Here is a 72,089-nt window from a genome sequence, read left to right as displayed (position 1 = left end):
TTGGAGCTATTGTTTATTTTTATTATTTTGACTTTTATTAAAATTTTATTTTAGTCCACTTTATATCTTTGGGGTTTATTTACAAACATAAGTTTATTTGAAAGTTGATAGTTGCTTAGTTTTTATTCCTTTATTTACTTTTCTAAGTTAGACAGGAAGAACTGTGGGTCAATTTTCTGTAAGTATAAGAACTGGTATTGGACCAGCATGCACTGGGTTGGGCCTGTGGGTTTTGACCAGAGCAGGAGAGGAAACAATGAAAAGTAGTGATGGTGAGATGAAGCTTCATGAAGCACTGAGGAACTCCCAGCTTGTTTCCTGGATCACAGACACCCCCTGCTGTTACATGATACTGTGGAAGTTTATCCCTTTCCTGCATAGCGGTCACTACAGTGGACAGCTACCTAAAAGCCATTTTCTTGTGCTTCTTGTGGATTTTTATGTTTTAAATGACCACTGAAGTGGACGCTAATGCATCATAAAATACACTCTCAACTACTGGCCATCAGCTACAAATGGAAGAAATTATTTTTATTAAATCCAATATGGCCGACAGACGAAAAAAACAAACAAAAAAACATGCCAACCGACCCGGTCCCTCCTTCTACTGTAGATGACTCTGGCAGGTAAAAAACAAAAATATTGTGACATCAGATAACCCTTAAGGAACAATACTACTGATGTATTTTTCAAATAACAACTTTGTACTAGAAGAAAATTACAATTGATCACCTAAGAAAATAATATATTTTCTTTACAAAATGTTTTCCTACCTCTTTTATGCCTTAAAAAAATGGGTAAAAAATCCTGACACAAAGGATCAAAATTCATGCTAGAAAGGGTTATAAGAGAGCAGGAGACCCATCTCATGATGAGATCATGCAGACACATGATCTTAGACACAATCTTAAAGCACATTATAACATTTTCTACTACACTACTAACGCTGCTATTTTTAGTTTATGTTGCTTGTGTAGCATATCTGTGTAAACAACAGTATACTATATTTCTAAATAATTGAAAATAGATTTTGACCAACAGGGTCAATGGGCTAGTTCTCAGAAGTCAAGATACGACTCATGAAGGAGTAGACAGACTAGAAGTTTGCAGATGTGGGTGCCTTGTATTCACAGTGAATAATTATATGCATATGTACATCACAATAGGAAAAAAAACATTCAAATGGCCATATTAAATAAAAAAAATACACAACGAAAACAATTAAATTAACAAATCAAAGAAACATAATCAATCAGTTTCATAGTTCCAGCAACAAGCCACACCACTCAGTTTATAAACCCCCGGAACTGGGGTGGTTCAACGGGGTCAGGCGGGTTGGTTAAAGCGCTTGGTGCAGTTCTATTTCATCCCTACTGACCGCCAGAGGCGGTGCTTAAAGCACTGAATGATCACTCTTGCGCATGCACAGGTCGAGAATCTTATACCAACATGGTCACGTGTGACCCCCGGTGACGTCGGTAAGTCTATATAGTCACGTGACAATGACAGCTCAGTCCCTTTTCATCTTCTCGCATGCAGGTTGAATTGGTGGTAAGAATTTGATTGTTGCTTGTCGCTGGTAGCCTCGAGACTACGGTCGGAGCTGCGAGGATCTCGCCCTCCAGAGGCTGCGCAAGCTCTCATTCTTGCACCTTTTGTTCTTCGCTTGGTAAGTTGCTTTTTGTTAATATTGTGCAGCCGTGTCCGGCTTGCCTGTATTTTGTTAATTGCAGCCGTTTTTCGGCTTGCTTCCTGTTTACATTGTGTGGCCGTGTCGGCTTGCCTGTATTTCGTTAATTGCAGCCGTTTTTCGGCTTGCTTTTTTGTTAACATTGTGCAGCCGTGTCCGGCTTGCCTATATTTTGTTCATTCGCAGCCGTTTTCGGGCTGGCGTTTTTTCTTAGCGTTGTGCAGCCGTGTTCGGCTTGCCTGTATTTGTTTGATCGCAGCAGTTTTCGGGCTTGCTTTTTTGTTAATATTGTGCTGCCGTGTCCGGCTTGCCTGTATTTTGTTAATTGCAGCCGTTTTTCGGCTTGCTTACTGTTTACATTGTGCGGCCGTGTCGGCTTGCCTGTATTTTGTTTGATTGCAGCCGGTTCGGGCTTGCTTTTTTGTTAACATTGTGCAGCCGTGTCCGGCTTGCCTGTATTTTGTTCATTCGCAGCCGTTTTCGGGCTGGCGTTTTTTCTTAGCGTTGTGCAGCCGTGTTCGGCTTGCCTCATACGATTTTGGAACCGTACTACGTGATCGTAGTGCTCCTTGCAGCTTCCTTTTTCTGCTAGGAACCCCTGGTGGCATTTTCTGCTCGACCGGGTTACCTAGTCTGTCGGACTAGGTCAAGCGTGGCGATTTCAGCTCGACCTGACCTTGTCTTGTGAGCGTAAGATGCTGGACGTGCCGGCCTGCAGACTCTGTTTGGCCCCTCTTCAGCTGGAGGATGGACATGATCTGTGTCCCTCTTGTTTGGGCCTAGATCACCTGAAAGAGGGCGTGACCGATGCGGCCTGCCCTAATTGTTCTGTTCTGCCCTTGTCCCTGCGTTCCGCTCGCTTGGCTGACCTTCAAGGTGCCAGCCAGCCTGTGAAGCGTATGGCTCCTGAGGCTATGCAGCCTCCACGTAAGAGGACCAAGAAGAGCTCTAGGGATTCAGAGGGCCTATCAGGACAGGTGGCCCATCTTACTTCCGAGTTGGAGCAGATGAAAGCACTGCTCGAGTCCCTTAGAGACAGTGGTGGCTCTGACCCAGACCCAGGACGGAGCGTGGGTTCAGGGCTCTCCGGTTTCGATGATGATGCTGTATCCCTGGCAGCGTCTGGTACTGATTTTCAGGATCCATTTGAATCTGGCTCGCGTGTGTCACCAGCCAGTTCTCGTCTCTCTTCCTGCTCAGCCGGAAGAGGATGATTCGATTATGGGCGCTTTGAGAACTGCGCTTGCTCGGTTGCAGCTGGATGCTCCGCAGAGCCAGCTTGATGCTTCCAGTGCCTTCTTTCGGCGTCCTACTACTAGGTCGTCCTTTATGGTTCCCCCGTCTGCCGACTATGTGAAAGAGGTTCATGCTTGTTGGGCAGATACTAAGGCCTTTTCACGACCGACCTCTGATGGCAGGGCTCTGGCGGCCATGCAGGACGCGCCCAAGTTTGGTTTGGGTCACATGCCTTCTGTTGAACCTGCCATAGCATCCCTCATTGTGGCTCCAGATGAGGTTCTGAGAGCTAATGCTAGGTGTCCTCGTCCTCAATGTCGTGTGACTGATGATCTGCTCTGTAGAGCTTATGACTCGGGGGCTCGATTGGGGCGACTCGGTAATTCATTGTCGCATTTACTCCTGGGTCTCTCGGCCTCTCTGGAGGGCTTGGCGATTGATGCACCTACTCAAGGGCTGATGGACGCATCTCTTCATGCGTTTGCTCTTTTGTCCAGGGAAATTGGCCGTGTCCTGTCTACCCTTGTCCAGGCACGACGCCAGGTCTGGCTGGCACAGTCCCCGCTTACTGAAGCTTGTAGAAAGACCCTGATGAGTCTTCCAGTGGTCCCTGGGGAATTGTTTGGCTCAGCTGCGCTTGCAGCCTTGGAGCGGTCGGCCCAGGCTTCTCATACCAGGCAGCAGCTAGCCGGCCTTCATCGCAGGCGACTGCAGCGCCCTGCTCGGAGTGGCTCTGTGTCTTTTTCCCGTACTTATCCAGCCCCGTCTACACCCTCCGTGGGGCAGCCACGGCCTTCCGCGGGGCCTCCCCCTGGCCAGCGGGATGTTTCCCGGGGTCGGGCTTGCATCGCTTCTCAACCCCGGCAGTCCACTCGGCAACCCTCCCGCCCTCTTAGCGGCAGGTGGGCTCGGAAATGATACCGAGCTGGCGGTGGGACATTTTACCCCAGACCAGCTCAGTTGCTGGACCGCTCTTGTTCCCGATCCATGGGTGGTGTCTACACTGACTCGGGGTTACACGCTACAGTTCCGCCGCCGTCCTCCTGTTCCTGGTCGAGTCAGGATGACGGTGATCCACGACCAGGCAAGGGCTCAGGCTCTGAGCCTCGAGATAGATGCCTTGCTGGCCAAGGGCGCTATATCGCCTGTCGACCCCCTGCAGGATCCAGGGGGCTTTTACTCCATGTATTTTTTAGTCCCAAAAAAGACCGGCGGACTCCGTCCCATTTTGGGCCTCAGGGGCCTCAATGTGTTTTTGAAGGCTATCCCGTTCCACATGTTGAGCGTAAGGGAAGTGCTTCAGACAATCTCCCCGGGCGACTGGTTCACCTTGGTCGACTTGAAGGACGCCTACTTTCATGTTCCGATTGCACCACACCATTGGCAGTTTCTCCGCTTCGCATTTCGGGGCAGGCATTTTCAGTTCAGAGTTCTTCCATTCGGCCTCTCTCTGTCCCCGCGTGTATTCTCGATGCGTGGCTGCAGCCCTGTCTCCTCTGCAGGCCAAGGGGTTGAAGGTCCTGCCTTACTTGGACGATTGGCTAATCTGTGCGCCCACAGAAGCTCAGGCGGCGGCGGACACACACACCTTGTTGGGTCTTCGTGTGAACTGGCAGAAGAGCAACTTGGTTCCGTCTCAGCAGGTCACCTTTCTTGGGATCACGATGGACTCCCTCACTATGACTGCTCGCCCATCGCCCCAGCGTGTCGAGGGCATTCTTCAAATGCTGCCCTCCTTTCTACCTGGCCGCGCACCCCCCCTTCTTGCTTATCTTCGTCTGTTGGGCAAGCTGACTGCTGCTGCTACAGTTGTACCCCTGGGATTGCTGTCTCTGCGACCGCTACAAATGTGGCTCAACAGCCTAAGGCTACGCCCATCTTGTACGCTGCACCGCCGCAGGAAACTGCTGGTGTCCGATCAGTGCCTTGCGTCACTGGCTCAGTGGCGAGAGGCAGAGTTTATGACCAAAGGGGTTCCACTGGGGTCGCTTCCGGCTCGTCGAGAGGTTGTCTCTACCGATGCATCCACCACAGGATGGGGGGCGTCGTGGCAGCGACAGATCGCCCGGGGGACATGGTCCCCGTGGGAAAGACTGCAGCACATCAACGCCTTGGAGTTGGAGGCTGTGCAGCGGGCGTTGCAGCACTTCCTCCCGAGCCTGCGCGGGAGACATGTCCTAGTGCGGTCGGACAATACTTCGGTGGTTTTTCATATCAACCATCAGGGGGGGACACGGTCGCTAACATTGCTGAGGCTGACCCAGAAGCTCTTGGCCTGGGCAGCCCCTCTTTTTGCCAGTCTAAGGGCAGCCCACATTCCAGGGGTGCAGAATGTTCCGGCCGATATGCTGTCTCGGGGACGCCCACCATCGGGGGAGTGGAGGCTCCACCCAGAGGTAGTGGGGGTCATTTGGGAGACGTACGGTATGGCAGCTGTGGACCTGTTTGCGTCCCAAGAGACGACACATTGCCCACTTTGGTTCTCCCTGGCAGACAGTGCCAGTCCTCTGGGTCAGGATGCACTGGCACACGACTGGCCAAGAGTGCTACTCTATGCCTTTCCGCCGCTTCCCCTGATAGGCCCAACACTCCTGAGAGTCCTTCAGGAGGGGCATCAGGTCCTTCTAGTGGCCCCCTTATGGCCGGGGAGAACCTGGTTTCCACTGCTGCACAGGCTCTGTTGCAGCTCTCCAATGCCTCTTCCCCTCCGGAAGGACCTTCTGTCACAGCTGGGGGGTCGGATCCTGCATCCCAATCCCAGTCGCCTCCGGCTCTGGGTTTGGCCGCTACGAGGCCTGGCATCTCCTTCTCAGAGTATGACGGGGATGTCGGGCATACAATGACTAACGCCCGGGCCCCCTCGACGCGGCTGGTGTACACTCATAAGTGGAAAGTTTTTAGCAGTTGGTGTCATGCTAGACATGAGGATCCTGTACACTGTTCTATTTCAGTTATTTTAACCTTCCTTCAAGCACTGCTTTCTCAAGGTCGGTCTCCGTCCACTCTGAAAGTTTATGTGGCTGCCATCTCTTGTTGGCATGTGGTGGTGAATGGTGAGACAATAGGCCGTAATAAAGACATTTCATTGTTTCTGAGGGGTGCCCGGCACTTGCACCCTCCTCTACGCCCTGTCATGCCTGTGTGGGACCTCTCTCTCGTCCTCACTGCGCTGCAATCTCCCCCGTTTGAGCCCTTGGCAGAGGTAAGCCTCGAGTATTTGTCAAAAAAGACTGCCTTTCTCCTTGCCATGGCTTCAGCGAAGCGCGTGGGTGAACTACATGCGCTGTCTGTTCACGAGTCCTGCTGCCGTTGGAACCCGGCTGGCTCTGGCGTTACTCTTTGGCCTGACGTGACATTCCTTCCTAAGGTGGCCTCATCTGCGAGCCACTCTGTGCCCCTCCAGCTTGCTCGCCTTGACACAGATGGGCCTGATGAACTTCTCTGCCCTGTCCGGGCACTGGAAGCTTATGTCAGGCTGACAGCTTCTCTGCGGCAGTCTGATAGTCTGTTTGTTTGCTATGCAGGGCCCCGCAAGGGGCAGGCCCTTTCCAAGCAACGGCTAGCACGTTGGATTGTGGATGTGGTGGAACAAGCGTACGTTCTACAGGGCCGCCAACCTCCTGCTGGTGTACGTTGCCATTCCACCAGGAGCATTAGTGCGTCATGGGCCGCCATGACTGGGGTCACTCTGGAGGCTATCTGTGCAGCAGCCTCCTGGTCATCGCCGAATACTTTTGCTAGATTTTACAGGGTGAACCTGGCCGCCTTTCACCCACTGGAAGGGGTCCTGTCCCAGCGTTCGTCATCCCAGTGAGGTAGGCTGAGTGAAGTACCATCAGAAAGTCTCATTCAAGATGTGAATGCAGCATTGAGAACAATCCCTACCAACACCATAACAGAAACCAATGAGCTGATATACAACTCAGCATCAGTGATCCTTGAAATGCTTGGCTATAAGGGCAACCATGAGACCCAATATCCACCATGGAAAAGACGGTTAGAGGCTAAGATCAAGATAACAAGGAGGGAAGTGAGCCAGCTGTCAGAGCTCCTAAGGGGTGCAATGAAAAGATCAGTACCCAAGAAGTACAGCCAGATGCCCATACCTGAAGCACTCGAAACTGCCAAACAAAGACTCCAAGCCTTGGCCAGCCACCTAAAGAGATACACAAGAGAGAATGAAGCCAGGAGGATTAACCGGCTCTTCTCCACCCAACCAGCTAAAGTGTACTCTCAATGGCAGGGTACTAACAACAGAGCAGACCCACCAAGGCTGGAGACTGAACAATACTGGAAAGGCATATGGGAAAGGGAGGCGTCCCACAACAGCAATGCACAGTGGCTAACCTCTCTACGAGAGGACCACAGCAACCTCCCTGAACAAGCCCCGGTAACCATCACTGTGGCAAATGTCCAAGAAAGAGTCTCAGGTATGAAAAACTGGACAGCACCAGGGCCTGACATGATCCATGCCTACTGGCTAAAGAAACTCACTGCCCTCCATGAGTGACTGGCAGCTCAACTGAACCAGCTGCTACTAAATGGGACTCACCCTGAATGGTTAACTGAAGGGCGTACAATCCTGATCCAGAAGGACCCCTCAAAGGGTTCAGTCCCATCCAACTATCGGCCGATAACCTGTCTCTCTACAACATGGAAGCTCATGTCAGGCATCATAGCGGCTAAGATAAGCGGACACATGGATAAATACATGAGCACGGCACAGAAGGGCATCGGCATAAATAGTAGAGGAGCCAAACACCAACTCCTTGTAGACCACACAGTCGCCCGAGACTGCAAAACCCGACACACCAACCTGTGCACCGCTTGGATTGATTACAAGAAAGCCTATGACTCAATGCCACACACCTGGATCATTGAATGCTTAGAGATGTACAACATCAATAGGACTCTAAGAGCCTTCATTGCAAACTCGATGGGGCTGTGGAAAACCACCCTTGAAGCCAACTGCAAACCGCTTGCACAAGTGTCCATCAAATGTGGCATATACCAAGGAGATGCTCTGTCCCCACTGCTGTTCTGCATAGGCCTGAACCCCCTCAGCCAAATCATCAACAAGACTGGCTACGGATACCGACTTAAGAATGGGGCCACAATCAGTCACCTCCTCTACATGGATGACATCAAGCTGTACGCCAAGAGCGAGCGAGACATCGACTCACTGATCCACACCACCAGGATCTACAGCACTGACATTGGGATGTCATTCGGACTAGAGAAGTGTGGACGGATGGTTACAAAGAGAGGGAAGGTCGTCCACACAGAAGGGGTCTCACTCCCAGAAGGAACAATAGCAGACATAGAGCACAGCTACAAGTACCTGGGAATACAGCAAGCAAACGGCAACCTCGATGAGGTCACAAGGACAGGAGCCACAGCCAAATACCTCCAACGAATAAGGCAAGTCCTGAGAAGCCAGCTCAATGGCAAGAACAAGATCCGTGCAATAAACAGCTATGCCTTGCCAGTAATCAGATACCCTGCCGGAATAATTAGCTGGCCAATGGAAGAGATGAAGGCCACGGATGTTAAGACTCGGAAGCTACTAACCATGCATGGAGGGTTCCACCCCAAATCCAGCACCCTGAGACTGTACACGAGCCGTAAGGAAGGAGGCAGAGGACTAGTGAGTGTGAGAGCCACTGTCCAGGATGAAACATCCAAGATCCATAAATACATCAAGGACAAAGCCTCAACGGACGATGTGCTCAACGAATGTCTCAGGCAATGGGGAACAGAGGACAAGGTGCTGGAGGAACCATCATGGGAGGACAAGCCCCTACATGGGATGTACCACCGACAAATAACTGAAGTGGCTGATATCAGGAAATCCTACCAATGGCTGTAGAAAGCTGGACTCAAGGACAGCACGGAGGCCCTCATCCTGGCCGCCCAGGAACAGGCCCTAAACACCAGAGCAATAGAGGCTCAGATCTACCACACCAGACAAGACCCAAGGTGTAGGTTGTGCAAGGAGGCCTCTGAGACAGTCCAGCACATAACAGCAGGGTGCAAGATGCTGGCAGGGAAAGCGTACATGGAACGACATAACCAAGTGGCGGGCATAGTGTACAGGAACATCTGTGCAGAATATGGACTGGAAGCCCCGAGGTCAAAGTGGGGAACACCCCCAAAGGTGGTGGAGAATGACCGAGCTAAGATCCTGTGGGACTTCCAGATCCAGACAGACAAGATGGTAATGGCGAACCAACCGGACATTGTGGTGGTGGATAAAGAACAGAGGAAAGCCGTTGTGGTGGATGTAGCAATACCAAGTGACCACAACATCAGGAAAAAGGAGCACGAGAAACTGGAGAAATACCAGGGCCTAAGAGAGGAACTGGAGAAGGCCTGGAAGGTGAAGACCACAGTGGTGCCTGTGGTCATCGGGGCCCTCGGGGCAGTCACCCCCAAACTGGAGCAGTGGCTACAACAGATCCCAGGAACAACATCAGACATCTCAGTCCAGAAATGTGCAGTTCTAGGCACAGCCAAGATACTGCGCAGAACCCTCAAGCTCCCAGGCCTCTGGTAGAGGACCCGAGCTCAGAGGATGAAAGAGACCACCCACGGAGGGTGAGAGGGGAATTTTTATATATATATATAAAAATCTCTTATAATAATTATAATATATGTGACATATATCTATTTATAATTACTATTATTTATTATTATTGTTATTATTAGTGGTATTAGTTTCCCGCAAAAACGTGAAGTTTCCCGCAAAAACGTGAAGTGTGACTTTTCCGAAACATATTGTTTGAGCTTTCACGGTGTCCGTAGTTCCCCAGATAACTCTCCGAACAAGCGCGTGTTTGCTACGCGCGTGCTTTCCCAGTGCTCATCACGAGCAAGCGCGTATTTTGCCGCGTGGGCGGGGCGGCAAGAAGACATCGGGGGAAACCGTATCTGATGGGGAAACGCGGATTGACGCGACATGTGTGACGGTGTTACATGTGACTAATACACTCAACAACGATTGGCTGCTTAGTAATTCTCGCGAGAATTGCTGTGTGTGTGTGTGTGTGTGTATATATATATATATATATATATTATATATATATATATATATATATATATATATATATATATACACACACACACACACACACACACACACACACTTATATTAACTATTGCGAGATTTTGGAAGGCAAAGGAGATAAGTAGTAGAAAACCAGAAAATGGAACTCGACATCTACACTCCGGTTACACTTGCTTTACTAAACTTGCGCTGCATTGTTCATATTTCTCCTGCTTTAAAAAGTAAGTCAGTAGTTAAAGGAGAGCCATAAAAAAAGGACATTTTCTGTCTACATAAATAAGCCATTCTCAATGCATAATTGTGATGTCTGCTTTCATTTACCTAATGAAAAAACATTTATACGGGAAAAGAACATTCAGTTTCAGATATTTAGACCTTAACTTTCATCCAAACGCTGGTGTTTCCTACCTATCCGGTGTAAGATTATCCGGGGAGTCCGGGAGAAATCCAGCAGTCTGCGCTGATCATCCATCTCTTCCTCCGACTTGACGGTGATTTCTTTAAACTCTCTGAATATTTCCTCAGCAGCAGTAAACTGCTTGTACATAAAATCGTTTAAGCTGGACTGAAGATATTTTTAGAGAAACACTGGAACATTCAACAAAACAGACCATGTGCCGTCCTCTTTGTCTTCTTCTTCTTCTTCTTCTTCCTTTGATTTTTATTGGCGGCTGGCATCCAAGGTGCATTTACCGCCACCTACCATACTGGAGTGTGGTTCTTCTCTTCCTCTTCTTCCTTATGATTTTATGACTGTCGGCATTCATCTCTTGCATTACCGCCACCTTGTGGATCATACGATCATCACATCTAAAGATTTCTCATACAGTGCCAGTTCTCTTTGAAAAACGTAAAATATTTTCTGCCATTTTATCTAAATAAAACAAATACAATATTAATATTCCAGTTTTCCACAAATCCAAAGTTAACATTGTCTTCTGATTCGTATCTCCTATATCCCGCAACATGTTTCACAGTTTCTTCACTACACCAGATAAGGACCTTTCCCACAACGATGTGAGGACAAATTCTGGAAAGGGACTGATGTTACAGGTTGTCTTTCACTTTAACTGTAGAAAGCTAAATTTGAGTAACCTCACGTAGACCTGTTTACTACCAGTCACATATTCTTAAGAAATACACATACAAATGAGGAACATTTACCGAAATGTATCACACTAGCAAGTGTTACAGATAAAAGTCTATGAGAGTTTAGCTCTTATAGATTCAGTTTTTTTCTTTGAACGGATGAAGGAAATCACAAACATGTAGTAAGCACTGACTAGTAGACGGGGGCTCCCACTCCCCCCCCCCCCTCGACCCCCTCATGACTGCCCCCTACACGCACAGACACACAAATGGTGTGATGAGTAGGGGAGGGCCACCTGCAAAGAGAATGTTTATTGCTGAACCCAGGGGCTCTGTTGCATCTCCTGAGACATATAGTTAAAGTCAATATAGTATATTCTATTTAAATATACTATATTGTACATTATGTAATATTCTGGTTAGTGACTATCTATCACTTATTGTTTTCAAACTTTAATTGTATTCTTCTCAAAACTCATGAAGGTCGGAAGGAGTTTACCAAAACCAAGTGTCACAAAGGGGACCAACAGAGGTCAAAGGATTGTTTATTTTAGGGGGGGACATCTGGTCACCGGGAATTAAAAAGCAGTCATTTATTAGGATCATAAATCAGTCCAACAATTAAATTTGGTCATAAGGGTGTTTATATGTTTCTCTGAGGAGACCTGTATGGAAATCTGTACGGGGGGTACAAAAAAAAAAACAGCACCAGAAACATCTATAGTGTAAATCCTGCAGTTAAACGGATCAAAACTGACAAGTTTCCACAAAGTATTTCTTTGTAAACAAAGAAATGGGCTACTGAAAGTATTGCCAAGTTATAAAATGGCCTGTACTTTAGTCATTCACCCATTAGCACTTAAACTACTGAAGGTAGCGACAGCTGCCCTCACAAATTTGAAAATTAATCAATTTTCCCATTTTATAGACAAGAAAGCCATTCAGTTGTCATCTAAATGACTTTTATGATGAACCTCAACATAGGACATATATGGAAAATAGTTCTAGAGCTTTTCACCTGTGTGAATCATCATGTGCTGCTGAGTTAAACGCTTGTTTGTGACTAACTTTTTTCACAGTTCATGCATGAAAATGGCTTTTCGCCAATATGAATCCTCATGTGAGCATCAAAAACATATTTGACAGCAAAATGCTTTTTACCTGTCACACATGAGAAAGGTTTTCTTATTTCCTGATTTTGGTTCTCAGCTTCAGCAGCTTCCTGGTGAAGCTGGTTCCTGTTTGGTTCTGATTAATATTTGGTTTGTTCTAACCAATAAGAATAAGAGTAAGTAGTATAAAATGAACCCTGTACAGCCAGCTCTCCCAGGAACCTGTCTCTGATATGATGGTCTTATCTAAGAGCAAGTCGTTGGAGGTGCTCTGCTCCACAGTCGCACGGATGTCGTCAGGAAGGGAGTGAGGTGTAAAGGAGCATTATGTTTACAAATCATTCAGGAAATTTGAGATATGGGAGGCAGTTCAGATAAAGACAAAATGCTTTAAATTGGGTAAACTTTAAAATTTTAATCTGCCCTAAAGTCCCACTGGTACATCTCTGTTGATTCCAATCATCCAAAGTTCCCACCAGGAAAACTAGCAACTTCTCCAAGATCGACACCATCCCTGTGGTGAGCTCTAGGACTGTGAGTACAGATTATATAGTTTGTATATTATATTGCCCTTAAATAATCATTAGACTTAAAAGATGGGCATACCCAACTACCTGATGCAATAGTTCACTCCTCCCTTAAGCAAAGGAAAGGAGGAAGGGAGGGTCTGTGGAGAGCACCGGAGTTGAGAATTTTTTCATTCAGTGTCATCAACAGAAAGAGAAAAGGGCAGGAAGAAACGATAAAGCCGATCAATTAAAATGAGGTCGATAATTTTCATTTATCATGCAATTAATTGATTTATTGTTTATTGCGACAGGCCTAATACTAAAAAAAAAAGAATTACAGACAGGTGATTACTGAAAGGAATTTTATTTAATAATCTCAAGTTTTTTATCACGTGTCTAAACTGAATTTCAGCTGAACAAACCCTCACAAAAATCATCACCTGGTCAGATGTGATGTTGTTCACCGTGGTTTTTTAAGGTATTGTTAGTTCCTAAAGCTACAACTTAAAATCCTCCCTTCACGACTTCGTTGTCTTTAATCAACTTATAACATTTGTTTTGTTCTGATTTACCTCTATAATTCAATTCATTTAACTTATTTCCATTTTGGACCATATTAAAAATCTGAATGTTCTTAAAAGGCCGGTTGTTCCAGATAAAACCCAATATCAATACATTTTGCTCTCGGTGAAGGTAGATGCTTTTTTCCTCCGGGGGCCCACGATTCCCGGCAGCACCCCTGGCCACAGCTGCCCTGGGGCAGACTAACAGAAGCTGCTACACAATCGGTGCCATCAGACTCCTACCAGCAGACAAGGCAGGTTTGGTGCCTTGCTCAAGGATTCTACAACTGAGAAGGATGTGGGGAGTTTGAACCAGCAACCCATCAGTTACAGGAACCACAGTGGCTACAACCAGTACAGGTGTGGTGCCACCATCTACTGGGTTCAAGTATAAGGCTTAACATACACTACAGGACAACTCGAAACTTTTGTTAAATGAGTTGTTACACTTTTATTTCTTTCTAAAATACATATAAATACACAGTTTCAACATAAAAAACTGTAATCTAACAGCTGCAGCAGAAAAGAGCAAAAATATTACAGCTGGAGAAAAAATCAATGCATGAAAATTAGTTTGTGGTGAATCTTGCATTTTTTAAAGTACAAATGCATTTCATTTAATTTGAAAAGATTTTAATTAGGTAGAGTAAAACTGGTTAATATAATTTGAAATAAATGAAATCAGTTTTAATCTTATTATACTTTAAAGACAAAACTATCAGAAATACTTTTTTTCTTACATATATTTATTGAAAACTCTCAACCATTCTGTACATTCTATTTTGATTTTAAAACTACAAAAAAGAAAAAAAATATTGTAAAGAATACAAATTAATCCCTCAAGTCCAATCTTGTGAGAATGTTCTGGAAGGGAGTCCATGTCCAGTCAAACTCTGTTAATGCATGAAATAGTCAGTGGACCACAAAACCTCATCTATCAGCATCAGTACTGGTTCTCCTCAGGGCTGTGTGCTGAGCCCTCTGCTCTTCACGTCGTACACACACAATATATAGTTTAACACAAACATAATGTTAATACAAGAACATACAGTTTATCATTATTTTTTTATTATACAGAATATGCCAGAAAAAAAAAAGCATAGGTGCGATTAAAATGTGTCATGGTCACACATCTCTATGTATCCAAATGTGAAGATCCAAATGATCACATTTAACAAACACAACAATTCTCAGCTTTATAGACATGAAACGCCTCCATCTTTCATTCTAGTTTTTAACCAAATCAATTCTAGAGAGAACCTCAACATAGGACAGGGTTTCCCCCAGTGTATTATAAGCCTGGCAGCCCGCCATGCTTTACTAGCCCCGCCGCCAGGCTAAGCGTCGCTTGTTTACGTTTCTAGGGAAAAAAAAATAATCTTTTTTTTCTTTTTAAAGCCAGGCTGCAAGCGTCTCTTTTACTCTTAGCATTTCACTAGCAGAGCAGATTTATTCCTAAAGGATAGGTTTCTAGTTTATGCATTTAAACCCGGCAGCGCGCAGACCAATCACACAGCTGGCGCCTCTGCGTTTGCCTCGCGCTACCGCTGCTTTACCTCAGTGGGATCGCGCGCGCCTCCTTTCACTCAAACTGGACACAGGCTGACCTGTATGGATATTTACATCAACCTACTGTGAGGAATTACGATCCTTTGGAGAACTCTAGGTAAGAGTTTGAAACCCGCCACGTTAGCTCTGGTTGCACAGCTCAATGTGAAGCACAGGAATAACTTGTAGCGAATTCACAGGCGCGTTGTGGAGCGGTGAGAATGATTTATCTTTGTGAACGAACAATTATATGCAGTGTTTACATCTCAACACGCTGCCCAGCGTGTGGCTCTGTGTCTGTCTTCCCTGTAAAGTTTATGTCTGTGGTCCCGGTTTGCCGGAGCGTTTGTGGATCACGAGCAGCGCTAACCAAATCATGCAGGTTCAGCCTGATGAGGAGCTTTCGCACTCTCCTCGGAGTCACGCATCACGCTGATTTTATATTATTTTATTATCATTTTTAGTATTATTTTTCCGGTTACACGATGCGGAGATCTGAGAAATTTGTCCCATAAACTCGACCAACCAGAATAGTTTCTGTGACGATTAAAAACTCAACAGACATGAAAAGGAAGAGCTACTAAAGCCACATGAGCAGCATTGAATTAAATCTCCCGTTTGTTGCGCATCTCTGCGTAGTGCAGCAGATTACCTCATCATGCAGGGCCGGTCCAAGGCTGTATGAGGCTGATGGAGCCGCTGACTTAAATGGATTAAAGAGAAGTGCAAATTTGTTGTTTTTAGACTAGTTGTGGGTTTAAATAGAATTTCACTGTAGATCTTTTCCTGTAACATATAATTAAACCGTAATATTTTTACATTTCCTGTCAACTTAACATCTTTTAATACAAAAACACGGTGGACCGTCTCGACGCCCCGACCACTGGGCTTAGAAAGTTTTCTGGGGGAAACTCTGTAGAACATGTATGGGAAATATTTCTACAGCTTTTCACCAGTGTGAATTCTCATGTGGTGAGTTAAACTAACTTTTTGACAAAAACTTTTTCCACAGTTCCCACATGAAAACGGCTTTTCACCTGTGTGAATCCTCATGTGTCTAATTAAATAACATCTTCGACTAAAACTTTTTCCGCAGTTCACACAAGAAAATGGCTTTTCACCAGTGTGAATTCTCATGTGGCGAGTTAAACTAACTTTTTGACAAAAACTATTTCCACAGTTCACACATGAAAACGGCTTTTCACCAGTGTGAATCCTCATGTGGCGAGTTAAACTATCTTTGCGATTAAAACATTTTCCACAGTTCACACATGAAAATGGCTTTTCAATAGTGTGAGTCCGCATGTGAATAATTAAAGACCCTTTTTGACTAAAACTTTTTCCACAGTTCCCACATGAAAATGGCTTTTCACCAGTGTGAATCCTCATGTGACTAGTTAAAGACGATTTGCATCTAAAACTTTTTCCACAGTTCCCACATGAAAATGGCTTTTCACCAGTGTGAATCCTCATGTGACTAGTTAAAGACGATTTGCATCTAAAACTTTTTCCACAGTTCACACATGAAAACGGTTTTTCCCCAGTGTGAATCCTCAAGTGAGCATCAAAAACAGATTTGAAAGGGAAACGTTTTTCACAGATGACACATGAGAAAGTCTTGCATCTTTCCTGATTCTGGTTCTCAGCTTCAGCAGCTTCCTGGAAGATGTCTTGGTTCCTGTTTGGTTCTGATTCAGTTTGGTTTGTTTGCTCATCAACAGGAACCACCATGCAGGTATCAGTCTCCTGTTTTAATTCAATCTGTTCTTCACCCTGACTGCAGTAAACTTCCTGTTCTTGTTTCACTTGCAGAGGCTCTAACTCCTCCTTTTCCACAGTGGATCTTCTCTCCTGGTTACAAACGTTACACTTCAGGGAATCTGGAGAAGAAAACAGAGGAAATGAGAAATTATTAATTTTACTGAAGTAAATGGGAGAAATCCTTCATCGTTTAAGACAGAAATGGACAAAAAAAAAACACTTGAAAATTCAAGAGTGTAGACAGAGATACAGATCAGTCGACATCTCCAGCTGACATTTGGAGAATTCTCAAATTAATGGATTTTAAAAACATATTTATTACAAGATTGATTGCAGTAGGGATTATTGTTAATATTTAACAATAAATTATATTATTTCAAGACAATATTTGGAGCTATTGTTTATTTTTATTATTTTGACTTGTATTAAAATTTTATTTTAGTCCACTTTATATCTTTGGGGTTTATTTACAAACATAGGTTTATTTGGAAGTTGATAGTTGCTTAGTTTTTGTTCCTTTATTTACTTTTCTAAGTTAGACAGGAAGAACTGTGGGTCAGTTTTCTGTAAGTATAGGAACTGGTATTGGACCAGCATGCACTGGGTTGGGCCTGTGGGTTTTGACCAGAGCAGGAGAGGAAACAATGAAAAGTAGTGATGGTGAGATGAAGCTTCATGAAGCACTGAGGAACTCCCAGCTTGTTTCCTGGATCACAGACACCCCCTGCTGTTACATGATACTGTGGAAGTTTATCCCTTTCCTGCATAGCGGTCACTACAGTGGACAGCTACCTAAAAGCCATTTTCTTGTGCTTCTTGTGGATTTTTATGTTTTAAATGACCACTGACGTGGACACTAATGCATCATAAAATACACTCTCAACTACTGGCCATCAACTGCAAATGCAAGAAATTATTTTTATTAAATCCAATATGGCCGACAGACAAAAAAAAAAAAAAAAATCATGCCAACCGACCCGGTCCCTCCTTCTACTGTAGACGACTCTGGCAGGTAAAAAACAAAAATATTGTGACATCAGATAACCCTTAAGGAACAATACTACTGATGTATTTTTCAAATAACAACTTTGTATTAGAAGAAAATTACAATTGATCACCTAAGAAAATAATATATTTTCTTTACAAAAATTTTTCCTACCTCTTTTATGCCTTAATAAAAATGGGTAAAAAATCCTGACACAAAGGATCAAAATTCATGCTTGAAAGGGTTATAAGAGAGCAGGAGACCCATCTCATGATGAGATCATGCAGACACATGATCTTATCAGACACAATCTTAAAGCACATTATACAATTTTCTATTACACTACTAACGCCGCTATTTTTAGTTTATGTTGCTTGTGTAGCATTTCTGCATAAACAACAGTATACTATATTTAGAGGTGTGCCGATCGATCGGTCACCGATCATAATCGGGCCGATTTTCGTGAAAAAGTGCATGATCGGTGATCGGCGATCATTGTCTCTTGTTGCCGATACCGATCACCTCATTTCGCAGCCTGCCTGTGCAGCTGGTCTCCTCTTTCCTTCATACTGCACAAACGCGCAGCCACAAATCCTAAGCAATGTGTAACTATAACGCACTGAGTGAATCGGGAAGTTTGCGTGTTGCGGCGGAAAATTGAACAACGTCAAAATGCATCAACACAACGAAGCTAATACGACATAAAAACAATGCCATACTTGATGGAGTTTGGCTACATCGAGGCTCACTGCAGTAAAAAAGACATACGGAGAATCAGATAGCAGGTAAAGCAGCGTACAGCTACAAACACTCACCCGGATTAGCATGACGGTCAGAAAACTAAACAAATAACCCGCAAAATTATTTAAGTCATCGAGCTGCGATGTAAGACGCTGTTTCTGCTTTCCTGTTGAACCGCTGCTACGCTACAGGTAGTAATATTTGAGAGACGGAGCTTCGCTTCTGCTCCACCTGGTAGTGACTCTCACACCGAATCTCTGCTTAAAGCTGCAACATCTAACCTAAAAAAATAAATTTTACATACGTATTAAAACTTTCGCTGTCCTAACATGAGACAGATAATCTCTAAAAAAAATAATCGATCTCCTCCCTGATCTACATAATTACTCCGCTCAGTCAGAAACAGCAAATCAGAACTAGCAGTAATCAGCTAGCCGCCATGCTAACAGGAAGTTTTCATTCAGTAACTCTGGATTGTTTATTGTAATGGAACCTGTTTTTGCCTTTGAATGTTAAGTTTTATACTTGAATTTTTTTGGCAATGTTGAGAGGTTTTATTTTGGCTCTTTGCATTATTTAGCCTCTTCAGAGCCTTCATATGTTATCAGTCTGTTAAAGATAGTATTACCAATAGCAGTACAATTTGCACAATGCCTGTTTTGCAAGGGCGTAGGAACGAGTCTGTCATTGGGGGGGACGCATATCGGAAACCTGACAGATCAGTAAATAGCTTGAGCAGAAGTGTCAATTATGCCATCAACACATCAGTAATGCATTACTCTAATTTGACCCTTGTTTCAGTAACAAGTATTCTAACATGTTACTATTTACAATCCAATAATCAGATTAAAGTTATGCATAGTATGATGACCGTCATTCCAGGATGAACACTCACTTTAGAATTTGCCTCTCACAACTAGCAAGATAAATACTCTGGTAGCACAGACAGGCTAACAGATTCTGATATATCTTATTGGTCAAAAGACATTTGATTATTGGTCAAAATGCATTGATATAAATTAACTGGTAATTTAACTGGTTTTACTTCTTTCTAAAACCAAAGTAGAAAACGGCTCATAAAATAGGACACTGCTGTTTTAAACTTAATACAGCAGTTTGACCAACAAAAATAAAATCTAAAAACAAGTTTTGTTCTTTTTGAACAACTCTACATCAGTGCAACAGTTTGATCTACAAAATAAATAAAAATGATACTTTTTCACATCTAACAGACATCTTAGTTCCTCACTGTCAACTCAGTCCCACTTTCCATCCCTGCATTCAGTAACTTACCATAAAAAACACTGAGGCAAAAAGCCTAAATGTTTTTTTTCTCCTGTCATTTTCAGCCACATTTAACTAAAATATCTAGTTATGTGTTTCTGTCTCTGCCTCCCTCTGACTCTCTGCAGCCTGATGTTCCTGCATGGATTCATGGATTTACAACAGACACTACAGTGATGTACAGTGTCAGAATGTGTCAGAATGTGAACTAAATTTCCTACAGTATGAGAATTTAAACAACTTAATTTTCAGATGTATACATTATTATACATCTCAACTTCATTTACTGTGTAGCAAAAATTTTCACAAATTTATTTTAAACCTCTCCTCAAGCACCTTTCTTATTGTCAATGTCTCCTAATCATTACCCTTATAGTTTGGAAATAATGAAAAAAAATATTGAAACGTTGAAAGAAATCAACCTGACATCAGTCTTCACCTGTTCTCCTTTCTGGTTTTATTGAAATTAATGTAATTTTTATATCTTCACATTCTGAAACTCCACCTGGCTCTCCAATGTCTTCCCTGACCTGCTCCTCTCATAATAAAATAGTTTAGTTTATTTAAAAATTAAAAAGTTAATACATATTTTAATAAACTAAATGAAGACCTCACCAGAGCTTCTTCACCTTTCTTCAACATAATTCCAGCACTGTTCTTCTAAATATCTAAATAATATAATATAATATAATATAATATAATATAATATAATATAATATAATATAATATAATATAATATAATATAAAATACATGTTAAGTGGTCGAGTATGATCAGGTGTTGCTCACTTTAAATAATAAAAAGGCTAATTTTGCTGCTGTTTCAGTCTCAATCTGATTACATAAATCATTATGGCTAGTAGCTAACTTTTAGACAAAGTAATAATATTGGACATGTGACTATTCCAGAATTAAAACGGCTTAACCAAAAAGATTTAGTTCTATTTATGAAAGTAAACTGACAACAAGATGTTATAAACGAGCGATATTCATGGCAAAATTCCCGACAGATTGTTTACCTCCTTCAAACGGAGTTTCTCTGTTGCTGCCCTTACTCTGAGCAGTTCAGAGGGGGGAGGGGCAGGAAGCGCTCTGCTGAATGCGCTATTGTGCGCCTTCAAAATAAAAGCATGCGAGTGGAAGATTTTAAAATTCTTCGCAACTGCGGTGAAATTATTGGGGGGGACGAATGTGGCTCTCTCCAATATTGGGGGGGACATGTCCCCCCCGTCCCCCCCGCTTCCTACGCCCCTGCTGTTTTGTTTAGTTTTCTTCTTGAAAAAAGTTATTAACAGCAAGTTTTTGTCTAAATTAAGGTAAATTCATGGTTCCCTTTTCCACATAATGTAACCGGTAGTGTTTATGATTAAAAAAAATTAAAAAAAAATAATTATGTGATCGATATCGGTGATCGGCCCTCATGGGTGATCGGTATCGGTATCGGGAGGAAAAAACCTGATCGGCACATCTCTATTCTAAATAGTTGAAAATAGATTATGACCAACAGGGTCAATGGGCTAGTTCTCAGAACTCAAGATACGACTCATGAAGGAGTAGACAGACTAGAAGTTTGCCAATGTGGGTGCCTTGTATTCACAGTGAATAATTATATGCATATGTACATCACAATAGGAAAAAAAAAAACATTCAAATGGCCAAATCAAATACAAAAAAATACACAACGAAAACAATTAAATTAACAAATCAAAGAAAAATAATCAATCAGTTTCATAGTTCCAGGAACAAGCCACACTACTAAACCCCCGGAACTGGGGTGGTTCAACGGGGTCAGGCGGGTTGGTTAAAGGGCTTGGTGCAGTTTCTAGGCTGACAGAAGTCAGATCAGAGTGGGAACAGTTTTGTTCATGGGCTGCAAGAAGTCTCCCACCAGCCTGGTGGGGAAACCAAATCTTTCGGCACCACAGGTGAAATCCTTTTAGGTTCTTAGGCCTGAATCTTCAGCTCGCCATCAAACCTGGCCTGTATAATAAAACAGGACCATTCTCAAATATATATATTTTCCCATTATCACAATAGGAAAAAAAATATATATATATTTTCCTATTGTGATATATATCTATTTACAATTACTACTATTTATTATTATTGTTAGTATTAGTTTCCCGCAAAAACGTGAAGAAAGTGTGACAACTTTTCCGAAACATGTTGTTTGAGCTTTCACGGTGTCCGTAGTTCCCCAGATAAGCGCTCCGAACAAGCGCGTGTTTGCTACGCGCGTGCTTTCTCAGTGCTCATCACGAGCACGCGCGTATTTTGCCGCGTGGGCGGGGCGGAAAGGCAAGAAGACGCAGGGGGGAACCGTATCCGATGGGGAAACGCGGATTGACGCGACATGTGTGACGGTGTTACATGTGACTAAGACACTCAACAACGATTGGCTGCTTAGTAATTCTCGCGAGAATTGCTGTATATAAATATATACATATACTGCGAGATTTTGGAAGGCAAAGGAGATAAGTAGTAGAAAACCAGAAAATGGAACTCGACATCTACACTCCGGTTACACTTGCTTTACTAAACTTGCGCTGCATTGTTCATATTTCTCCTGCTTTAAAAAGTAAGTGTAACATAGTTAAATTGGTTGAGGTTAAATCCTGCTAAAATGCACCATCTGCTGGTAAAAAGTTGTATTGCATTCACCCTAGAAAGAGCGAGGTATTATGGGTAATCCTCAGAGCCATGAGGATCACTGACGAGGTAACGTGTCTCTGTCATGTGTTAAAGAAATATTATTAATGCATTTTGTGAAGTGCGGTTGTGGTTGTCGTTTTTGCATATTGTTGAAATATGTTCGGTCTGGGTCACGCTAGTTCTGTTATTATGTCGTTTTTGTCGTGTTTGAGAATGTTTAGTTCGTGGGAAAGTGCAGTGGGAATTTCCCACGTGGTAACATTATGGCTCCTCCTTGCAGGAGCTTGTTTTATGCCAGAGACTGACCTTACCTCCATGCCCGTTCTGTGAAATGCAGGTATGTTTTACCAAATCTCCTGTAGCAGATGGTTAGCATGACACTGAGTTTTATATTAACAGTTTTATACAATGATGTGGTTAATTTATGTTTCTGCACTGTTCTAAAATGCAAGGTTATATAAACTAAAACATAAAAATGGCATCCAGTAAATAAAATGTCAGCATTTTATTTTATTTTTCAGAACATTTTAATTAGTTACTTTATTTTCTCTAAAAAGGAGACTCACTGGTTGTCCTTTTATTGTAAAACAAAATCCACTATACGATCACTGTAATTTTAAATTATTTTATTGTGGTTATTGTATTATGGGTAATCCTCAGAGCCATGAGGATCACTGACGAGGAGCTTGTTTTATGCCAGAGACTGACCTTACCTCCATGCCCGTTCTGTGAAATGCAGATGGAGAATTAAAGAAACAGCTGATGCCAACTTGAGCAGCTCCTTGTCGTTCATTACCACACCGATAGAAGCCACCAAAACCACATAGGCCACAATGGTGCCGTGACTCGTCGAGAACTACATCGGACCGGGCTGGTGACTTCTGATCCTCACGTCGCTGGTGCTCCACTGTGTCATCTGAATTTGCAACGGAAGTCTAAGTAGCGCATCTGAGTGTGTTTGTACATCTTTGTGAAAGGACATTTCTTTTGAATGCTCTTGGACTTTTGTCAAGATGAGTTTCAGTAATTTTGGACAATCAAATGTGACTCCACTCTGTATTGGCAGAGGTAGAGGGTTCTCTAACACCCCTGTTCCATTTTCATTGGGTAGTCCATCACTTGATGTACATACTGTAAATGACTCATTGGTGACTGGGGAAACTGTTACACCCAGTGGTCAGACCTGTCCTACTATTCAACCTCCTCAGTGTTCTAGCACATCTATCCAAGATTCTCATGTTGATAATGCTGGGCTAGTGGATCAGATGAGCACTATTGTCCAACAAATAGGGCAACAGCTGGCTGATAGTGTTATGGCACACCTGAACTCAAGCAGCCCAAGTGGAACTGTAATTGAAACAACTCGAAATGAGAACCATCAAGTCCCATGCGGCTCACTGGATCTTTCTCAGGTCCAACTCGTCTCCAGAAGCCAGGTGAAGGAACCACCTATTTTTAAGGGGGAGAGTTCTGATACGGTTACAGTTGATGAATGGGAGGACTCGATGAAAAATTACATAAAAAAGAGTGGTGTGCAGCAAGAACACCAGGCTGAGGAGATCCTTATCCATCTTAGAGGCAGAGCGAGGGATGTTGTGAGGTGTGGAATACGCAACTGTGGAATTGATGTTCAGCGTAATCCACAAGCCATCTATTCGCTTCTGCGCAAACATTTTGGGTCTGATCAGTGCTCTCCAGTACCGCTTGCTGATTTTTACTCCACCCGGCCAAGAGAGAACGAGGATCCATTCGAATATTGGCTAAGATTGAATGGAGCAGCTGATGTTGCTGCTAACCGACTTAAAGAACAGGGTAAGACCTTTGACAATCCAAGTGTTGAAGTCACTCGCATGTTCATCAGATACTGTCCATGTAAAGATTTAGCTCTCACCTTCAGATCCAAGACCATAGAAAAATGGTCGGCACAAGATGTTCAGGAAGTGTTGGATGAGTATCATATGGAAAAGGGACTGCGGTCTGCTGAGAAAGAAAGCAGAATCAGTGTGAACCGAGCAGAAGTGGCCTGCACAGCGCCCACATCTGTTCAAAAGCAGGAACTGCAACAATGTGTGGCCCCAGACAATTCCACAATGGAAAGACTGATTGGCATGTTGGAGAAAGTGCTACTTCAAGCCCAGTGCAACTCCCAGTCCAGCAGAAGGCAACCTGTTAAAAACCGTTTGCCGACTATTAAAGGACTGAATGACATACCATGTTCTGTGTGTAATGATAATTCTCACACTGCACGTATGCACTGCCGACAGAACAATCTGTGCTTCTTCTGTCATCTTCCTGGCCATTCAAGTCGAAACTGCAGTCAGAGAGATCAGCTACCTTCCCACAACCAACAGGAAAACTGAAAGATCTGCGTGGAGGGGAGGACAGCGCAGATCCTCTTAGTGACACTCCCACCTTGGATTCTTCTGATGATGACTGTGAGACTCTGTACATTAATTACAGCAGCAAGGTTCCACCACAAAAGACACTGATTGTGCAAGCCCCTCAGAGACTTTCTAAGACTGACAGCTTGTTCTACACGGATGTGACTGTTGGAGGCACACATTCCCTCAAAGCCTTGGTTGACAGTGGATCAATGGCATGCACCATGAGTGAGGAAGCAGAAGCAAAACTTTCAAACTATCTCACGAACCTGGATAAGAAACCAGCCGCTGATTTTGTTATTGTTGGATGTGGAGGTCATGTCGTCACACCTTCTGCATTGTATGAACTCACTCTAACAGTTTTTGGCTTTAATGTCATGATCCCTGTTCTAGTGGTTCCGGGCCAATCTGATGAAATGATATTGGGCAGTAATGCTATCAGATGGCTGATTTCACGAATGAAAGTCTCTTTTGATGAGACAACTGACTGTTCCTCTCAGAGAGACATTCACAAAGACAATTTGCCCTGTTTAATGTCTCTGCTGTCAGACTCGATGTCCTGTGACCCAGGCATGAAACCCATCAAAGTGGGCACAGCCAAACTCAAAAGGTCTGTTACTCTCCAGCCTCTAACTGAACATTTAGTTTGGGCCAAACTGCCTACATCTGATGTTTCTTTAGTTGGATGTTCAGTCATCATTGAACCAACTCAGTCCAAGTGCAGACCCAGACAAATCCTAGTGGGGAGAGTTGTAGCATCATTGTATGCTGATGGTTGTGTTCCTGTCAAGATTGTAAATCCAACTGAAAAACTTCTCACTCTGAGAAGAAATGCAAAAGTTGCCGATGTGTCCACTTGTGTTTCTGTACATGACTTCACCAAACCTGAGTGCATCCAATCCAACACACAGTACACCAAAGACCCTGTAAAAACACCAGTAACTGACGAGGAGATGTCTCACATTCTGAGTGAAATTGGACTCCAGGACTTGGACTTCTCATCTTGTGAAGTCTCCCTTGAGTGGAAAAATAAGTTACTGCAAATAATTCAGCAGTATGAATACATCTTTTCTCGGCATAAAATGGACTGTGGGGATGCTACAGATTTTGTGCACAGAATACGTCTGGTGGATGACAAGCCCTTTAGGCTACCATACAGGCGTGTTCCGCCTTGTCATTATGAAAAACTGCGCACTGCTCTGAGTGAAATGGAGGAGTTGGGAATTATTCGTAAATCACAAAGCGAATACTCCTCTCCTCTGGTTCTGGTTGTGAAGCCGAATGGAGATCTCCGTATCTGCAATGATTTCAGATGGTTGAATGCGCGAACCGTTAAAGACGCGCATCCATTGCCTCATCAAACAGATGCCCTCGCTGCACTTGGTGGGAATGTATTCTTTTCCACCATGGACCTGACTTCAGGGTTCTATAATGTGAGACTACACTAGGATGACAAAAGGTTTACTGCCTTTTCGTCTCCTTTTGGCCTGCATGAGTACAATAGGATGCCTCAAGGCTTGACCAACAGCCCCGCAACTTTTATGCGGATGATGATGTCTATTTTTGGGGACCAAAATTTCACTAGCTTGCTATGTTATTTGGATGACCTGATGGTCTTTGCCCCATCTGAACAGGTTGCGCTTGATCGGCTCCAGATGGTTTTCTCTCGTCTGGCTGCAAATAACTTAAAACTGTCTCCCAAAAAGTGTCACTTCCTTCGTAGGTCAGTGAAATTTTTGGGTCATGTGATAAGTGAGGATGGTATAAGCACTGATCCTAGTAAAGTTCAGGCTATCAGTGAGGTACAGGAAACTGATCTTATGGAGCCTGATGGTGAGACACCATGTGCCAGGAAAATTAGATCCTTTCTTGGGATGGTCCTTTATTATCATCACTTTATTGGGAAGTGCTCCGTTAAAGCTAAACCACTCTTTAGCCTTGTAGCTGAGCCACGAGTGACAAACAAAAAGGGGCGAGGCAACAAACCCAAATTTAAAAAGGGTCGGGTTAAACTGTCCCCATCTGACTGGACTGATGAGTGCAAGGAAGCATTTAAAACTTTGAAAAATGAGTTGATAAGTGGTGTTACCTTGGCTCATCCAGATTTTAATGCTCCATTCATCCTTGCAGTTGATGCCTCTTTTGATGGCATTGGAGCTGTTTTGTCACAGCTTCCTCCTGATGGAAAGGTGGCTAGACCGGTGGCTTTTGCCAGTAGGACTCTCTCACGCTCTCAGCTAAACTATCCAGCACATCGCTTGGAATTTCTTGCTCTGAAATGGGCAATCTGTGACAAGTTTAGCCACTGGCTTAAAGGGCGTCATTTCACAGTCTGGACAGACAACAACCCATTAACGTACATACTAACCAAACCAAGGTTAGATGCGTGTGAACAGCGGTGGGTGTCCAGGCTCGCTCCCTATAGTTTTGATCTGAACTATGTTCCTGGTAGCAAAAATGTTGTCGCTGATGCCTTGAGTAGAGAACCATTTGTTCAGTCATGCATGAGCCATCGCATTGTAACTGAACCATATACCGCACTACTTAACCAGGTGAACGGTGTGGTGGAGAAAACGGTCCAAGACGCGTTTCGTTGTACGACCAACTGTCAGTTGGTTGTTGAATGCACAGATGACGATGCTGAGGTGCCCTCACCAACTTCCCAGACATCATTAACATCACAAGATGTGTCAGCTGTTCTTGAGGCACATGAGTCTGGAGGTTTCAGTCAGATGAGAGCCACTGATCCAGCTGTCTTGCAACTCAGTGACACTGATCAATCTGCCTTGCTGCCAAAGAGTGAACTTGCTAATTTACAAGGTCAGGATGGTGTGCTGGGCAGACTTTTCTATTATATGCAGCGTCACAGGAGACCCACCAGACGTGAACGAGCAAGTGAGTCACCTGGTGTTTTAAACCTGCTGAGACATTGGCCTAAGCTTGTCATTAAAGATGGCCTGATTTACAGAGTTAAGAAAGACAAACAAATGAACATGACAACTCAACAGTTTCTTGTCCCTGACTCTTTAAAAGCCAAAGTCCTCCAAGGAGTGCACGACTCAGCTGGTCATCAGGGCCAGGCCCGCACACTGTCTCTCGCCAGACAGAGGTTCTTTTGGATTGGGATGGAACGTGACATCATTAACCATGTCAAGTGTTGCTTTCGATGTGTGGTTGGCAAAACTCCAGAACCTAATGACAGAGCTCCCCTTGAAAGTATTCAGACCTCTGAGCCAATGGAACTGGTCTGTATTGATTTTTGGACAGCTGAGCTCTCAGATAAGCGTAGTGTGGATGTCCTAGTTGTAACAGACCACTTTTCCAAGATGGCACATGCATTTCCATGCAAGAATCAGTCAGCCAAACAAGTTGCTCGTCGTCTGTGGGATGACTTCTTTTGCACATATGGATTTCCTAAACGCATTCATTCAGATCAAGGAGCAAATTTCGAAAGTCTTCTCATCAAAGAACTTCTGGAAATGGCTGGCATACAAAAATCTCACACTACACCGTACCACCCGATGGGGAATGGCATTGTTGAACGTTACAATAGAACCTTAGGAAACATGATACGTGCACTTCCTCCCCAGTCCAAGGCAAGATGGCCTCAGATGCTCAAAATGCTAACATTCTGCTACAATTGCACTGAGCATGAAACAACTGGATTTGCACCGTTTTTCCTTATGTTCGGCAGGATCCCGCGCCTGCCCATTGATGTGGTTTTCCAGCACGCTCTGTCAAATGGCCCAGTTGTAGACCATCATGAGTTTGTCTCCCGCCTCAAACATGACCTCTCTGTGGCTGCCCGCATTGCCCGACAAAACAGTTCATCAGAACAAGCCCATCAAGCAATGTACTACAACCGCAAGGCTAAAGGTTCTCCTCTCGATGTGGGTGACAGAGTTTTGGTTGCTAATCGTGGTGAGCGAGGGAAGAGGAAGATTGCAGACAAATGGGAATCAACGGTATATGAAGTGGTGTCTGTGAAGCCTGATATCAATGTGTATTGCATCAGAGACCCTGTCACATCAAGGACAAAGGTTCTCCACAGAAATCTTCTCCTCCCTGTCAACTTTCTTACTGCTGCTGCCGTTTCTGATGATGTGGACAATTCCTCTTGCCCTTCCACAGCAGGAAGTGGACCTTCTCACCCTGTTGTGCCTGATGAGGTACAGGACAATGAAACTAAAACTGTGAACTGGCTTTTGCAGATGGACAGAAATGGTTGTATGGATGAAGTTGTTGTAAATCACCCTGACTGTGCTTCTGACATTTCAGTATGTGGTTCTTCAGTAGACATTGTGTCTCCTGTCTCAAGTGATGTGACCAAGGATTTGCCTGAACCTCATCTCCCTGAATCTGTTGCACTGTCAAGCTCTCCTGAACCAGTTTCCAACCTTACAACTGCAGCTGTCCACTCTGAGCTCATTCAGCATGATCTTTCAGCTGAACATAGTATTGACACAAAACTGGACTTGCCCGCAACTGATGTTATTTGCACTCAGCCTTCTCGGCTATGCACTAGGTCGGGTAGACCTGTTAAGCCTCCGGCCAGACTTATATGTGAAATGAATGAACAGGTTGTGGATGATTCAATGTCGACTGTGGACTCTCTGTTTTCCTTTGTAAAGACAATGTTTGCTGGGTAGATTTGTGTTAATTCAAAGTTTTTTGGGGGTTGTTTTTTTTTCTCGGTGATTGCCTTATAGAGCAACGGTTGAATATCAAAAGGTGTAAATGGCATCTTTTGGGTCTGTGTTGGTGAGAGTATTGGCCACACTCTTGCTAGCATTATTCCTTAGGGGAAGTTTTGAACTGATGTGACAACTATGTGCTCTCTTTATCGCACTTTTATTTTAGTGCTGTGTGTGCTTGTTTGATGCAACCCCATTTTAGCAGAATTTAAGGGGGGTGTATGTAACATAGTTAAATTGGTTGAGGTTAAATCCTGCTAAAATGCACCATCTGCTGGTAAAAAGTTGTATTGCATTCACCCTAGAAAGAGCGAGGTATTATGGGTAATCCTCAGAGCCATGAGGATCACTGACGAGGTAACGTGTCTCTGTCATGTGTTAAAGAAATATTATTAATGCATTTTGTGAAGTGCGGTTGTGGTTGTCGTTTTTGCATATTGTTGAAATATGTTCGGTCTGGGTCACGCTAGTTCTGTTATTATGTCGTTTTTGTCGTGTTTGAGAATGTTTAGTTCGTGGGAAAGTGCAGTGGGAATTTCCCACGTGGTAACATTATGGCTCCTCCTTGCAGGAGCTTGTTTTATGCCAGAGACTGACCTTACCTCCATGCCCGTTCTGTGAAATGCAGGTATGTTTTACCAAATCTCCTGTAGCAGATGGTTAGCATGACACTGAGTTTTATATTAACAGTTTTATACAATGATGTGGTTAATTTATGTTTCTGCACTGTTCTAAAATGCAAGGTTATATAAACTAAAACATAAAAATGGCATCCAGTAAATAAAATGTCAGCATTTTATTTTATTTTTCAGAACATTTTAATTAGTTACTTTATTTTCTCTAAAAAGGAGACTCACTGGTTGTCCTTTTATTGTAAAACAAAATCCACTATACGATCACTGTAATTTTAAATTATTTTATTGTGGTTATTGTATTATGGGTAATCCTCAGAGCCATGAGGATCACTGACGAGGAGCTTGTTTTATGCCAGAGACTGACCTTACCTCCATGCCCGTTCTGTGAAATGCAGATGGAGAATTAAAGAAACAGCTGATGCCAACTTGAGCAGCTCCTTGTCGTTCATTACCACACCGATAGAAGCCACCAAAACCACATAGGCCACATAAGTCAGTAGTTAAAGGAGAGCCACAAAAAAGGAAATTTTCTCTCTACATAAATAAGCCATTCTCAATGCATAATTGTGATGTCTGCTTTCATTTACCTATTGAAAAATCATTTATACGGGAAAAGAACATTCAGCTTCAGATATTTAGACCTTAACCTTCATCCAAACGCTGGTGTTTCCTACCTATCCGGTGTAAGATTATCCGGGGAGTCCGGGAGAAATCCAGCAGTCTGCGCTGATCATCCATCTCTTCCTCCGACTTGACGGTGATTTCTTTAAACTCTGTGAATGTTTCTTCAGCAGCAGTAAACTGCTTGTACATAAAATCGTTTAAGCTGGACTGAAGATATTTTTAGAGAAACACTTGAGCATTCAACAAAACATTCCATGTACTTCTTCTTCTTCTTCTTCTTCTTGTCGGTTTTATGGCGGTTGGCAAGAAACTTTTAGTAGCATTACCGCCACTTACTGGTATGGAGTGTGGTTCCTGATGGTTTAAATATTTATCCTCACATATATTCTACCATAAATTCTACCTAACATAACCTCACACATTCACACTTACCACATACATACTTGTGCACAACTTTGTATATCATGCCTTCATTTACAAACACACTACAATTAAATTCTATGAAATAATTTCGTTTTCTTAAGAAATCGAATAATTATTTGTATATGTTTACTCCCTAAATTCTTCCTCAATATATCTAATAAATTAATCTTCTCCTTAATCCCTTCACACTCTCTCTTCATATATCTTCTCTCTATTTCATATTTATGGCATTCAAATATAACATGTTCTATAGTTTCATATTCATCACAATGGTCACATTTGCCAGTTTTATGTTTTTGAATTTTAAAAAGTGTATAATTAAGTCCTGTATGTCCAAATCTTAATCTTGTTATCACTCTTTCCTCCTTTCTATTTCTTCTTCCATTTCTTCTTTCTCCTACATTCTTCTGAATTTTATAAAACCATCTTTTTGTTTTATCTTCATCCCACCTTTTTTGCCAAACTTTCATCAATTTCTCTTTAACAATACTCTTTCCTTCAGATTTACTTATTTTAACTGTAAAGGTAATAGAATTTTGAATTGCCCTCTTTGCCATTTTATCTGCCCTCTCGTTTCCTTCTACTCCAATATGTGCTGGAACCCACACAAATATAACTATCAAACCCATGTTTTGTATTCTAAATAATATATGCAATATTTCTAATAAGATGTCCATCCTACTATCTGTTTGATTATTTTTTAAACTTAATAATGCAGAGCTTGAGTCTGAACATATTATTGTTTTTAATGGTTTTATGTCATCTACCCATTGTAAAGCCAACAATATAGCCAACATTTCTCCTGTGTAAACTGATAATCCATCTGTAATTCGTTTTCCTATTTTTATATTGAATTCTGGTACTACAAACGCTATTCCTATTTTCCCAGTTATTTTTGACGCATCAGTATAAATTTGAATGTATTGATAATAATTATTTAAATATAATTGCACTGAATATTCTTCTTCTTCCTTTGATTTTTATTGGCGGCTGGCATCCAAAGTGCATTTACCGCCACCTACCATACTGGAGTGTGGTCCTGCTCTTCCTCTTCTTCTTTGTGATTTTATGACTGTCGGCATTCATCTCTTGCATTACCGCCACCTTGTGGATCATACGATCATCACATCTAAAGATTTCTCATACAGTGCCAGTTCTCTTTGAAAAACGTAAAATCTTTTCTGCCATTTTATCTAAATAAAACAAATACAATATTAATATTCCACTTTTCCACAAATCCAAAGTTAACATTGTCTTCTGATTCGTATCTCCTATATCCCGCAACATGTTTCACAGTTTCTTCACTACACCAGATAAGGACCTTTACCACAACGATGTGAGGACAAATTCTGGAAAGGGACTGATGTTACAGGTTGTCTTTCACTTTAACTGTAGAAAGCTAAATTTGAATAACCTCACGTAGGCCTGTTTACTACCAGTCACATATTCTTAAGAAATACACATACAAATGAGGAACATTTACCGAAATGTATCACACTAGCAAGTGTTACAGAAAAAAGTCTATGAGAGTTTAGCTCTTATAGATCCAAGATCCAAATGATCACATTTAACAAATTTGAAAATTAATCCATTTTAACACTTTATAGACAAGAAAGCCATTCAGTTTTCATCTAAATGACTTTTATGATGAACCTCAACATAGGACATATATGGAAAATAGTTCTAGAGCTTTTCACCTGTGTGAATCATGTGCTGCTGAGTTAAACGCTTGTTTGTGACTAACTTTTTTCACAGTTCATGCATGAAAATGGCTTTTCGCCAATATGAATCCTCATGTGAGCATCAAAAACATATTTGACAGCAAAATGCTTTTTACCGGTCACACATGAGAAAGGTTTTCTTATTTCCTGATTTTGGTTCCCAGCTTCAGCAGCTTCCTGCTGAAGCTGGTTCCTGTTTGGTTCTGATTAATATTTGGTTTGTTCTAACCAATAAGAATAAGAGTAAGTAGTATAAAATGACAACATCGGGAAGGATCTGGCACATATGCAGGATAAGGCACAGACATGGAGCCAATGAAAGGCGGTCACAATTACAAAGTGCATTTATCTGTTGATTTGGAGTGTGGATGCAATTAGTCTGTGAACCCTGTACAGCCAGCTCTCCCAGGAACCTGTCTCTGATATGATGGTCTTATCTAAGAGCAAGTCGTTGGAGGTGCTCTGCTCCACAGTCGCACGGATGTCGTCAGGAAGGGAGTGAGGTGTAAAGGAGCATTATGTTTACAAATCATTCAGGAAATTTGAGATATGGGAGGCAGTTCAGATAAAGACAAAATTCTTTAGATTGGGTAAACTTTAAAATTTTAATCTGCCCTAAAGTCCCACTGGTACATCTCTGTTGATTCCAATCATCCAAAGTTCCCACCAGGAAAACTAGCAACTTCTCCAAGATGGATACCATCCCTGTGGTGAGCTCTAGGACTGTGAGTACAGATTATATAGTTTGTATATTATATTGCCCTTAAATAATCATTAGACTTAAAAGATGGGCATACCCAACTACCTGATGCAATAGTTCACTCCTCCCTTAAGCAAAGGAAATGAGGAAGGGAGGGTCAGTGGAGAGCACCGGAATTGAGAATTTTTTCATTCAGTGTCATCAACAGAAAGAGGAAAGGGCAGGAAGAAACGATAAAGCCGATCAATTAAAATGAGGTTGATAATTTTCATTTATCATGCAATTAATTGATTTATTGTTTATTGCAACAGGCCTAATACTAAAAAAAAATAGAATTACAGACAGGTGATTACTGAAAGGAATTTTATTTAATAATCTCAAGTTTTTTTTATCACGTGTCTAAACTGAATTTCAGCTGAACAAACCCTCACAAAAATCATCACCTGGTCAGATGTGATGTTGTTCACCGTGGTTTTTTAAGGTATTGTTAGTTCCTAAAACCTTGTGAGAATGTTCTGGAAAGGAGTCCATGTCCAGTCAAACTCTGTTAATGCATGAAATAGTCAGTGGACCACAAAACTTCCTCTATCAGCATCAGTACTGGTTCTCCTCAGGGCTGTGTGCTGAGCCCTCTGCTCTTCACGTTGTACACACACAACATATAGTTTAACACAAACAGAATGTTAATACAACAACATACAGTTTATCATTATTGTTCTTTTTATACAGAATATGCCAGAAAAAAGAAAACAAAGCATCTGTGAATTAAAATGTGTCATGGTCACACATCTCTATGTATCCAAATGTGAAGATCCAAATGATCACATTTAACAAACACAACAATTCTCAGCTTTATAGACATGAAACGCCTCCATCTTTCATTCTAGGTTTTAACCAAATCAATTCTAGAGAGAACCTCAACATAGGACAGGGTTTCCCCCAGTGTATTATAAGCCTGGCAGCCCGCCATGCTTTACTAGCCCTGCCGCCAGGCTAAGCGTCGCTTGTTTACGTTTCTAGGGAAAAAAATAAATCTTTTTTTTCTTTTTAAAGCCAGGCTGCAAGCGTCTCTTTTACTCTTAGCATTTCACTAGCAGAGCAGATTTATTCCTAAAGGATAGGTTTATAGTTTATGCATTTAAACCCGGCAGCGCGCAGACCAATCGCACAGCTGGCGCCTCTGCGTTTGCCTCGCGCTACCGCTGCTTTACCTCAGTGGGATCGCGCGCGCCTCCTTTCACTCAAACTGGACACAGGCTGACCTGTATGGATATTTACATCAACCTACTGTGAGGAATTACGATCCGTTGGAGAACTCTAGGTAAGAGTTTAAAACCCGCCGCGTTAGCTCTGGTTGCACAGCTCAGTGTGAAGCGCAGGAATAACTTGTAGCGAATTCAGAGGCGCGTTGTGGAGCAGTGAGAATGATTTATCTTTGTGAACGAACAATTATATGCGATGTTTACATCTCAACACGCTGCCCAGCGTGTGGCTCTGTGTCCGTCTTCCCTGTAAAATTTATGTCTGTGGTCCCGGTTGGCCGGAGCGTTTGTGGATAACGAGCAGCGCTAACCTCATCATGCAGGTTCAGCCTGATGAGGAGCTTTCGCGCTCTCCTCGGAGTCACGCATCACGCTGATTTTATATTATTTTATTATCATTTTTAGTATTATTTTTCCGGTTACACGATGCATCAAACCATATCAAATGCGTTGTCTACTTGGGAGTTAATACACGCGGCCGCACGGAGATCTGAGAAATTTGTCCCATAAACTCGACCAACCAGAATAGTTTCTGTGACGATTAAAAACTCAACAGACATGAAAAGGAAGAGCTACTAAAGCCACATTAGCAGCATTGAATTAAATCTCCCATTTGTTGCGCATCTCTGCGTAGTGCAGCAGATTACCTCATCATGCAGGGCCGGTCCAAGGCTGTATGAGGCTGATGGAGCCGCTGACTTAGCCGCTGACTTAAATGGATTAAACAGAAGTGCAAATTTGTTGTTTTTAGACTAGTTGTGGGTTTAAATAGCATTTCACTGTAGATCTTTTCCTGTAACATATAATTAAACCGTAATATTTTTACATTTCCTGTCAACTTAACATCGTTTAATACAAAAACACGGTGGACCGCCTCGACGCCCCGACCACTGGGCTTAGAAAGTTTTCTGGGGGAAACTCTGTAGAACATGTATGGAAAATATTTCTACAGCTTTTCACCAGTGTGAATCATCATGTGACTAGTTAAAGACGATTTGCGACTAAAACTTTTTCCACAGTTCCCACATGAAAATGGCTTTTCACCAGTGTGAATCCTCATGTGCGTAACTAAATCCTGTTTTAGACTAAAACTTTTTCCACAGTTCACACATGAAAACGGCTTTTCACCAGTGTGAATCCTCATGTGACTAATTAAATTCCCTTTTTGTCTAAAACTTTTTCCACAGTTCCCACATGAAAACGGCTTTTCACGAGTGTGAATCCTCATGTGGCGAGTTAAAGTAGCTTTGTCATTAAAACATTTTCCACAGTTCACACATGAAAATGGCTTTTCACCAGTGTGAATCATCATGTGACTAGTTAAAGACGATTTGCGACTAAAACTTTTTCCACAGTTCCCACATGAAAACGGCTTTTCACCAGTGTGAATCCTCATGTGCGTAACTAAATCCTGTTTTAGACTAAAACTTTTTCCACAGTTCCCACATGAAAATGGCTTTTCACCAGTGTGAATTGTCATGTGGCGAGTTAAAGTAGCTTTGACATTAAAACATTTTCCACAGTTCACACATGAAAACAGCTTTTCACCAGTGTGACTCCTCATGTGAGCATCAAAAACAGATTTGAAAGGGAAACGTTTTTCACAGATGACACATGAGAAAGTCTTGCATCTTTCCTGATTCTGGTTCTCAGCTTCAGCAGCTTCCTGGAAGATGTCTTGGTTCCTGTTTGGTTCTGATTCAGTTTGGTTTGTTTGCTCATCAACAGGAACCACCATGCAGGTATCAGTCTCCTGTTTTAATTCAATCTGTTCTTCACCCTGACTGCAGTAAACTTCCTGTTCTTGTTTCACTTGCAGAGGCTCCAATTCCTCCTTTTCCACAGTGGATCTTCTCTCCTGGTTACAAACGTTACACTTCAGGGAATCTGGAGAAGAAAACAGAGGAAATGAGAAATTATTAACTTTACTGAAGTAAATGGGAGAAATCCTCCATCATTTAAGACAGAAATGGACAAAAAAAAAAACACACTTGAAAATTCAAGAGTGCAGACAGAGATACAGATAAGTCGACATCTCCAGCCAGTGTTGTAGTACTCGAGATCGGTCTTGGTCTCGATACCGGTCTCGAGACCATTTATTGATAGTCTCGGTCTCGTCTCGGACTCGACCGCATTTGGTCTCGGTCTTGTCTCGGTCTCGGACGCTGAGGACTCGGCATTTTATTTCAAGACCAGTCGAGACCGCAACTGTTAAAATATCACTAAACATACAGCACACTATCTAGTTTATTTAACATCTTTGTTTCAGTGGATGCAAAACGCACCGATTAAAATCCAACCAATAACGTGACTTGCCAAATACGTGTTTCTGTTTCTCTCCCCTCCCCCTCCCCACCTTTCACTCGCACGCGGCGCTCTGAGACAGGCGGAGTGGTTTCCTCTCAGCGGCATAAGATGTTTAATCGTCAGTAATTTAATAGCGCTGCATAAATAATAAGAAATCCGATGGCCACAGCTAACTCAACATCCAGGCAGTTTCACAGACGGTGGGGACAATGTCTTACTTTTTTCGTCACTTAGAAAAGTAGCTCAAAGAAAGGTAAGCTCCGTTAACGTGATGTTAGCAAAGCTAGCTGTACAGAGACACATAAGCATTTGTGATGAAAAAAGTTGTCACTCACTGCGCTGAATTATTGTGCGGAGGTGTTGACTGACTTGTCGCATATATGGGACAACGCTGTGTCCAAAAGTCTGCAATATAGTGATGTGACATTCAGGAACAGTACGATTCATCTGCTCGTCTCTGTACTTATTAGATAGGACTGGAGTGTCACTGAGAGTCGTTCTATGGGCTCTTTGCACCTCAGCTTCCGCGTTTGGGGAAAAGCGGCTCTATTGTTTCCGATCTATTGAAAATGGCCTTTTACAATAGGTGCTTTCAGGGCTTGGCCAAGGTTTGTACATCGATCCGAAGCCCCAACAAGTAAGCTGGAGAAAGGTTTTAAGATGTATGCCTCGTTACACATTCACTGATACGAAGGTGAGTTTTACTTAAACTTTGTGGCTAACATTAACCTTAGCTTGTGCTAGTAGGCAATATTCTCTGACATTGTTCTTGTAAAAATGTGCTATTTAAGTATCTAAACATTCTAACGGACAATGTTTTTACCTAATTTTCAAGTATACTGTGTGTTTATTGTCGTTAGTGTCAGACTAAAGGGGTTTGGTTACGGTTCGGGCTTTTTACTTCCGAAGCACAACGAAGCACAACAAGCCTCATAGCTTAACAGTAGCGCAGCTCTGGTGTCAGAGATCTGGTTCAGCTGTTCAGGTTCAAAGTTGCTGCTTTTAGAAAAATATGACCGTGTTGCTTCATGTCTCCGTGTTATTTCGTTTTATTACCTTTGCATGTTTCTTGTGAAGAGCTCAGGACGGTGTTTACAGCAGTATGTACAGGCAGATCAGTTGCTTGGCTGTCTGGCTCTGGTCTGCTCTCTCGTTTTCAGGCTGAATACAGAAGTGATTCCATGGAAATAACTCAGGGAGGCTCCTTTATTTATCATCCGTATCCCTGGTATTTTTAGGCTGATCCGGAGTGAAGTGAAGGCTGCAAACTTTGTGTTGTGCAGCGTTAGCTTTAACTGGTAGTGACAAATATTTACAAGCCACCATCTTCTTAATTCAGGATTGCTTGGAAATTAATGAAAACTTAAAAGCTCATTATATTAGGAAGACAACAACATTCATAGTATTGCATTTTTTGCATCTGAAATCCAACTTAGTCTTTTCTACCAGTCATGGTAACTCAAAGCGGAAACAAGTGAGCCGCATTAGCTCCTGGAGATGTAACGTCAACGCCGTAGGTGCAAAGAGCCCATTAGATTACCATACGCTGTCAGAATAGCATACATGCAGTGAGTACCATGCCTGCGCATTAAGAAGTCCGACAGTCAGAGGAGTTGTCAGCTCACCATACACAACAAGTTAAGATGAAAATAAGTAATTGTTTTCCATGATAACCACATAGATATACATGCATTGTTTTTTTCAAATTGTATTTAAAGCAGGGTCTGGCTGCAGCTGGAGTCAGCTACAACACACGCCCGTGTAAAACTCATTAACCTACTTAACCGCTAAGTCAAGATGCCATACAACTGTTAATAAAGTATATAATGATCTACGTCATGATTCTATGTTGCTAATTAAATAAAATTATATAGTAAAGACGTGTCTGACAGATATAGCTGTGGGTTTGTGCTAAGCGTACGACGATCTGACAGCATATGCTGACCTGACAGAACACTCTTCTTTGTTATTGTAATCCCCTGCGTACACTGCAGCAGCTATCATTATTTTATTTAATTATGTACATTGATATTTTTTAATTAACAAATAAATAAAACAAGAACAAAAGAGCACACAGAGCATGCACATTGCTCTTTGATTGTTTTCGGTCAAAGTGGCAGCTGTAATGGTAGTCTGCCATGGTGTCAGACTATCTGGAACAGTCACGGTGAGCGTCTTGTGATTGGTTACTTCTTGCTTGTTGCTCCTTGGTCAGTGTTCATAGTTGAGTGTTATTTACCGTCAGGGCATTGACTCAATTGCTATGTTTAATGGTGCAGACAGTGGTGGTTTCTGACATGAGCAACATGGACAAACACCCAGGGCGTTATCTTTTTAAGGATGGCACGAGACCACCGCGGATTGTAGCACAGAGATGGAAGCAAAATTAATATTGATTAATTTTGTTAAGTATTTAATATCTAGGTGTTTTTATGTGAATATGGATCTTTCAGATCAATTTGAGAAGTAATTTTGATCATATTTCACATTTTATAGTATCATGTAGCGTGGGCCGCTGGTCTTGGTCTTGACTCGGTCTCGACTTCCCTCGGTCTTGGTCTTGACTTGGTCTCGGACCCTAAAAGTCTTGGTCTTGTCTCGGTCTCGATACACTCTGGTCTTGGTCTTGTCTTGGTCTCGGGTTAGGTGGTCTTGAACACAACACTGTCTCCAGCTGACATTTGGAGAATTCTCAAATTAATGGATTTTAAAAACATATTTATTATAAGATTAATTGCAGTAGGGATTATTGTTAATATTTAACAGTAAATTATATTATTTCAAGGCAATATTTGGAGCTATTGTTTATTTTTATTATTTTGACTTGTATTAAAATTTTATTTTAGTCCACTTTATATCTTTGGGGTTTATTTACAAGCATAAGTTTATTTGAAAGTTGATAGTTGCTTAGTTTTTGTTCCTTTATTTACTTTTCTAAGTTAGACAGGAAGAACTGTGGGTCAATTTTCTGTAAGTATAAGAACTGGTATTGGACCAGCATGCACTGGGTTGGGCCTGTGGGTTTTGACCAGAGCAGGAGAGGAAACAATGAAAAGTAGTGATGGTGAGATGAAGCTTCATGAAGCACTGAGGAACTCCCAGCTTGTTTCCTGGGTCACAGACACCCCCTGCTGTTACATGATACTGTGGAAGTTTATCCCTTTCCTGCATAGCGGTCACTACAGTGGACAGCTACCTAAAAGCCATTTTCTTGTGCTTCTTGTGGATTTTTATGTTTTAAATGACCACTGACGTGGACGCTAATGCATCATAAAATACACTCTCAACTACTGGCCATCAGCTGCAAATGCAAGAAATTATTTTTATTAAATCTAATATGGCCGACAGACAAAAAAAAACAAAACATGCCAACCGACCCGGTCCCTCCTTCTACTGTAGACGACTCTGGCAGGTAAAAAACAAAAATATTGTGACATCAGATAACCCTTAAGGAACAATACTACTGATGTATTTTTCAAATAACAACTTTGTATTAGAAGAAAATTACAATTGATCACCTAAGAAAATAATATATTTTCTTTACAAATTTTTTTCCTACCTCTTTTATGCCTTACAAAAAATAGGTAAAAAATCCTGACACAAAGGATCAAAATTCATGCTTGAAAGGGTTATAAGAGAGCAGGAGACCCATCTCATGATGAGATCATGCAGACACATGATCTTATCAGACACAATCTTAAAGCACATTATAACATTTTCTACTACACTACTAACGCCGCTATTTTTAGTTTATGTTGCTTGTGTAGCATATCTGTGTAAACAACAGTATACTATATTTCTAAATAATTGAAAATAGATTATGACCAACAGGGTCAATGGGCTAGTTCTCAGAACTCAAGATACGACTCATGAAGGAGTAGACAGACTAGAAGTTTGCAGATGTGGGTGCCTTGTGTGTGTGTATATATATATATATATATATATATATATACAACGTCTTAAAATAATAATATGTGACATATCTATTTATAATTACTCTTATTTATTATTGTTATTATTACTATTAGTTTCCAGCAAAAACGTGAAGAAAGTGTGACTTTTCCGAAACATGTGGTTTGAGCTTTCACGGTGTCCGTAGTTCCCCAGATAAGCGCTCCGAACAAGCGCGTGTTTGCTACGCGCGTGCTTTCTCAGTGCTCATCACGAGCACGCGCGTATTTTGCCGCGTGTGCGGGGCGGAACGGCAAGTTACGCAGGGGGGAACCGTATCTGATGAGGAACCGCGGATTGACGCGACACATAGACATAATATAAGGGTAGACGCCGCATTGGCTGCTCCGGCGCAGGAAATACGGCGGCCATCTTAGAGCGGTATAAACTCCTACTTTCCTCAATCAAAACAATAGACGATGCCTCAGCTCTGAGGGATATTATTGTTCGGATCTATGGATTATTGATGTGAGGGCTCCACAGACAGCATTTCACAAGTAAGATGGACATATTATTGTGTATATATTGTGATTAGAATATTACTTTACTGTATTTATGTCCACCGGCGAGATACTAGCTAATATTAGCTACAGTGCTTGGTGTAATACGGGTTCAGCCCCGCTATGAAGGCTAACTGAGATTCTGTACATCTAAAAATATTAATTATTCTCTAACATTGACTTAGATTATATGACACAAGAGCATTAGAAATGAAACAATATAACACATATTATAAAACTTATGTGTTATAACATTCACCAGCAAAGTTTACACAGGTGGTAAAGACTATTATTTATATGTAATTCTTTCACTAGTAAGATACATCCCAAATCTTCCGTTTTTGTTTTGAAAGTTTCATAAAGACACGATGTGAGGAAGAAGAGGGAGAAATCTATAAAGAGAGACGGATTCACTGCAGCACGGATGGATCTCATCAGATTTTGGACTTAATCTCAGCTGCTGAATCTCTGAAGCTAGAAGTCGGCAAAAATAAAAAATAAAAAAAAAATAAATATAAATATATATATACATATATATATATATATATATATATATTCAGTATTAATTATTTATTTGTGCCATTATGAATCTTTATTTGTGTTGTATAGTTATTTAAATATGTATTGATATTACTAAATAATTTATTAAATAAATTATGAACGGCTGTGTGCTTTGTAATATGCTCTTTATACATCAATATCAGAATATTCCATTCCTATTCTATTGTTTTAGCCACTAAGCATATTTAAATACTTAAATAACTTAAATAACATACTTAAATAATACAATTGTTTATAAATGTAGCTTTGATAGATGTTTGAATATGGTTTCCAGTAACAAAAAAGCGTGTTATGATCGATTAAATGCGCTGATCCGTCACTGTGCCTGTTAAACACACAGGACCGAGTGGAGTGGTATACCGCTCCAAGATGGCCGCCCTAAATCTCGTCAGCGACAATAGGCGACAGCGGGGCATGAGGCGTCTATCCTTATATTATGTCTATGACGCGACATGTGTCACGGTGTTACATGTGACTAAGACACTCAACAACGATTGGCTGCTTAGTAATTCTCGCGAGAATTGCTGTGTGTGTGTGTGTATATATATATATATATATATATATATATATATATATATATAATAAAATCTATTGCGAGATTTTGGAAGGCAAAGGAGATAAGTAGTAGGAAACCAGAAAATGGAACTCGACATCTACACTCCGGTTACACTTGCTTTACTAAACTTGCGCTGCATTGTTCATATTTCTCCTGCTTTAAAAAGTAAGTCAGTAGTTAAAGGAGAGCCATAAAAAAAGGACATTTTCTCTCTACATAAATAAGCCATTCTCAATGCATAATTGTGATGTCTGCTTTCATTTACCTATTGAAAAAACATTTATACGGGAAAAGAACATTCAGTTTCAGATATTTAGACCTTAACCTTCATCCAAACGCTGGTGTTTCCTACCTATCCGGTGTAAGATTATCCGGGGAGTCCGGGAGAAATCCAGCAGTCTGCGCTGATCATCCATCTCTTCCTCCGACTTGACGGTGATTTCTTTAAACTCTCTGAATGTTTCTTCAGCAGCAGTAAACTGCTTGTACATAAAATCGTTTAAGCTGGACTGAAGATATTTTTAGAGAAACACTGGAACATTCAACAAAACAGACCATGTGCCGTCCTCTTTGTCTTCTTCTTCTTCTTCTTCTTCTTCTTCTTCTTCTTCCTTTGATTTTTATTGGCGGCTGGCATCCAAGGTGCATTTACCGCCATAGACATAATATAAGGGTAGACGCCGCATTGGCTGCTCCGGCGCAGGAAATACGGCGGCCATCTTAGAGCGGTATAAACTCCTACTTTCCTCAATCAAAACAATAGACGATGCCTCAGCTCTGAGGGATATTATTGTTCGGATCTATGGATTATTGATGTGAGGGCTCCACAGACAGCATTTCACAAGTAAGATGGACATATTATTGTGTATATATTGTGATTAGAATATTACTTTACTGTATTTATGTCCACCGGCGAGATACTAGCTAATATTAGCTACAGTGCTTGGTGTAATACGGGTTCAGCCCCGCTATGAAGGCTAACTGAGATTCTGTACATCTAAAAATATTAATTATTCTCTAACATTGACTTAGATTATATGACACAAGAGCATTAGAAATGAAACAATATAACACATATTATAAAACTTATGTGTTATAACATTCACCAGCAAAGTTTACACAGGTGGTAAAGACTATTATTTATATGTAATTCTTTCACTAGTAAGATACATCCCAAATCTTCCGTTTTTGTTTTGAAAGTTTCATAAAGACACGATGTGAGGAAGAAGAGGGAGAAATCTATAAAGAGAGACGGATTCACTGCAGCACGGATGGATCTCATCAGATTTTGGACTTAATCTCAGCTGCTGAATCTCTGAAGCTAGAAGTCGGCAAAAATAAAAAATAAAAAAAAAATAAATATAAATATATATATACATATATATATATATATATATATATTCAGTATTAATTATTTATTTGTGCCATTATGAATCTTTATTTGTGTTGTATAGTTATTTAAATATGTATTGATATTACTAAATAATTTATTAAATAAATTATGAACGGCTGTGTGCTTTGTAATATGCTCTTTATACATCAATATCAGAATATTCCATTCCTATTCTATTGTTTTAGCCACTAAGCATATTTAAATACTTAAATAACTTAAATAACATACTTAAATAATACAATTGTTTATAAATGTAGCTTTGATAGATGTTTGAATATGGTTTCCAGTAACAAAAAAGCGTGTTATGATCGATTAAATGCGCTGATCCGTCACTGTGCCTGTTAAACACACAGGACCGAGTGGAGTGGTATACCGCTCCAAGATGGCCGCCCTAAATCTCGTCAGCGACAATAGGCGACAGCGGGGCATGAGGCGTCTATCCTTATATTATGTCTATGACGCGACATGTGTCACGGTGTTACATGTGACTAAGACACTCAACAACGATTGGCTGCTTAGTAATTCTCGCGAGAATTGCTGTGTGTGTGTGTGTATATATATATATATATATATATATATATATATATATATATATATATATAAATAAAATCTATTGCGAGATTTTGGAAGGCAAAGGAGATAAGTAGTAGGAAACCAGAAAATGGAACTCGACATCTACACTCCGGTTACACTTGCTTTACTAAACTTGCGCTGCATTGTTCATATTTCTCCTGCTTTAAAAAGTAAGTCAGTAGTTAAAGGAGAGCCATAAAAAAAGGACATTTTCTCTCTACATAAATAAGCCATTCTCAATGCATAATTGTGATGTCTGCTTTCATTTACCTATTGAAAAAACATTTATACGGGAAAAGAACATTCAGTTTCAGATATTTAGACCTTAACCTTCATCCAAACGCTGGTGTTTCCTACCTATCCGGTGTAAGATTATCCGGGGAGTCCGGGAGAAATCCAGCAGTCTGCGCTGATCATCCATCTCTTCCTCCGACTTGACGGTGATTTCTTTAAACTCTCTGAATGTTTCTTCAGCAGCAGTAAACTGCTTGTACATAAAATCGTTTAAGCTGGACTGAAGATATTTTTAGAGAAACACTGGAACATTCAACAAAACAGACCATGTGCCGTCCTCTTTGTCTTCTTCTTCTTCTTCTTCTTCTTCTTCTTCTTCTTCTTCTTCTTCCTTTGATTTTTATTGGCGGCTGGCATCCAAGGTGCATTTACCGCCATAGACATAATATAAGGGTAGACGCCGCATTGGCTGCTCCGGCGCAGGAAATACGGCGGCCATCTTAGAGCGGTATAAACTCCTACTTTCCTCAATCAAAACAATAGACGATGCCTCAGCTCTGAGGGATATTATTGTTCGGATCTATGGATTATTGATGTGAGGGCTCCACAGACAGCATTTCACAAGTAAGATGGACATATTATTGTGTATATATTGTGATTATATTATATATTAGAATATTACTTTACTGTATTTATGTCCACCGGCGAGATACCAGCTAATATTAGCTGGTATCTCGCCTAGCTGGTATCTGAACCCGGTGTAATACGGGTTCAGCCCCGCTATGAAGACTAACTGAGATTCTGTACATCTAAAAATATTAATTATTCTCTAACATTGACTTAGATTATATGACACAAGAGCATTAGAAATGAAACAATATAACACATATTATAAAACTTATGTGTTATAACATTCACCAGCAAAGTTTACACAGGTGGTAAAGACTATTATTTATATGTAATTCTTTCACTAGTAAGATACATCCCAAATCTTCCGTTTTTGTTTTGAAAGTTTCATAAAGACACGATGTGAGGAAGAAGAGGGAGAAATCTATAAAGAGAGACGAATTCACTGCAGCAGGATGGATCTCATCAGATTTTGGACTTAATCTCAACTGCTGAATCTCTGAAGCTAGAAGTCGGCAAAAAAAAAAAAAAAAAATAAAATAAAATATATATATATATATATATATATATATATATATATATAAACATATATATATATATATATATAAACATATATATAAACATATATATATATATATATATATATATATATATATATATATATATATATATATATATATATATAAACATATATATAAACATATATATAAACATATATATATATATATATATATATATATATATGTATATATAATTCAGTATTAATTATTTATTTGTGCCATTATGAATCTTTATTTGTGTTGTATAGTTATTTAAATATGTATTGATATTACTAAATAATTTATTAAATAAATTATGAACGGCTGTGTGCTTTGTAATATGCTCTTTATACATCAATATCAGAATATTCCATTCCTATTCTATTGTTTTAGCCACTAAGCATATTTAAATACTTAAATAACTTAAATAACATACTTAAATAATACAATTGTTTATAAATGTAGCTTTGATAGCTGTTTGAATAAGGTTTCCAGTAACAAAAAAGCGTGTTATGATCGATTAAATGCGCTGATCCGTCACTGTGCCTGTTAAACACATAGGACCGAGTGGAGTGGTATACCGCTCCAAGATGGCCGCCCTAAATCTCGTCAGCGACAATAGGCGACAGCGGGGCATGAGGCGTCTATCCTTATATTATGTCTATGTTTACCGCCACCTACCATACTGGAGTGTGGTCCTTCTCTTCCTCTTCTTCTTTGTGATTTTATGACTGTCGGCATTCATGTCTTGCATTACCGCCACCTTGTGGATCATACGATCATCACATCTAAAGATTTCTCATACAGTGCCAGTTCTCTTTTAAAAACGTAAAATCTTTTCTGCCATTTTATCTAAATAAAACAAATACAATATTAATATTCCAGTTTTCCACAAATCCAAAGTTAACATTGTCTTCTGATTCGTATCTCCTATATCCCGCAACATGTTTCTCAGTTTCTTCACTACACCAGATAAGGACCTTTCCCACAACGATGTGAGGACAAATTCTGGAAAGGGACTGATGTTACAGGTTGTCTTTCACTTTAACTGTAGAAAGCTAAATTTGAGTAACCTCACGTAGGCCTGTTTATCACATATTCTTAAGAAATACACATACAAATGAGGAACATTTACTGAAATGTATCACACTAGCAAGTGTTACAGAAAAAAGTCTATGAGAGTTTAGCTCATTTAGATTCAGTTTTTTTTTTTGAAAGGATGAAGGAAATCACAAACATGTAGTTAGCACTGAGTAGTAGACGGGGGCTCCCTCTTCCCTCCTCATGACTGCCCCCTACACACACAGACACACAAATGGTGTGGTGAGTAGGGGAGAGCCACCTGCAAACAGAATGTCTATTGCTGAACTCTGTTGCATCTCCTGAGACATAGAGTTAAAGTCAATATAGTATATTCTATTTCAGGGGTCACCAACTCCAGTCCTCAAGGGCTAACATCCTGCAACTTTTAGATTCACCTCTGCTCCAAAATGTCTGAATTCCCTCACCAGCATTCATTCCTCTCTGCAATAGGGTGGAAACGAGCAGTTTATTTGATCCAGGTGTGTTTGAGCAGAGACGCATCTAAAAGTTACAGGATGGTAGCCCTCGAGGACTGGAGTTGGTGACCCCTGTTCTATTTAAATATACTATATTGTACATTATGTAATATTCTGGTTAGTGATTATCTATCACTTATTGTTTTCAAACTTTAATTGTATTCTTCTCAAAACTCATGAAGGTCGGAAGGAGTTTACCAAAACCAAGTGTCACAAAGGGGACCAACAGAGGTCAAAGGATTGTTTATTTTAGGGGGGGACATCTGGTCACCGGGAATTAAAAAGCAGTCATTTATTAGGATCATAAATCAGTCCAACAATTAAATTGGGTCATAAGGGTGTTTATATGTTTCTCTGAGGAGACCTGTATGGAAATATGTACGGGGGGTGTGCTGGTTTTTCTAGCACTGTAAAAAAAAACAAAAAAAAAACAAAAAAAAAAACAGCACCAGAACCATCTATAGTGTAAATCCTGCAGTTAAACGGATCAAAACTGCAAAGTTTCCCCAAAGTATTTCTTTGTAAACAAAGAAATGGGCTACTGAAAGTATTGCCTAGTTATAAAATGGCCTGTACTTTAGTCATTCACCCATTAGCACTTAAACTACTGAAGGTAGCGACAGCTGCCCTCACAAATTTGAAAATTAATCCATTTTCCCACTTTATAGACAAGAAAGCCATTCAGTTTTCATCTAAATGACTTTTATCATGAACCTCAACATAGGACATATATGGAAAATAGTTCTAGAGCTTTTCACCTGTGTGAATCATCATGTGCTGCTGAGTTAAACGCTTGTTTGTGACTAACTTTTTTCACAGTTCATGCATGAAAATGGCTTTTCGCCAATATGAATCCTCATGTGAGCATCAAAAACATATTTGACAGCAAAATGCTTTTTACCGGTCACACATGAGAAAGGTTTTCTTATTTCCTGATTTTGGTTCTCAGCTTCAGCAGCTTCCTGCTGAAGCTGGTTCCTGTTTGGTTCTGATTAATATTTGGTTTGTTCTAACCAATAAGAATAAGAGTAAGTAGTATAAAATGACAACATCGGGAAGGATCTGGCACATATGCAGGATAAGGCACAGACATGGAGCCAATGAAAGGCGGTCACAATTACAAAGTGCATTTATCTGTTGATTTGGAGTGTGGATGCAATTAGTCTGTGAACCCTGTACAGCCAGCTCTCCCAGGAACCAGTCTCTGATATGATGGTCTTATCTAAGAGCAAGTCGTTGGAGGTGCTCTGCTCCACAGTCGCACGGATGTCGTCAGGAAGGGAGTGAGGTGTAAAGGAGCATTATGTTTACAAATCATTCAGGAAATTTGAGATATGGGAGGCAGTTCAGATAAAGACAAAATTCTTTAGATTGGGTAAACTTTAAAATTTTAATCTGCCCTAAAGTCCCACTGGTACATCTCTGTTGATTCCAATCATCCAAAGTTCCCACCAGGGAAACTAGCAACTTCTCCAAGATCGATACCATCCCTGTGGTGAGCTCTAGGAATGTGAGTACAGATTATATAGTTTGTATATTATATTGCCCTTAAATAATCATTAGACTTAAAAGATGGGCATACCCAACTACCTGATGCAATAGTTCACTCCTCCCTTAAGCAAAGGAAATGAGGAAGGGAGGGTCAGTGGAGAGCACCGGAGTTGAGAATTTTTTCATTCAGTGTCATCAACAGAAAGAGGAAAGGGCAGGAAGAAACGATAAAGCCGATCAATTAAAATGAGGTCGATAATTTTCATTTATCATGCAATTAATTGATTTATTGTTTATTGCGACAGGCCTAATACTAAAAAAAAAAAAAAGAATTACAGACAGGTGATTACTGAAAGGAATTTTATTTAATAATCTCAAGTGAAGAAGCTGAATACATGCACAATTAGTAAATGAATTATTGCTGCAAACTACAGCTTGAGCAAATGTTTATTGCTTACATTTGAGCAGAAAATCAGTCAAACATCTGATCAATTTTAATTAAACTAAGAAGATTGTTTTTGATCGAATTGACTGGGAAATCACAAAAGTCAATAGGACATGTAGGAGGGAATTCATTTCCTTCATTTTTTTTAAAATAATACCATTTGGGGGCCGTTGAAAAATATTTAATGACTTAAAGCTTTAATCATTTATCTTCGAATAAAACCTCTACCCATTTGTCCCATGACGCAGGTTAATGTTTTGCAACAACCACATTCAAAGTGGTGCTACAGTCCACCTCCGTCTAGCCCACGGTCGACAGAGCTCAGCTATTCCTGCTAGTATTTTTTTTTATCACGTGTCTAAACTTAATTTCAGCTGAACAAACCCTCACAAAAATCATCACCTGGTCAGATGTGATGTTGTTCACCGTGGTTTTTTAAGGTATTGTTAGTTCCTAAAACTACAACTTAAAATCCTCCCTTCACGACTTCGTTGTCTTTAATCAACTTATAACATTTGTTTTGTTCTGATTTACCTTTCAATTCATTTAACTTATTTCCATTTTGGGCCATATTAAAAATCTGAATGTTCTTAAAGGGCCGGTTGTTCCAGATAAAACCCAATATCAATACATTTTGCTCTCGGTGAAGGTAGATGCTTTTTTCCTCCGGGGGCCCACGATTCCTGGCAGCGCCCCTGGCCACAGCTGCCCTGGGGCAGACTAACAGAAGCTGCTACACAATCGGTGCCATCAGACTCCTACCAGCAGACAAGGCAGGTTTGGTGCCTTGCTCAAGGATTCTACAACTGAGAAGGATGTGGGGAGTTTGAACCAGCAACCCATCAGTTACAGGAACCACAGTGGTTACAACCAGTACAGGTGTGGTGCCACCATCTACTGGGTTCAAGTATAAGGCTTAACATACACTACAGGACAACTCAAAACTTTTATTGTTAAATGAGTTGTTACACTTTTATTTCTTTCTAAAATACATATAAATACACAGTTTCAACATAAAAACTGTAATCTAACAGCTGCAGCAGAAAAGAGCAAAATATTACAGCTGGAGAAAAAAGCTAATTGAAAATAACTGTAATCAATGCATGAAAATTAGTTTGTGGTGAATCTTGCATTAAATTAAAGTACAAATGCGTTTCATTTAATTTCAAAAGATTTTAATTGGAGTAAAACTGGTTAATATAATTTGAAATAAATGAAATCAGTTTTAATCTTATTTTACTTTAAAGACAAAACTATCAGAAATACTTTTTTTTACATATATTTATTGAAAACTCTCAACCATTCTGTACATTCTATGTTGATTTTAAAACTACAAAAAAGAAAAAAAAACTATTGTAAAGAATACAAATTAATCCCTCAAGTCCAATCTTGTGAGAATGTTCTGGAAGGGAGTCCATGTCCAGTCAAACTCTGTTAATGCATGAAATAGTCAGTGGGCCACAAAACTTCATCTATCAGCATCAGTACTGGTTCTCCTCAGGGCTGTGTGCTGAGCCCTCTGCTCTTCACGTTGTACACACACAACATATAGTTTAACACAAACAGAATGTTAATACAACAACATACAGTTTATCATTATTGTTTTTTTATACAGAATATGCCAGAAAACCCCCCACAAAGCATCTGTGAATTAAAATGTGTCATGGTTACACATCTCTATGTATCCAAATGTGAAGATCCAAATGATCATATTTAACAAACACAACAATTCTCAGCTTCATAGACATGAAACGCCTCCATCTTTCATTCTAGGTTTTAACCAAATCAATTCTAGAGAGAACCTCAACATAGGACAGGGTTTCCCCCAGTGTATTATAAGCCTGGCAGCCCGCCATGCTTTACTAGCCCCGCCGCCAGGCTAAGCGTCGCTTGTTTACGTTTCTAGGGAAAATTTTTTTTTTTTTTTCTTTTTAAAGCCGGGCTGCAAGCGTCTCTTTTACTCTTAGCATTTCACTAGCAGAGCAGATTTATTCCTAAAGGATAGGTTTATAGTTTATGCATTTAAACCCGGCAGCGCGCAGACCAATCACACAGTTGGCGCCTCTGCGTTTGCCTCGCGCTACCGCTGCTTTACCTCAGTGGAATCGCGCGCGCCTCCTTTCACTCAAACTGGACACAGGCTGACCTTTATGGATATTTACATCAACCTACTGTGAGGAATTACGATCCTTTGGAGAACTCTAGGTAAGAGTTTAAAACCCGCCGCGTTAGCTCTGGTTGCGCAGCTCAATGTGAAGCGCAGGAATAACTTGTAGCGAATTCAGAGGCGCGTTGTGGAGCAGTGAGAATGATTTATCTTTGTGAACGAACAATTATATGCGATGTTTACATCTCAACACGCTGCCCAGCGTGTGGCTCTGTGTCTGTCTTCCCTGTGAAGTTTATGTCTGTGGTCCCGGTTTGCCGGAGCGTTTGTAAAGAGCAGCGCTAACCTCATCATGCAGGTTCAGCCTGATGAGGAGCTTTCGCGCTCTCCTCGGAGTCACGCATCACGCTGATTTTATATTATTTTATCATCATTTTTAGTATTATTTTTCCGGTTACACGATGCATCAAACCATATGGCCGCACGGAGATCTGAGAAATGTGTCCCATAAACTCGACCAACCAGAATAGTTTCTGTGACGATTAAAAACTCAACAGACATGAAAAGGAAGAGCTACTAAAGCCACATTAGCAGCATTGAATTAAATCTCCCGTTTGTTGCGCATCTCTGCGTAGTGCAGCAGATTACCTCATCATGCAGGGCCGGTCCAAGGCTGTATGAGGCTGATGGAGCCGCTGACTTAAATGGATTAAACAGAAGTGCAAATTTGTTGTTTTTAGACTAGTTGTGGGTTTAAAAAGCATTTCACTGTAGATCTTTTCCTGTAACGTATAATTAAACCGTAATATTTTTACATTTCCTGTCAACTTAACATCTTTAATACAAAAACACGGTGGACCGCCTCGACGCCCCGACCACTGGGATTAGCAAGTTTTCTGGGGGAAACTCTGTAGAACATGTATTGTTGTTGCACAACAACCCTCCCCCCTTCTCACTCTCTACTTCCTCTTCTGAGAGGAGGGAGATGTTCTACCAGCTCTCCGTCTAACGGGTGAATTGAGTTTCCTAAATCTGCCGAGATTTACCCTACCCAGAACTGAAGTAAACTCTGTTTAAGCTGGGTGCGAGAAAGACTAGCCTGGTTTCTAACGACCTCCATCCAGATGTCCCACCCTTTTTCACTCTGTGAATTAGCCAGATAAAGCAGCCCGGAATCAGCTAGTTTCACAGAGCACACCTGTTAACTGTCGCTCTTTCTCTTATTACAACTTGCATTTGTTACTGAACCAGGTTGGTTTTAGTGACTCGGGCGAGTCCCAAGGGTGTTGTTTTAGTTTTGGCTAAAAGCAACCTATAAAACATTTTCCACTTTCTCCTCCCAGAATCAAACTTCATAGCTATTTTACAACCATCAAAGAACTTTAAGGTGACTCATTAACTGAATGTCCACAACATCTTTTAGATTTTCTTAATGCTAATTATTTTATTAGTAAGGCAATTTTGCAAGGGTCAGTACAGCTTAAATCAGTAGCAGAAATAATCAAATAAGTAAAATCAATAATCTAGCCTATCTTTCCCTAATGCTGACACTGTGAACTAAAAAAGGGAAACTTTGAGAGAGACGGACGGAGTTTGGCATTTTGAACCCCAGAACTGGCCTGATGATGAAGAAGGTGTTGCAGCAGCAGGAGGCTCCCAGTACAGGAAGAGTATTGAGTCAGAGCGGCAGGTCTCGGGCCTCAGGGTGACTTCCTCATGTGCATAGCGGCCCTCTCCTTCTTGTCTTGCAGCTCTGTAGCTCCTTTCTCTCCGTCTCACGATCTTTCTGGTCCTTCGAGATGTAGATGAGCTGGTCTCATGGAAGGAACACACCAGTTCTTCCTCTTTGCCTTTGTCTTTATCTTCATCTTTGCTTTGGTCTTTTTCTTTGGGGTCTCGAACCCAGCTGATGAGAGAAGTGCAATTTGAAGCCACATGTTGCGGGGCTAACGGGTTGGTCCCCATGTGCAGAACAGTCTTCGGCTCTGTGGCTCCGGCTCTTCTTCAGCTGCAGAGTTCTTTGTCCATCTCGATCTTGGCTCGAAGCTGCCTGAAGGATCCAACCAAAGACTCCTCTTTTGCACTCACCTTATAAAGGGTTTATCCACCCTTTTGGTGCATTTGCATTGGCTAGCTTTGTTGCTGTGCCTGTTTCATTGGCTAACTGCTTGGACCGATAATCTCATATCCATCACCATCTTTGGACATTATCACCTGATGTCTGTTCTAATGTCCCCGAGTTGCTCAACAGTCCTCTTGTGTCTAACCTTCTCTTAGGTAAGTTGAAGTTTAGCAATAAGGCGTTGGACACCTCCGCTCTCCCATCAGTTCCTCTTTCCACCTGACCTTTCACCTACCATCTACCTCTAACACAACATCAGTGACCTTTAGTTACAGTTACACACTTTACACCATTTCAAGTTCAATGTCAAAATCACATTTATAACCTTTTAGTTTCTCTGATTTAGCATTCACTTATAATATAATAACCATTACTTATTAGTTACTCTTATAATCATAATGCGTTATTACAGACATTTCTGAAAAGAAACCAATAATAATCATTCTAATTATTTGACACCATGTTACAGTTACTTCTTTCACCTTTAAGTACTCCCATAAGTTTAAGAGTAAGTGTAAATATTCTTATAATCAAACCAACATCAACCATTGGTTAAACCAATATTAATTATTAACTTAATTGTAAGTTATCATTATTAATTTAAATATTTTACTCTGGGTTTTATCCAATTACTCAAAATGTTTAGATTTTATTCCTTAAACCTTTAGTGCTCAAAATGAGCAATCTGAACTATTTTTAATCACTGCAGGCTGGAAACTTCCTCTTTTTCCAGGAAACCTGCTCTTCCTGTTTCATAACTCTCTTTCTGCCTGACTATGATTTCTTATGATTAAATAGAAAAAAGTAGAATTAAAGCAGGACACAATAACAACACACACAACCAGATTAATTTTATTATTGTCTGACTCTACTGTTGGGTCTTGATGTCACCTGTGTAATCAGTTTTAAAGATAACTTTATTTATTGTTATTATTAAACTAAAATCTTCAGCATGGGGAAGTAGGATGAGCTCGACTTTTCTCGACACCCCCTCCTCGAGGTCAGGCCTTTCACATGCTGGGAACCCAACACCCTCATGCAGGTCTGCGTCGTCATCCTCTGGAAAGAGAAGATGGTCCTCTGGGATGTGAAGATGCAGATCCTCAGTCGTCACCAAGGCCACAGCAGCTTGGGATGTGAAGATGCAGAGTCTCAAAACTCCACTGCTCTTTGACACCCCCTCCCTGGAGTTTTGATGCCTCCCAGGAAGTGATGAATGTCGAAGAGAACCCAGGTCGCTCTGATCCTCAGCTGGATGAACTGTCGATTCTTCAGGATGTGGCAATTTCTTAAGGACAGGTTGATGAGCTGACGGACTGAGGCAGAAACTTCACAAAAAAAAAAAAATCTGGAAGTTCAGCAGAACAAAGCAAAAAGCATAAGCAGCAGGATGCTTTATCCACAATCGTAATCCTTTTCCGTCGCTGGAGGTCATCAAGGGGTACTGGAGTTGTCGGAGCATCAGAAGTTGTTCAGGTCCTGGGAGGAAACTGTTGACCCTTCCCCTTCCAGGTGTTCAATGCTTTGTTGCAGGATTGATCTTGGTGGTTGTCTATGATGCCACTCCTTCCTCACGACTTCAGTCCCTTTTCCAGTTTAATCCATCCGTTTGTGACAGGAGTTCTTCTTTAGCATAATCCAATTTCTTCAGGGCCCTCCCAGTCAAAGCCTTGAAGTTGTTCTTTGAATGGCAATCATCCTGTAATAGTGGCAAGTCTAACACAGGATGGCATGTTGCTTGATTCTTGCAATGTTCTGGTTCGCTTTAGCTAAGAACTGGCTTGAGCACTGACCTTGTGGACCCCTTTCCTCATTAATAGTACTGTTTTGCAGTGCAGTACTTGCTTCACAAAATTCTTTCCATTGAATTTCAGCTTGATCCCCGTGACTACAGGCCAATCTTGAGCATTAATCCAAACTTTCTGCCCTGTTTTCAATGACACTGCAAACCGCAACTTCCCCTTTCCCTCTCTGGGCCAAAAGGAGAAGCGCCTCCGCCCTCCTGCTTTCCGTGACGTGAACGGAGTTTCTCTGCAGGGGAAGACCTACTCTTCTACAGCTGTCACTGTTACATCATGTCCATCAGCACCAAGAGGTACTCCTGACCTCTCTTTTCTGTTATCCACGGGGCCTGCTATATCCATGCAGACTGAAGCCCTGGGTAATGTGCTCTTTGATGAACACCCTTCCAACCGTTGCCCTCGGCGACCTGCGTTGTATTTTCCACACACTTCACAGTCCCTCAGCACGCATTGGACTTGTTTCACTGGGATCCAAAGTTCATGCTCCTCCAGCTCCTTACGGGTGGGTTGTACGCCTGCATGTTCTAGGGCCTCATGCAAGCTCCGCACGACCTCATCCACGTACTCTTCTGAGACCTCCCTTCCCTTGGGAGAACTGTCCCACTTCTCGATTCTGGCAAAGACAACCTTCCTTTGATTCACTCGAGTCCATGTCTCAAATCCCTCCCCATACAGAATCACTCTCACTGGGGCTGACTGGAACAGGGATTTAGACAGGGATCAATCTTCATCTTCTCTCCTGCTCTGCTTTTGAAGTTTGCTGGAGTTTTGATCCTTCTTCTTCTTCTTTTCCTTCATCCATGGTTGTCTTTGTCTTCGAGTCGCCTTTCCCCCAAAGCCTCTCTTAAGCTATCGAGCAGGGATGGGTCCAGGCTATGGCTACTGGCTTCTCGTCCGGATACACATGTTTTATCCTCAGTAGAAGCTGTCCCTCACCTGTATGCCATACAGTTACTGCAAGGGTTGTGACTGACGGCCTCATCAGCCACCACTAACTCTATTCCTTAAGAGCTAGCCTCCAAGTGAGCTATTCAGATACTCGCCTCTGTTTTTACTGACTTGGTTAAAGTAGGGCTCTACCCCTTTCACAAGGGGCGTGGTCCCTGTTCGGGCGCCACCTGTTGTTGCACAACACCTCCGTCTTTTGCGTCTGACTGCTGCAACTCCTTTGCAATGCTTCTCTTTTTTCTGCTGGCCATCTGGTAGTCATTACCTTTTTTGGCAATTTGTTCTGAGGCCCCCGCCCAGCCAGCTCAGTGCTTGTGACCTGACTCACTCTTTTATTTTTCTGTGCTCAACTCTGCAATCTCCTTATAATGTACCATGAAACACAATTAACTCAAAACATAATCAACTTGTTTTACCATTATCTGAAATCATTAAAAATATATATAACAACTAAGTTGTTACTGTTACTGCAGATCATGAATACAGATTATATATTTCAGTCATACATTACAGACATTGTGATTACAATACATCAATCATTTCAACTATTACACAACTATGTATTTTGTATTTCATTTCTTTAATCATTCTTAAATCAATACAAGATCACTGTTACTCCCCCGGCCTTTACCCTGCTTTCTGCGTGTACCTAGAGAGATCTCACAAGTCCATGCCAGTTTTCTCGACAGTATGGGAAATATTTCTACAGCTTTTCACCAGTGTGAATCCTCATGTGACTAGTTAAAGATGATTTGCGACTAAAACTTTTTCCACAGTTCCCACATGAAAACGGCTTTTCACCAGTGTGAATCCTCATGTGCGTAACTAAATGCTTTTTTAGACTAAAACTTTTTCCACAGTTCCCACATGAAAATGGCTTTTCACCAGTGTGAATCCTCATGTGACTAGTTAAAGACGATTTGCGACTAAAACTTTTTCCACAGTTCCCACATGAAAACGGCTTTTCACCAGTGTGAATCCTCATGTGCGTAACTAAATGCTTTTTTAGACTAAAACTTTTTCCACAGTTCCCACATGAAAACGGTTTTTCACCAGTGTGAATCCTCATGTGCGTAACTAAATGCTTTTTTAGACTAAAACTTTTTCCACAGTTCCCACATGAAAATGGCTTTTCACCAGTGTGAATCATCATGTGACTAGTTAAAGACGATTTGCGACTAAAACTTTTTCCACAGTTCCCACATGAAAACGGCTTTTCACCAGTGTGAATCCTCATGTGCGTAACTAAATGCTTTTTTAGACTAAAACTTTTTCCACAGTTCCCACATGAAAACGGCTTTTCACCAGTGTGAATCCTCATGTGCGCAACTAAATGCTTTTTTAGACTAAAACTTTTTCCACAGTTCCCACATGAAAATGGCTTTTCACCAGTGTGAATCCTCACGTGGCGAGTTAAATTAGTTTTGCGACTAAAACTTTTTCCACAGTTCCCACATGAAAATGGCTTTTCACCAGTGTGAATCCTCATGTGCGTAACTAAATGCTTTTTTAGACTAAAACTTTTTCCACAGTTCCCACATGAAAATGGCTTTTCACCAGTGTGAATCCTCACGTGGTGAGTTAAATTAGTTTTGCAACTAAAACTTTTTCCACAGTTCCCACATGAAAACGGCTTTTCACCAGTGTGAATCCTCATGTGACTAGTTAAAGACGATTTACGACTAAAACTTTTTCCACAGTTCCCACATGAAAATGGCTTTTCACCAGTGTGAATCCTCACGTGGTGAGTTAAATTAGTTTTGCGACTAAAACTTTTTCCACAGTTCCCACATGAAAACGGCCTTTCACCTGTGTGAATCATCAGCATGTGTTGAGTTAAATCCTGTTTTTGACTAAAACTTTTTCCACAGTTCCCACATGAAAATGGTTTTTCCCCAGTGTGAATCCTCATGTGAGCATCAAAAACAGATTTGAAAGGGAAACGTTTTTCACAGATGACACATGAGAAAGTCTTGCATCTTTCCTGATTCTGGTTCTCAGCTTCAGCAGCTTCCTGGAAGATGTCTTGGTTCCTGTTTGGTCCTGATTCAGTTTGGTTTGTTTGCTCATCAACAGGAACCACCATGCAGGTATCAGTCTCCTGTATTAATTCAATCTGTTCTTCACCCTGACTGCAGTAAACTTCCTGTTCTTGTTTCACTTGCAGAGGCTCTAACTCCTCCTTTTCCACAGTGGATCTTCTCTCCTGGTTACAAACGTTACACTTCAGGGAATCTGGAGAAGAAAACAGAGGAAATGAGAAATTATTACCTTTACTGAAGTAAATGGGAGAAATCCTTCATCGTTTAAGACAGAAATGGACAAAAAAAAAAACACTTGAAAATTCAAGAGTGCAGACAGAGATACAGATCAGTCGACATCTCCAGCTGACATTTGGAGAATTCTCAAATTAATGGATTTTAAAAGATATTTATTACAAGAATAATTGCAGTAGGGATTGTTAATATTTAACAGTAAATTATATTATTTCAAGACAATATTTGGAGTTATTGTTTAGTTTTATTATTTTGACTTGTATTAAAATTTTATTTTAGTCCACTTTATATCTTTATATCTTTATATCTTTTCTAAGTTAGACAGGAAGAACTGTGGGTCAATTTTCTGTAAGTATAGGAACTGGTATTGGACCAGCATGCACTGGGTTGGGCCTGTGGGTTTTGACCAGAGCAGGAGAGGAAACAATGAAAAGTAGTGATGGTGAGATGAAGCTTCATGAAGCACTGAGGAACTCCCAGCTTGTTTCCTGGATCACAGACACCCCCTGCTGTTACATGATACTGTGGAAGTTTATCCCTTTCCTGCATAGCGGTCACTACAGTGGACAGCTACCTAAAAGCCATTTTCTTGTGCTTCTTGTGGATTTTTATGTTTTAAATGACCACTGAAGTGGACACTAATGCATCATAAAATACACTCTCAACTACTGGCCATCATCTGCAAATGCAAGAAATTATTTTTATTAAATCCAATATGGCCGATACACAAAAAAAAAAAAAAAAAAAATCATGCCAACCGACCCGGTCCCTCCTTCTACTGTAGACGACTCTGGCAGGTAAAAAACAAAAATATTGTGACATCAGATAACCCTTAAGGAACAATACTACTGATGTATTTTTCAAATAACAACTTTGTATTAGAAGAAAATTACAATTGATCACCTAAGAAAATAATATATTTTCTTTACAAAAATTTTTTCCTACCTCTTTTATGCCTTAAAAAAAATTGGTAAAAAATCCTGACACAAAGGATCAAAATTCATGCTTGAAAGGGTTATAAGAGAGCAGGAGACCCATCTCATGATGAGATCATGCAGACACATGATCTTATCAGACACAATCTTAAAGCACATTATAAAATTTTCTACTACACTACTAACGCTGCTATTTTTAGTTTATGTTGCTTGTGTAGCATATCTGTGTAAACAACAGTATACTATATTTCTAAATAATTGAAAATAGATTATGACAAACAGGGTCAATGGGCTAGTTCTCAGAAGTCAAGATACGACTCATGAAGGAGTAGACAGACTAGAAGTTTGCAGATGTGGGTGCCTTGTATTTACAGTGAATTATGATATGCATATGTACATCACAATAGGAAAAAAAAACATTCAAATGGCCATATTAAATAAAAAAAATACACAACGAAAACAATTAAACTAACAAATCAAAGAAACATAATCAATCAGTTTCATAGTTCCAGCAACAAGCCACACCACTCAGTTTATAAACCCCCGGAACTGGGGAGGTTCAACGGGGTCAGGCGGGTTGGTTAAAGCGCTTGGTGCAGTTTCTAGGCTGACAGAAGTCAGATCAGAGTGGGAACAGTTTTGTTCATGGGCTGCAAGAAGTCTCCCACCAGCCTGGTGGGGAAACCAAATCTTTCGGCACCACAGGTGAAATCCTTTTATGTTCTTAGGCCTGAATCTTCAGCTCACCATCAAACCTGGCCTGTATAATAAAACAGGACCATTCTCAAATATATATATATATATATATATATATATATATATATATATATATATATATATATATATATAAATCTCTTATAATAATTATAATATATGTGACATATATCTATTTATAATTACTATTATTTATTATTATTGTTATTATTAGTGGTATTAGTTTCCCGCAAAAACGTGAAGTGTGACTTTTCCGAAACATATTGTTTGAGCTTTCACGGTGTCCGTAGTTCCCCAGATAACTCAACGAACAAGTGCGTGTTTGCTACGCGCGTGCTTTCTCAGTGCTCATCACGAGCACGCGCGTATTTTGCCGCGTGGGCGGGGCGGCAAGAAGACATCGGGGGAACCGTATCTGATGGGGAAACGCGGATTGACGCGACATGTGTGACGGTGTTACATGTGACTAATACACTCAACAACGATTGGCTGCTTAGTAATTCTCGCGAGAATTGCTGTGTGTGTGTGTGTATATATATATATATATATATATATATATAGATATATATATATATATATATATATATATATACACACACACACACACACACACACACACACACTTATATTAACTATTGCGAGATTTTGGAAGGCAAAGGAGATAAGTAGTAGAAAACCAGAAAATGGAACTCGACATCTACACTCCGGTTACACTTGCTTTACTAAACTTGCGCTGCATTGTTCATATTTCTCCTGCTTTAAAAAGTAACTCAGTAGTTAAAGGAGAGCCATAAAAAAAGGACATTTTCTCTCTACATAAATAAGCCATTCTCAATGCATAATTGTGATGTCTGCTTTCATTTACCTATTGAAAAAACATTTATACGGGAAAAGAACATTCAGCTTCAGATATTTAGACCTTAACTTTCATCCAAACGCTGGTGTTTCCTACCTATCCGGTGTAAGATTATCCGGGGAGTCCGGGAGAAATCCAGCAGTCTGCGCTGATCATCCATCTCTTCCAACGACTTGACGGTGATTTCTTTAAACTCTGTGAATGTTTCCTCAGCAGCAGTAAACTGCTTGTACATAAAATCGTTTAAGCTGGACTGAAGATATTTTTAGAGAAACACTGGAACATTCAACAAAACAGACCATGTGCCGTCCTCTTTGTCTTCTTCTTCTTCTTCTTCTTCTTCTTCCTTTGATTTTTATTGGCGGCTGGCATCCAAGGTGCATTTACCGCCACCTACGATACTGGAGTGTGGTCCTTCTCTTCCTCTTCTTCTTTGTGATTTTATGACTGTCGGCATTCATGTCTTGCATTACCGCCACCTTGTGGATCATACGATCATCACATCTAAAGATTTCTCATACAGTGCCGGTTCTCTTTGAAAAACGTAAAATCTTTTCTGCCATTTTATCTAAATAAAACAAATACAATATTAATATTCCAGTTTTCCACAAATCCAAAGTTAACATTGTCTTCTGATTCGTATCTCCTATATCCCGCAACATGTTTCACAGTTTCTTCACTACACCAGATAAGGACCTTTACCACAACGATGTGAGGACAAATTCTGGAAAGGGACTGATGTTACAGGTTGTCTTTCACTTTAACTGTAGAAATTTGAGTAACCTCACGTAGGCCTGTTCATCACATATTCTTAAGAAATACACATACAAATGAGGAACATTTACCGAAATGTATCACACTAGCAAGTGTTACAGAAAAAAGTCTATGAGAGTTTAACTCTTATAGATTCAGTTTTTTTTTTTGAATGGATGAAGGAAATCACAAACATGTAGTAAGCACTGACTAGTAGACGGGGGCTCCCATTCCCCCCCCCCCCCACGGACCCCCTCATGACTGCCCCCTACACGCACAGACACACAAATGGTGTGGTGAGTAGGGGAGGGCCACCTGCAAACATAATGTTTATTGCTGAACTCTCTCCTGAGACATATAGTTAAAGTCAATATAGTATATTCTATTTAAATATACTATATTGTACATCATGTAATATTCTGGTTAGTGATTATCTATCACTTATTGTTTTCAAACTTTAATTGTATTCTTCTCAAAACTCATGAAGGTCGGAAGGAGTTTACCAAAACCAAGTGTCACAAAGGGGACCAACAGAGGTCAAAGGATTGTTTATTTTAGGGGGGGACATCTGGTCACCGGGAATTAAAAAGCAGTCATTTATTAGGATCATAAATCAGTCCAACAATTAAATTTGGTCATAAGGGTGTTTATATGTTTCTCTGAGGAGACCTGTATGGAAATCTGTACGGGGGGTACAAAAAAAAAAACAGCACCAGAAACATCTATAGTGTAAATCCTGCAGTTGAACGGATTTACACTATAGATGGTTCTATAGTAAAGTACAGTTTACTTTGGGGAAACTGCAAAGTTTCCCCAAAGTATTTCTTTGTAAACAAAGAAATGGGCTACTGAAAGTATTGCCTAGTTATAAAATGGCCTGTACTTTAGTCATTCACCCATTAGCACTTAAACTACTGAAAGTAGCGACAGCTGCCCTCAAACGATCCAAATGATCACATTTAACAAATTTGAAAATTAAACAATTTTCCCACTTTATAGACAAGAAAGCCATTCAGTTGTCATCTAAATGACTTTTATGATGAACCTCAACATAGGACATATATGGAAAATAGTTCTAGAGCTTTTCACCTGTGTGAATCATCATGTGCTGCTGAGTTAAACGCTTGTTTGTGACTAACTTTTTTCACAGTTCATGCATGAAAATGGCTTTTCACCAATATGAATCCTCATGTGAGCATCAAAACCATATTTGACAGCAAAATGCTTTTTACCGGTCACACATGAGAAAGGTTTTCTTATTTCCTGATTTTGGTTCTCAGCTTCAGCAGCTTCCTGGTGAAGCTGGTTCCTGTTTGGTTCTGATTAATATTTGGTTTGTTCTAACCAATAAGAATAAGAGTAAGTAGTATAAAATGAACCCTGTACAGCCAGCTCTCCCAGGAACCAGTCTCTGATATGATGGTCTTATCTAAGAGCAAGTCGTTGGAGGTGCTCTGCTCCACAGTCGCACGGATGTCGTCAGGAAGGGAGTGAGGTGTAAAGGAGCATTATGTTTACAAATCATTCAGGAAATTTGAGATATGGGAGGCAGTTCAGATAGAGACAAAATGCTTTAGATTGGGTAAACTTTAAAATTTTAATCTGCCCTAAAGTCCCACTGGTACATCTCTGTTGATTCCAATCATCCAAAGTTCCCGCCAGGAAAACTAGCAACTTCTCCAAGATCGATACCATCCCTGTTGTGAGCTCTAGGACTGTGAGTACAGATTATATAGTTTGTATATTATTTTGCCCTTAAATAATCATTAGATTTAAAAGATGGGCATACCCAACTACCTGATGCAATAGTTCACTCCTCCCTTAAGCAAAGGAAAGGAGGAAGGGAGGGTCAGTGGAGAGCACCGGAATTGAGAATTTTTTCATTCAGTGTCATCAACAGAAAGAGAAAAGGGCAGGAAGAAACGATAAAGCCGATCAATTAAAATGAGGTCGATAATTTTCATTTATCATGCAATTAATTGATTTATTGTTTATTGCGACAGGCCTAATACTAAAAATTAAAAAATAATTACAGACAGGTGATTACTGAAAGGAATTTTATTTAATAATCTCAAGTTTTTATCACGTGTCTAAACTTAATTTCAGCTGAACAAACCCTCACAAAAATCATCACCTGGTCAGATGTGATGTTGTTCACCGTGGTTTTTTAAGGTATTGTTAGTTCCTAAAACTACAACTTAAAATCCTCCCTTCACGACTTTGTTGTCTTTAATCAACTTATAACATTTGTTTTGTTCTGATTTACCTTTCAATTCATTTAACTTATTTTCATTTTGGGCCATATTAAAAATCTGAATGTTCTTAAAGGGCCGGTTGTGCCAGATAAAACCCAATATCAATACATTTTGCTCTCGGTGAAGGTAGATGCTTTTTTCCTCGGGGGGCCCAAGATTCCTGGCGGCGCCCCTGGCCACAGCTGCCCTGGGGCAGACTAACAGAAGCTGCTACACAATCGGTGCCATCAGACTCCTACCAGCAGACAAGGCAGGTTTGGTGCCTTGCTCAAGGATTCTACAACTGAGAAGGATGTGGGGAGTTTGAACCAGCAACCCATCAGTTACAGGAACCACAGTGGCTACAACCAGTACAGGTGTGGTGCCACCATCTACTGGGTTCAAGTATAAGGCTTAACATACACTACAGGACAACTCAAAACTTTTATTGTTAAATGAGTTGTTACACTTTTATTTTCCTAAAATACATATAAATACACATAGTTTCAACATAAAAAACTGTAATCTAACAGCTGCAGCAGAAAAGAGCAAAATATTACAGCTGGAGAAAAAAGCAAATTGAAAATAACTGTAATCAATGCATGAAAATTAGTTTGTGGTGAATCTTGCATTATATTAAAGTACAAATGCGTTTCATTTAATTTCAAAAGATTTTAATTAGAGTAAAACTGGTTAATATAATTAGAAATAAATTAAATCAGTTTTAATCTTATTTTACTTTAAAGACAAAACTATCAGAAATACTTTTTTTCTTACATATATTTATTGAAAACTCTCAACCATTCTGTACATTCTATTTTGATTTTGAAACTACAAAAAAAGAAAAAAACTATTGTAAAGAATACAAATTAATCCCTCAAGTCCAATCTTGTGAGAATGTTCTGGAAGGGAGTCCATGTCCAGTCAAACTCTGTTAATGCATGAAATAGTCAGTGGACCACAAAACCTCATCTATCAGCATCAGTACTGGTTCTCCTCAGGGCTGTGTGCTGAGCCCTCTGCTCTTCACGTTGTACACACACAACATATAGTTTAACACAAACAGAATGTTAATACAACATACAGTTTATCATTATTGTTCTTTTTATACAGAATATGCCAGACAAAAAAAAAAACAAAGCATCTGTGAATTAAAATGTGTCATGGTTACACATCTCTATGTATCAAAATGTGAAGATCCAAATGATCATATTTAACAAACACAACAATTCTCAGCTTTATAGACATGAAACGCCTCCATCTTTCATTCTAGGTTTTAACCAAATCAATTCTAGAGAACCTCAACATAGGACAGGGTTTCCCCCAGTGTATTATAAGCCTGGCAGCCCGCCATGCTTTACTAGCCCCGCCGCCAGGCTAAGCGTCGCTTGTTTACGTTTCTAGGAAAAAAAATAAATCTTTTTTTTCTTTTTAAAGCCGGGCTGCAAGCGTCTCTTTTACTCTTAGCATTTCACTAGCAGAGCAGATTTATTCCTAAAGGATAGGTTTATAGTTTATGCATTTAAACCCGGCAGCGCGCAGACCAATCACACAGCTGGCGCCTCTGCGTTTGCCTCGCGCTACCGCTGCTTTACCTCAGTGGGATCGCGCGCGCCTCCTTTCACTCAAACTGGACACAGGCTGACCTGTATGGATATTTACATCAACCTACTGTGAGGAATTACGATCCTTTGGAGAACTCTAGGTAAGAGTTTAAAACCTGCCGCGTTAGCTCTGGTTGCACAGCTCAATGTGAAGCGCAGGAATAACTTGTAGCGAATTCAGAGGCGCGTTGTGGAGCGGTGAGAATGATTTATCTTTGTGAACGAACAATTATATGCAGTGTTTACATCTCAACACGCTGCCCAGCGTGTGGCTCTGTGTCTGTCTTCCCTGTAAAGTTTATGTCTGTGGTCCCGGTTTGCCGGAGCGTTTGTGGATAACGAGCAGCGCTAACCTCATCATGCAGGTTCAGCCTGATGAGGAGCTTTCGCGCTCTCCTCGGAGTCACACATCACGCTGATTTTATATTATTTTATTATCATTTTTAGTATTATTTTTCCGGTTACACGATGCATCAAACCATATCAAATGGGTTGTTTACTTGGGAGTTAATACACGCGGCCGCACGGAGATCTGAGAAATGTGTCCCATAAACTCGACCAACCAGAATAGTTTCTGTGACGATTAAAAACTCAACAGACATGAAATGGAAGAGCTACTAAAGCCACATGAGCAGCATTGAATTAAATCTCCCGTTTGTTGCGCATCTCTGCGTAGTGCAGCAGATTACCTCATCATGCAGGGCCGGTCCAAGGCTGTATGAGGCTGATGGAGCCGCTGACTTAAATGGATTAAACAGAAGTGCAAATTTGTTGTTTTTAGACTAGTTGTGGGTTTAAATAGAATTTCACTGTAGATGTTTTCCTGTAACGTATAATTAAACCGTAATATTTTTACATTTCCTGTCAACTTAACATCTTTTAATACAAAAACACGGTGGACCGCCTCGACACCCCGACTACTGGGTTTAGAAAGTTTTCTGGGGGAAACTCTGTAGAACATGTATGGAAAATATTTCTACAGCTTTTCACCAGTGTGAATCCTCATGTGACTAGTTAAAGACGATTTGCGACTAAAACTTTCTCCACAGTTCCCACATGAAAACGGCTTTTCACCAGTGTGAATCCTCATGTGACGAATTAAAGAACATCTTTGACTAAAACTTTTTCCACAGTTCACACAAGAAAATGGCTTTTCACCTGTGTGAATCCTCATGTGGCAAGTTAAACTAACTTTTTGACAAAAACTTTTTCCACAGTTCACACAAGAAAATGGCTTTTCACCAGTGTGAATCCTCATGTGTGTAACTAAATCCTGTTTTAGACTAAAACTTTTTCCACAGTTCCCACATGAAAACAGCTTTTCACCAGTGTGAATCCTCATGTGGCGAGTTAAAGTAGCTTTGTCATTAAAACATTTTCCACAGTTCACACATGAAAAAGGCTTTTCACCAGTGTGAATCATCATGTGACTAGTTAAATACGATTTGCGACTAAAACTTTTTCCACAGTTCACACATGAAAACGGCTTTTCACCAGTGTGAATCCTCATGTGACTAGTTAAAGACGATTTGCGACTAAAACTTTTTCCACAGTTCCCACATGAAAACAGCTTTTCACCAGTGTGAATCCTCATGTGGCGAGTTAAAGTAGCTTTGTCATTAAAACATTTTCCACAGTTCACACATGAAAATGGCTTTTCACCAGTGTGAATCCTCATGTGACTAATTAAATTCCCTTTTTGTCTAAAACTTTTTCCACAGTTCCCACATGAAAATGGCTTTTCAGCAGTGTGAATCCTCATGTGACTAATTAAATTCCCTTTTTGTCTAAAACTTTTTCCACAGTTCCCACATGAAAACGGCTTTTGCCCAGTGTGAATCCTCATGTGAGCATCAAAAACAGATTTGAAAGGGAAACGTTTTTCACAGATGACACATGAGAAAATCTTGCATCTTTCCTGATTCTGGTTCTCAGCTTCAGCAGCTTCCTGGAAGATGTCTTGGTTCCCGTTTGGTTCTGATTCAGTTTGGTTTGTTTGCTCATCAACAGGAACCACCATGCAGGTATCAGTCTCCTGTTTTAATTCAATCTGTTCTTCACCCTGACTGCAGTAAACTTCCTGTTCTTGTTTCACTTGCAGAGGCTCCAACTCCTCCTTTTCCACAGTGGATCTTCTCTCCTGGTTACAAACGTTACACTTCAGGGAATCTGGAGAAGAAAACAGAGGAAATGAGAAATTATTAACTTTACTGAAGTAAATGGGAGAAATCCTTCATCGTTTAAGACAGAAATGGACAAAAAAAAAAAAAAACACTTGAAAATTCAAGAGTGCAGACAGAGATACAGATCAGTCAACATCTCCAGCTGACATTTGGAGAATTCTCAAATTAATGGATTTTAAAAACATATTTATTACAAGATTAATTGCAGTAGGGATTGTTAATATTTAACAGTAAATTATATTATTTCAAGACAATATTTGGAGTTATTGTTTAGTTTTATTATTTTGACTTGTATTAAAATTTTATTTTAGTCCACTTTATATCTTTGGGGTTTATTTACAAACATAAGTTTATTTGAAAGTTGATAGTTGCTTAGTTTTTGTTCCTTTATTTACTTTTCTAAGTTAGACAGGAAGAACTGTGGGTCAGTTTTCTGTAAGTATAAGAACTGGTATTGGACCAGCATGCACTGGGTTGGGCCTGTGGGTTTTGACCAGAGCAGGAGAGGAAACAATGAAAAGTAGTGATGGTGAGATGAAGCTTCATGAAGCACTGAGGAACTCCCAGCTTGTTTCCTGGGTCACAGACACCCCCTGCTGTTACATGATACTGTGGAAGTTTATCCCTTTCCTGCATAGCGGTCACTACAGTGGACAGCTACCTAAAAGCCATTTTCTTGTGCTTCTTGTGGATTTTTATGTTTTAAATGACCACTGAAGTGGACACTAATGCATCATAAAATACACTCTCAACTACTGGCCATCAGCTGCAAATGCAAGAAATTATTTTTATTAAATCCAATATGGCCGACAGACAAAAAAAAACAACAACAAAAAAAACATGCCAACCGACCCGGTCCCTCCTTCTACTGTAGACGACTCTGGCAGGTAAAAAACAAAAATATTGTGACATCAGATAACCCTTAAGGAACAATACTACTGATGTATTTTTCAAATAACAACTTTGTATTAGAAGAAAATTACAATTGATCACCTAATAAAATAATATATTTTCTTTACAAAATTTTTTTCCTACCTCTTTTATGCCTTAAAAAAATTGGTAAAAAATCCTGACACAAAGGATCAAAATTCATGCTTGAAAGGGTTATAAGAGAGCAGGAGACCCATCTCATGATGAGATCATGCAGACACATGATCTTAGACACAATCTTAAAGCACATTATAACATTTTCTACTACACTACTAACGCCGCTATTTTTAGTTTATGTTGCTTGTGTAGCATATCTGTGTAAACAACAGTATACTATATTTCTAAATAATTGAAAATAGATTATGACCAACAGGGTCAATAGGCTAGTTCTCAGAAGTCAAGATACGACTCATGAAGGAGTAGACAGACTAGAAGTTTGCAGATGTGGGTGCCTTGTATTCACAGTGAATTATTATATGCATATGTACATCACAATAGGAGAAAAAAAATACATTCAAATGGCCATATTAAATAAAAAAAATACACAACGAAAACAATTAAACTAACAAATCAAAGAAACAATCAATCGGTTTCATAGTTCCAGCAACAAGCCACACCATTCAGTTTATAAACCCCCGGAACTGGGGTGGTTCAACGGGGTCAGGCGGGTTGGTTAAAGCGCTTGGTGCAGTTTCTAGGCTGACAGAAGTCAGATCAGAGTGGGAACAGTTTTGTTCATGGGCTGCAAGAAGTCTCCCAACAGCCTGGTGGGGAAACCAAATCTTTCGGCACCACAGGTGAAATCCTTTTAGGTTCTTAGGCCTGAATCTTCAGCTCACCATCAAACCTGGCCTGTATAATAAAACAGGACCATTCTCAAATATATATATATATATATATATATATATATATATATATATATATATATATATATAATGTCTTATAATACTTATAATATATGTGACATATATCTATTTATAATTACTCTTATTTATTATTCTTATTATTAGTATTAGTTTCCCGCAAAAACGTGAAGAAAGTGTGACTTTTCCGAAACATGTTGTTTGAGCTTTCACGGTGTCCGTAGTTCCCCAGATAAGCGCTCCGAACAAGCGCGTGTTTGCTACGCGCGTGCTTTCTCAGTGCTCATCACGAGCACGCGCGTATTTTGCCGCGTGGGCGGGGCGGAGCGGCAAGAAGACGCAGGGGGGAACCGTATCTGATGGGGAAACGCGGATTGACGCGACATGTGTCACGGTGTTACATGTGACTAAGACACTCAACAACGATTGGCTGCTTAGTAATTCTCGCGAGAATTGCTCTCTGTGTGTGTATATATATATAAACTATTGCGAGATTTTGGAAGGCAAAGGAGATAAGTAGTAGAAAACCAGAAAATGAAACTCGACATCTACACTCCGGTTACACTTGCTTTACTAAACTTGCGCTGCATTGTTCATATTTCTCCTGCTTTAAAAAGTAACTCAGTAGTTAAAGGAGAGCCATAAAAAAAGGAAATTTTCTCTCTACATAAATAAGCCATTCTCAATGCATAATTGTGATGTCTGCTTTCATTTACCTATTGAAAAAACATTTATACGGGAAAAGAACATTCAGCTTCAGATATTTAGACCTTAACCTTCATCCAAATGCTGGTGTTTCCTACCTATCCGGTGTAAGATTATCCGGGGAGTCCGGGAGAAATCCAGCAGTCTGCGCTGATCATCCATCTCTTCCAACGACTTGACGGTGATTTCTTTAAACTCTCTGAATGTTTCTTCAGCAGCAGCAAACTGCTTGTACATAAAATCGTTTAAGCTGGACTGAAGATATTTTTAGAGAAACACTGGAGCATTCAACAAAACAGACCATGTGCCGTCGTCTTCTTTCTCCTCTTTCTCCTCCTCCTTCTTCTTCTTCTTTTTCTTCTTCTTGTCGGTTTTATTGCGGTTGGCAAGAAACTTTTAGTAGCATTACCGCCACTTACTGGTATGGAGTGTGGTTCGTGATGGTTTAAATATTTATCCTCATCTATATATTCTACCATAATTCTATCTAAACATACACTCACACATTCACACTTAAAACATACATACTTGTGCACAACTTTGCGTATCATGCCTTCATTCACAAACACACTTACTATAATTAAATTCTATGATATACTTTAGTTTTCTTTAGAAATCGAATAATTATTTGTATATGTTTACTCCCTAAATTCTTCCTCAATATATCTAATAAATTAACCTTCTCCTTAATACTTTCAAACTCTCTCTTCATATATCTTCCCTCTTTTTAATATTTATGGCATTCTAATACAACATGCTCTATAGTTTCATATTTATCACAGTGATCACATTTACCAGTTTTATGTTTTTGAATTTTAAAAAGTGTATAATTAAGTCCTGTATGTCCAAATCTTAACCTTGTTATCACTCTTTCCTCCTTTCTATTTCTTCTTCCATTTCTTCTTTCTCCTTCTGAATTTTATAAAACCATCTTCCTGTTTTATCTTCATCCCACCTTTTTTTTGCCAAACTTTCATCAGTTTCTCTTTAACAATACTCTTTCCTTCAGCTTTACTTATTTTAACTGTAAAGCTAATAGAATTTTTAATTGCCCTCTTTGCCATTTTATCTGCCCTCTCGTTTCCTTCTACTCCAATATGTGCTGGAACCCACACAAATATAACTATTAAATCCATGTTTTGCATTCTGAATAATAAATTAAATATTTCTAACAAAATGTCCATCCTACTATCTGTTTGATTATTTTTTAAACTTAATAATGCAGAGCTTGAATCTGAACATATTGTTGTTTTTAATGGTTTCATATCTTCTACCCATTGTAAAGCTAGTAATATTGCCAACATTTCTCCTGTGTAAACTGATAATCCATCTGTAATTCGTTTTCCTATTTTTATATTGAATTCTGGTACCACAAACGCTATTCCTATTTTCCCAGTTATTTCTGATGCATCAGTATAAATTTGAATTTATTAATAATTATTTAAATATAATTGCACTGAATAACTATCTACAATGTAAGATTTATCTTTTTTTTGTTTTTGTTTTTGTTTTTCCCATTACTGGCATATCTACTCTTGCTTCTGGTAGAATCCAGGGTGGTATAATTGATATTGGTGTTGTTTGACTAATTTCTAAATTATTTATTTTAATTTTTTTTTTATTTTATTTTTAATTGTCCATCCAAAA

General features: G+C 40.4%; 3 protein-coding genes across 4 annotated transcripts; all 3 read right to left on the bottom strand.

The window, feature by feature from the left end:
- Positions 1–13,691: 13,691 nt before the first annotated feature.
- LOC148155518 (uncharacterized) lies at positions 13,692–31,771 on the bottom strand. Its single transcript, XM_088012317.1, has 2 exons — positions 30,619–31,771; positions 13,692–16,693 (listed from the first exon to the last, which is right to left on the bottom strand). Exons 1-2 carry the CDS (start codon positions 30,755–30,757, stop codon positions 15,753–15,755), a joined length of 1,080 nt encoding a protein of 359 aa, XP_087868443.1. The 5' UTR covers positions 30,758–31,771; the 3' UTR covers positions 13,692–15,752.
- A 1,987-nt stretch (positions 31,772–33,758) lies between these two features.
- On the bottom strand, positions 33,759–43,861 carry LOC148155517 (uncharacterized). The gene is made up of 2 exons (XM_088012318.1): positions 42,902–43,861; positions 33,759–36,561 (listed from the first exon to the last, which is right to left on the bottom strand). The coding sequence occupies exons 1-2, from the start codon at positions 43,038–43,040 to the stop codon at positions 35,621–35,623; spliced, it is 1,080 nt and encodes a 359-aa protein (XP_087868444.1). The 5' UTR covers positions 43,041–43,861; the 3' UTR covers positions 33,759–35,620.
- Positions 43,862–55,260: 11,399 nt separating this feature from the next.
- On the bottom strand, positions 55,261–70,856 carry LOC148155516 (uncharacterized). 2 transcript variants are annotated; one of them, XM_088012314.1, is made up of 2 exons: positions 61,267–61,900; positions 55,261–58,624 (listed from the first exon to the last, which is right to left on the bottom strand). In XM_088012314.1, exons 1-2 carry the CDS (start codon positions 61,403–61,405, stop codon positions 57,093–57,095), a joined length of 1,671 nt encoding a protein of 556 aa, XP_087868440.1. In that variant the 5' UTR covers positions 61,406–61,900; the 3' UTR covers positions 55,261–57,092. The 2 variants fall into 2 exon arrangements, with proteins under 2 accessions (XP_087868440.1, XP_087868441.1); XM_088012315.1 differs by lacking the exons at positions 55,261–58,624; positions 61,267–61,900 and adding exons at positions 64,583–67,930; positions 70,541–70,856.
- Between the last annotated feature and the right edge of the window lie 1,233 nt (positions 70,857–72,089).

This window comes from Poecilia mexicana, unplaced genomic scaffold, assembly GCF_051168715.1.
Source record: "Poecilia mexicana isolate PSO_F unplaced genomic scaffold, ASM5116871v1 scaffold_14, whole genome shotgun sequence".
Lineage (NCBI taxonomy): Eukaryota > Metazoa > Chordata > Actinopteri > Cyprinodontiformes > Poeciliidae > Poecilia > Poecilia mexicana.
The sequence above is the reverse complement of the archived record's forward strand: the minus strand, read 5'-3'. Positions and strand labels throughout refer to the sequence as shown.

What these genes read in the sequence shown, in the direction of transcription:
- LOC148155518 (XM_088012317.1), bottom strand. Translation starts at nt 30,757, where the DNA reads ATGTACAAGCAGTTTACTGCTGCTGAAGAAACATTCACAGAGTTTAAA. An exon ending in GATAATCTTACACCGGATAG is followed by an intron (nt 16,694 to 30,618) that starts GTAGGAAACACC and finishes TTTCTTCTCCAG; the next exon opens with ATTCCCTGAAGTGTAACGTT.
- LOC148155517 (XM_088012318.1), bottom strand. Translation starts at nt 43,040, where the DNA reads ATGTACAAGCAGTTTACTGCTGCTGAAGAAACATTCAGAGAGTTTAAA. An exon ending in GATAATCTTACACCGGATAG is followed by an intron (nt 36,562 to 42,901) that starts GTAGGAAACACC and finishes TTTCTTCTCCAG; the next exon opens with ATTCCCTGAAGTGTAACGTT.
- LOC148155516 (XM_088012314.1), bottom strand. Translation starts at nt 61,405, where the DNA reads ATGTACAAGCAGTTTACTGCTGCTGAGGAAACATTCACAGAGTTTAAA. An exon ending in GATAATCTTACACCGGATAG is followed by an intron (nt 58,625 to 61,266) that starts GTAGGAAACACC and finishes TTTCTTCTCCAG; the next exon opens with ATTCCCTGAAGTGTAACGTT.